The sequence below is a fragment of the Hirundo rustica genome, chromosome 9 (genome assembly GCF_015227805.2).
Source record: "Hirundo rustica isolate bHirRus1 chromosome 9, bHirRus1.pri.v3, whole genome shotgun sequence".
In the NCBI taxonomy this organism is placed as follows: Eukaryota; Metazoa; Chordata; class Aves; order Passeriformes; family Hirundinidae; genus Hirundo; species Hirundo rustica.
In genome coordinates, this window is record NC_053458.1 from 3,020,042 (window position 1) to 3,092,130 (window position 72,089).

At 39.2% G+C, this 72,089-nt stretch overlaps 1 long non-coding RNA gene across 1 annotated transcript; it reads right to left on the reverse strand.

The window, feature by feature from the left end:
- Positions 1-11,762: 11,762 nt before the first annotated feature.
- LOC120756247 (uncharacterized) lies at positions 11,763-51,426 on the reverse strand. Its single transcript, XR_005702095.1, has 3 exons — positions 51,332-51,426; positions 17,581-17,705; positions 11,763-12,244 (listed from the first exon to the last, which is right to left on the reverse strand). It is a non-coding gene; the product is annotated as an uncharacterized LOC120756247 (long non-coding RNA).
- Positions 51,427-72,089: the final 20,663 nt, after the last annotated feature.

Consider the following 72,089-nt stretch of genomic DNA (forward strand, 5'->3'; position numbering starts at 1 on the left):
TTGGTAGCACCGAGAGGGCAGGCAGGAGGCTCCCGTGAGCTACAAGCAGGGAACAACGCAGACTATTTCTACATAAACAAGCTCAGGATCAGCTGAAGTTGTTGTTCACTGGCAAATGAAAATAAAGAGACAATTCAGAATCAAAGGTGAGTCAAACAAAAAATATGTCCAATAAGTGGAGGCAGCCCAGACAATCAGTCAGATGCCAAAACATGTGACAGACCCAGAGGCAACTCCAAAACAACCAAACCAACTGCCTGTGAAGTCTGCCAAGGAGCCAGATGCTCCTGCTTAAAAATATCTTCCTCTGCCTTGGCATCTGCATTTTCTGCCTGCCGTCAAAAGAGGAGGGAGGGGAAAATGGGAGAGCAGAGCGGGAGTAGGGGTGGGGGGCAGCCACTAATAATATTTTTGCCATTTTCATTCTAAGTACTTCTGATTATTCATTTGCAGTTTGTCATCATGTCACTGAAGAGCAAAACAAAACCTCAGCCTGGCATAGGCTGGGAAGGGAAAAACAGGCAAAGCCCTTTATGCAGAAGGGAAAAAATGAGGGGAAAGATCCAGTAATTCCACATTGCTGTGGGCGGCACGTTCCCGTTAAGGTGATAAAAGGCTAAAACTGCTGGAGTTGGCTGTTTGTCACCTGGGGAAGCACCACAGTGCCCACAACCCAAATGGAGCTGGGGACAGGATGCTGCAGGCTGCACACATGCAGGGTGTCCCTGAGGTGGCCCACCCTGTGTGGTAAGGATGAATGAGCAGTAAATTGTACTGAGTCAAGGTATTGCTGCTATTAACCACAGCAGCAGGTTTTGGGTCACAGAGGCTAAAAACACACTTAATATTAACTCAGTGAATGAAGATACAAATTTTCATTACCGTAGTTGTTGATTAAAACTGTTAAATGAAATACTAAAAGTAGATTATTTGATAGGCAAAAGTAAAAAAAAAAGGCACAGCCAAAATATTTTGTGCAATTTCTGCTACTGGAGGAACTGTAATGCAGAAAGTATTACCATGTTTCACTTGTGTTGAAGGGTTTTCCCTCTTGTATGTAAAAGTTTTCAAAGGTGAATACACCCCTTCACAATTTCAATTGCAAACTAGTTTTGGTTGTGTTGCTTGATTCCTTGAGTGGGAATCTGGAGTCCTGCATGTGGTCTGTCCCGCTGTCACAGAACTGATCAAAGCAAGAAATGTCTGTGCTTCGAGGTGCTGGATGTATCCCTCACTGCACCATCCCAAGCAGAGCTCTTGGAGCAGCGGATACTGAACAAGACCAGGGATACAACCCTCTGTTGGAGAGTGGCTTTACCTGAAAAGAGTGTTTGTTTTTGTGAGATAGGAATCAGAACATTATCTTTCTTCTGGGCTGCTGGGTTGGGTTCTGAGTCGGGAGGGTTTGGGACACTGGCGCATTGGGGACTGCCTTGTATCGACGCAGTTCAAAGCCAGAAACCTGGTACTAAATGAGCACCGTATCAGAGACCATCACTGCCTTTTAGAAAGCAAACAGCACTGGAGGTCAGGTCGGGCACAACTGGGATATAATTGCACCCCATAAAAGTCTCAGGAAGAACAGAGAGATTCCTTTGTGATGTTTGACTCATTTTCCCACTCGGATGCATGGCGAGGCTCGGCGGTGTTTGTTTCAGGGCAAAGTTTCGCGCCGGCTGGTCGCCGGCAGAGAGGGCGAGCTCTGGGCTCGCAGCTTCTCTCGCAGTCCCTCGAGCAATCTGGCAGCCATGGGGCTGCCACCACCTTTTCTGAGCTGAAAGGTTCAGCTCCAAAAATCTGCGCTACACCTTGTAGCCTAAATTCTGCATACAGAACCTGTTTGCAGGGAAATGCAATTGCAGTAAATAAATAAGTAGCGGGAGCCAAACCAGCAGCGTGGTGAGTCGGCGGAAGAATTTCAAAGAAATTGAAAGAACTTGCAGTGACAAACATTTCGTACGAGTCTGGTACTGAGATTGTAAGAATTTTGCATGTCTACATCAACTGACTGATAGCAAAGGAGTTTCTAGTCCCCCTCATGGCACACACAAATGTCTGTTAAAGACATAAATATTTAAAAACAACAGCTAGACTAAGAGGGTTAGCTTTCATTTCATCTAATTTGGCAAGCATTAGCTACACCCACCAGAAATCATTTTATTTTGTGTAATTTAATAGCAGATCTATTGTAGCATCGCAGTTTCTGACATGCCGAAACAAATCCATGTGGCCTTTTTTTAAAACTGAGAATTAATACAAGGCTGTATTTTAGAAATCAATAAAGATGAGAATCATTCTGCATTATTCACTTATTTTCATCTTCTGCTGCAAAGTTTATTTGCCTTCCTGCATGCAATACAGAGACTTTGATCCTTGTTCAAATATCTCTGATTTTTTACATCCCTCATGTTTTATCTGGTTCTCAGGTGAGAATTATTGGCAGAACTTGTTAGAATTACACCTGCCAATGGCAGCGTACATGGTAGCAACATGAAATTATATAAACTGTACCGTGCATGTCCTTTGGAGTCTTACACAGCAAAATAATATTCCCACAGAAATCAATCTGAGATTTTAATTTATTAAACTCTCTCTCTCTCCTCTCTCCCCCCCCCCCCCCCCCCCCCCCCCCCCCCCCCCCCCCACCTTAAAGGGATAGATGGAGATACGGAGGAAGGAGAGAGATAACATCAAATAAAACAGGTTTCAAATAGTCACGGATGACCTTCACAATATGCGTTTTGCAATTTTGGGTGGATTAGAGGAAACTAATGATGGCTTTGAAATGAGCTTTTGGATAAAGCTTGGGAAACTCTAATCATTACAAATCCACTACTTAAGAGAACAATTCCATGTAGCACACTGCAGCTTTAAAGCATACATGTCTTGTTTTCTTTCCTCCTCTCAACAAGCTTATTTTGCTTTCACTTATTCCAGTCTTCTTATAGGAGTCCAGAGACTCTTTTCATTTTTTGCCGTGCCTTTAAAATTTAAGGGAGCTTTTTTTTTTTTTTTTTTTTTTTTTTTTTTTTTTTTTTTTTTTTTTTTTTTTTTTTTTTTTTGCCTGGTGTTGTCCTTACAGTGCCTTTTGCTTTTAGTTTAGGACTCATAGAGTTAACATACTGGGAGAGAGAGAGAGAGGAAAAAAACCCAACCACTTGCATTAAGCCTGAAGCCTGTCACCTTTTCTTGGCAATTACACTGCTAATGGCTGGGTCCCAAGCAAAGTGGCAAAGAATATCTCTTCTCACGTTCCCAACTCACAGTGCATTCCCAAATACCAGATGGTGTTTTTGGAATCCGTTTCACTATGTTTGATATGACAATGCTTCTGTATAATGTTAAATTATATATAACTATTTCAAATAGCCAGTACCAGAATAAGGATGAAAAAGGAATATTAGATGCAAGGAGGAAAGAGAGAAACTGAAGACTGAGGGTTTTCATCTCCTCCTGTTGTATCTCGTGTCTCTCAGATTTTTGTGTAATTTGAACAAAAGAGGAAATAAAAGTGGTCCAACAGACTAGCTCTCACAGTGGTACTATACAGAAATGGTGTTGCTTCCTTCCAGAATTTGGTGTACATCTTAGGCTGCCTGCCAGCTCTACAGGAGGCAAGATCATAAATAGTGCAGGGAAAGAAGGAAAAAAGAAAAGGGGGAAAAAACCTCAGTCATGAGTAAAAAAGTCCCACCATTTTCCCTACAGATTTTTCCTTGAAATCTTAGGAAAAACAAGTGCCAGAAAGTTCAGGAGAGGTAAACTGGTACATCTCCATTAACCTCAGGGGAGCTGTGCCAGCTGACAGGGGTATTTGGCTCAAGATATTTAAGTTGAAATAACTTGGAGTAAGTCATCTATACATCCTACTGAAGGTGAATCCAATCTCACTTGCCCAGATTAGCTATTCCAGTTTTATATTAACACTGATGGACTTACAGGAGTTGGAAAATACCCATTGGAATCAGGCCTGCAGATTTAGTTCCAATGCAATTCATTATGCCTGGACTGAAGGACAGAAGTAGCTCAGTCATTCCTCAGGAGACAACCAGGACCTCAGCTTTAGGGGGAACAAATGTTTTCCTTTTGTTGGCTACACTACAAACAGTTTATTCAGAACAGGAAGAAAATGCACTACTGAGGCAAAAAGTATTCAGGATATTCAGTGTCCTGTCAGTCTGACAGAGATGCCACTTCCATTATCAGAATCCCCTCCTCTAAACAGTGGTTAGTTTTATGATTTCTAAACTGAAATTGTTTATTCTAATGTACCCAGGAACTTTGTTTTCTTCCATCCCCATTTCTGCTCAAGGCACATTTTAACAACCACCAAGCTTTCAGGATAAACGCTTACCAACAAAAGCACTTCCCAAGCCTAACTGCAACATGAATATTGAAACTATAAGTACGCAACTTCACAAGTAATTTGTCTAGTTGAATCAGTTTTGTTTCTGCATATTCCAGAAACCTGTCCAAGTGAAGGTTTCATTCATATGGCTACACACAAGAAACTCACCACATGAGTACTTACTTTTTACACAACAACGTACTGATTTGGCTACACACAAGCAACTCACCACATGAGTACTTACTTTTTACACAACAAAGTACTGATTTTCCCCTCTTGATTACTTGCACTGCCAGCATACAGTAAATATTATCGAGCCCTCAAAGGATCATACAGATCCTGTGACTACTACATAATTAACAATAACTTGTAGTAATGCAATTTAAGAGTCTTTTTAATGGGCATAGATGGCAGAATGTATAGCCCATCTTTCTTTGTCATCCTAGAAAAGGGGCCCCATGCGGAGCTGCTGGTTGCTGAGTGATGCTTTGTAGTCTGTACCAGACAGTTGCACAGTACCAGCTGCATTGGCAGGTAGCCGAAGTGCAAAGAGATAGCTGCCAAGCTATGCTATACAAAGGCAGCAGTGCCAGAGAGAAAGGGACCTTTGCATGAAGTCACCTTTGACCCTGAAGCCAGCATGGATCCCATATTCATCAATTCCAGACAATTGCATCTTTCATTCCACCACAAACTATGATTAGAAAGGGCCTGTTTGTGATAGTGATTGTTAGTTTACAGTTCCCAGAGATTGGATTATTTAATCTTTAGTTCTGTTGGCAGCAATATTTTCCCTAACCTTTTGTAGTGGTGTGCCAGTGATAATCTAACATATGTATATAGGGAGATATACACACACATACACAGAGGCACCTCCCTTCCTCATCAAAACTGGGTGAAGAGAGAGACGTGCACAGAAAAACCAGAGCACACAAAATTCACTTTGTTTGGCAATCACTGTGCTAATGTGCATTTTGAGAATTCAGCCTGGAAAGTGGAGAGCGCTCTGAGTTCAGCAGCATCTCAACTTCTGCCCACAGACCCAACTTTCCTGCAGTTCTTTCTGCTCAATGGGAAAGCTTTCGCTTTAGAATATTCAGATTATCAAAGGGATTTTTGCATTCAGCTGCAGATTATTTAAAAAAAAATTCTATAACTACTGACTCTGGTAGCACACGGAAAGAGAAGTAGTTAAACATCCTAAAAGGACTCATGAGAAAACCATCAATGACAAACAAACTCACTATCTCAGGAAAGTGGAGGGAGACAGTGCCCGGAGTAAAAGCAGCAGGGAAGCGTCTAGGTTTGGTTCCTGCCTCTGCTCTCCTGTGTGTCCAGCTCTGATATTGTGAGTCCTGTTGAAATCCGTGGCAGAGCTCACAAGGTGCATGTGCTTGTCAACACTTGAATCTCAGTAAATGGGTCTTTAACAGTGAGCTGCCCCCCTATCCCTCCCAAACTTCACCCAGCTCTTCCTCAAGCAATAAAACAAGTCACACCATCAACAAGTAGGCAAAAACCACAAAGTGCCTGAAAATATAACCCTTAACAACAACTTTCCATAGTGTTTAGCAGAAAAAAGGGTAAAAATGCCACCAGAATCAAGTGAAGAACTAACGTTTGCAATTGGAGAGAAAAGAGAAGAGGAAAAAAAAAAAGTAAGTCTATAAAACTTTCATGAAAATCTTTTTTGATCTGCTTCTTTGGTCTGATCTCAGAGGTGTTGGCCAAAGGGAAAAAATTCCCTCTACCTGAAGGCTGGCCGTATTGTGCTGCACCTGACTTCTGGCTCACATGCGAGACCGTCTGTTCTTTATTTTCACTCTGTATGAAGCTAATGGAATTTGCAGTTGATTAACCTCAAATCTGGAGTAATGATCCAGCCTGGGACTGCAGCTGGCAATGCTGGGGCTATTTGTACTTCTTAACTGAGTAAGACAGCAACAAGTGTAGTGGCACAAAGGTAAAGATCCCGGGTAGATGGGTGAGTGTCGGGGGTGCAATAAAAGGAGGTGAGAATATGACCTGAGAGTGCAGACACTGTGCCCCACTCCCCACGAAGAGGTTGGAGCACCAACTCTTAGAAAAATTAATCACGAGATAGTACAATATGAAGTATATGGCTACAATTATTCAATTATATTCTACAGAGGGCCCTCAGACCACAAGATTTACGCTTCTTGCATAATGAGTCCATGCATTAGAAAAAGGTCATCTGTTGAAGAACGGTTTGTTTGGAAAAATTAGGAGCAGAGGGTCCTAGAACTTCTCTACAACTTCTGTTTGTGTGAGAAAAAGAAAAGCCTTTTTTATATTGGCACCTCAAAATGAAATTCAGAGACTTACACTGTATTTCTTGTGTCTATTTATTTGCGCCCATTAATGATTCTGTCTGAAATATGAAAAATCACAGCTGAATCACTGCAGATTAACACCACCAGCAGTGAATTCAAGCTTTTTTTTACTTAATAAATTAATTTCTGTTTTCTCCTTCACAATTGTTCAAAGCTTTAATGAACAGAGTTACACAAACGTGCACCAAACCTCGAAACTAATTTAGTTTAGCAAGTGCTTCACACATCTTCGTTTACTGAACAATGTTACTTTCAAATCACGACAACATTCTTCCTTCCTCCCCTCATGACTAATACAGTGTTATCCAAGCCACTCCTCTTTAGACACTTCAGATCTTTACAAATCTTTTCCCCAGCTTTACCACCTGATTTCTAATTAAAATTAGCAGAGAGAACTCCTTCCACTGATGCAAATCCTGCAACCCCAGGCTAGTAACAGGCATTACACAGTTTTTCTTCCACAGCATCACTTGGAAGAGGAACTTCTACAAAGAGACAGGTAAAATGAGCTGAGATGAGCTGTGCTTGGTCCTGAGCCCTTACACTGCTCGTTGGATAAATGTCTTAGTGTGATGTAGTGAAAACAATTTTTCACTCTGAGGAAGATCATTCTTCCCATCCTATACAAGTCTTGTCAAATTAATGACTACCAGTGGACTTTCCTAACACTGTATTACTGTCTGTATTTTATTTATATATCGTGCATGTAAATATACATGTGCACACACACACACACATGCACTGTGTGTACTATATGTCAACAACTAATCAAAAATTGTTTGCCCACAAACATATGTGAAAAATTCATCTAAATAATTGTACATTTAATTTTTAATGAAATCCCAGTAATCCATCCAATTTACCAAACTCCTACTTAATATGAAACAGTGGCATGCACGGAGATGTCTGAGCTTTACAGTGTGAGCATTCGTACCACTTCAGGCATCCTCAGTCAAGATTTATTAAAATATTATCTTGATTTGGAGATCACTGCTTTTACTTGTGTGCAGAGTGAAGAAGCATATGCTATATGAGTAACCCATAGTGTTTGGCTTAAAGGCAAAATAAAAGTCAGCAATAAATAAACAGTAAAAAACAGACTGCTGGGAGATGGAAAGACTCACAGTCTTTCCTGTCTTTAGTTCCTTAATTCTGCAAACCCTTATATTCACAAATAACCTTTATTTAAAAAAACAAAAGTAATTCAATTATAGCATCTATAGATAATTTTGAGGACCCAATAATTACCATTTAATGCCCTTTCTGAGGTGAGTTTTCTTATTCTACTCTGTACAAGGGCAGAATGAGACATAAAGGAATTAAAGTGATAGTTTTGGCAGACCTGTACAGAAACCAAGGGAAATATGTTGCACATCTGCTTGTGAGAATGCACATTTAAAGCAGGCACCTACATTTTGCAGGTGCAAACACCTACAGCATACAAACAATTCCACACCAAGCTCATACACACCTGTCCTAGAGTGTATACCCAGAAAACTTGTTAAGACAGAGGAATCTGCAGCCATGAACATGTACATGGGAGTGCAGGTGTTTGATTATTTCAATCCAGAGTACATGAACAGATGTTTGCATCATATTGAAATTGTCACTATCCTCAAAACTCCGCAGCTCTGCTGTTCCACCCTCACCAGTCTGTATTTCTCATATTCCAGAAGGCCTTGTCTCACACTGCTTTTCAGGGTACAACTTCCAAGTGTTTTGGCTCCAGCCCCATATCCTATTGCAAGGGAAAAATAAAAGTCTCCAGCCCATCTAAGTCTCTGTTCTTAGGCAGACAATAACTTTTTGGTTAGAGAAACCTTTTTTTTCATTAGGGTTTTGTGCTTTTCCCTGTCTCTCTGCATTTTGCTATTGTAAAAACCTTGGGGTTTATGCAGTATCAGTTCCATGATCAAGGAGTAGATTCAAAAACTGGGACAGGTAAGAGAAAGGTGAACTGCAGCATTCAGAGATGAGGACAGCTGGTTCTGGGAGGGAGAGGTTAAGGTGCTGTGAAACCACACTTTTCCAAGCTGCAAGTGGGAGACACCAGGATGCAGGCCTGTGGGACATGACCAGTGGAACATCAGAGGCTTATCTGAATCCCTGTGCCACAGGGGCACATTGTCTGCCTGGTCTTCACATTCCCCCGACCCTTGCTTTCCTTTCCTCAGTTACCACCAGACAGAGTTTCCGGCAAAGTTCCCTAAAACATTCCCTGAAATTCTGGAACTGAGCAGATACAATCAGAAGTGCTTGCACTGCTGGTCATGGGGGACATCTCGTGGAGCCGGCACAGAACCTTGCTTTGTTCAGCCACTGCTGCTCTCCTGTGGCTCTTTAGCTTCCTGCTATGGAGTTGCCTCTGTGCAGAAGAGTTTGGGCAAACTGCTCTGAAATTCAAACCCTGTTTCTGCATCCAAAGAGAGGAAAAAAACACAGAAAGTTGTCTGTGCAGTGGTCCAGTTCCTGGAGGACCTGAGTTGTTGGTACCCCATATGATACTGAATGGGTTTTTAAGTAATGGAAAATAAACAACATCAAGGAATGAGTGGAGAAGGAGGAAAAAAAACCCCATCCCGTGGTTCACTTCCTCTGCTCAGGTGTGATCTCTTGGACACTGCTCTTCCTCATCACAGAGAACATTCTCAGATCACAGCCCACCCTCCCTTCAGTCTCCTTTGCAGTACTGAGCACCCACTCTTTGATCCATCCTTTTCCCTCTATTCTTTACACTTTCAACTCTTGACACAAACTGATGTTAGAAATTACCAAAGCCACTTCTCACCAAGAGCCAGGCCCTCACAAAGGGTTTCCCACTGTTATAAACCTCTGTCCTCTTCCTACATGCCCTCATACTTCCCTGGAAGGTATTTCTCCCATTTGTCTGTGGAAAACTTGGAAAACTTCATTAAGAACAAAAAGAATGAGTGCTCACAGAAAAATAACAAATTTCAGCAACTCTACCTATCTCCATAATGAAAAAATTGCATCTTAAAATTAGGTGAGACAGTTATAATTTGTAAAAGAAGTTACTATTTTCTTTAAAATTGTTTGAGCATTATTAATTGATTTTTTGAACAAGAGGGAAGCCCTTGTGTGTATTAAGTAGTGTCTTATGCTAATTTCATTCCATGCACATGGCAGAGACATAATTTCCTTCAGAAACCAAGGTACAAGGAGAAGAAGCAACACGTCCTAATGTGTCTAAACTGTAAGTCCTCATTAGCAGCAGATTATGAGTAAAGTTGAGTTTTACTTGTGTTTGCTTTTAATCCTTGAAAACTCGTCACATTTGTGCTCTTGTAAAACCCTGGTGATTCACCTTTCAGTCACTGCCCTAAATAATCCATTTAACCCATTCTTCTTAATGCACTCTTTCAAATAAAGTCACAAAAGAAAATTTCTAGCAAAACGCCCTGGCAAAGAGAAGTTCACATGCATGTTGTCTCTATTTGTTCCTGAAAATAAATATAAATATTGACTGATCAAATGAGGCAGATTTTTTCTTTTCTGATTGAACACAAAAGGTTAACTTGGGTCACTTTGGAATACTCTTTATATTCCCTTGACATAAGCCAATAAGACATATTCTACTTTCCATTTTCTTTACCAGTATATCTCCATGCAGAATCAGGTTCAGGCTAATTGAATTCTGGATTTAAAAAACAACAACAACAACAACAACAAAAACCAGAAAAACTCCCCTCTAATTTACTCAGGGACTCTCAGTTATGGAAATACCCTGTCAGTGACCACACAGTCCCTGTGTCATTTGAGTTAGTAGTGTTTAAAGCAGAAAGGCCTATTTGAGAGCACTGTTCATGCTCTTAATTTCCACACTGCTCCTATTGACAACCTCAATCCGTGTGTGCGACTCCAATTGGGTTGTGAAATTAATACGGCTGTTTGCGTACTTCAAGGGCAACCTGCGCTCCTTTGAAAGCAAGGGCATTGCAATTATGGGTAGTAAGAGTCTACGAGCTTATATTGCCATCTGTACTATCCAACACTTCCACCCATCCCTACTTGTATTGCTAACTTTGTGTTTCACAGCATCTGAAAAAAAACCAAAAACCAAACCACCAAAGAACAACAGATACGCTTATACAGGCAAAATATTTTGAATCTCACTCCACTAGTCAACACATCTATTTAATCTGTTCTAATGATTTTTATCTTACTGAGAATTACTCTTCATTAATCTCCTCTATGGAAAACAGATCCAGAGATCTCCATTGCGGTGAATGTAAGGGCTAAAACCTTTGTGTAAAAGAGTTACTGCAGGTTTGTGCAGCACCTGATCCTTACTCAGATCAGCTTCTCCTGCTCCAAGATCAGTTGAATTTTTGGGAGTATGGCAGGGCCTCTGCTTTTTGTGGGTGGATAGAGTATGAACGCATTACATGTACAAAGTGTGTTTTTGAACACGTTCAAAGAGTTTGAGCACTTGAAAGAAGCTCTGTAATTATTACCTGCAGCACTTGTGAAAGAGGTTCCTAGTGACACTCATGGAAATAACAAAGATATTATCTGTCCAAACCATGCTGTTATGAACCAGAATATTTGTCTTCAAATGTCAATGAAGAAACAACTCTATTCATCCTAAAATAATCTTTAAATATTAACCAGTGTGAGTGACCACACCTGAGGGAGAGGGATGCTTCAAGCAGCACAGTGAGATTCTTTTCACTCTGGGATTAAAGCACAGAAACATTTTAATAAACCAAAAATGTTACCGTTTTTCTCTCATATGAAGTTAAGGAAAGAAAATATCTATTTCCTTATTTGTAAAAAGTTTCAGATTGTTTGTACGGAAACGACAGGCACCTTTGCAGCAAAACGTTTCAGAATATTCTTTTATTTTCATCTCCATTTCCACTGTACTCCCAGTACAGCGGGGGACTTTCCAAAAGTATAAAGAGACTGCCAGAAACCATCACAAGCATCCTAGTACGTTTAAAGATCCAGTTCTGGTGTTTAAACTGGAGTACATGATTAGTCTGCCAGCCCCCAGGTTCAAATTGAGATGTTAGACCTTTCAGGTAATGCCTATCTTTTCTGCTTTTAAACACAGTTTTGACACCTTCTGATCTCAGTCCGGTGTGTAAAATTAAATGATGGTGAGTGGTAGCACAGAGACACCTCAGGTACTGCATGGGCTGAGCTTGGAAGTCCTCCTGTTCATCCTGCACAACGCAGACCCTCCAGACCGTGCTATTACTGGTTTTCCCAACTATCACAGTGATTTCACGACCAGGGGCATGGTGAACTCTGGAAATCAGACATGGGGATCACCAGCAAGAATGAGCTGGCCCCTAAGGGAACAAAGCCGTGCCCTTCCTCCTGGTGACACAGATACCAACACAAAGTCCTCCTCCTGGCAAACACCGGGTGAGGACGTCACATCTCCAGCTCCTGGCTCAGTGGGCAGCACTGGGAGTGCAGACGAAGTTTTTTTGGATAAACAGGCTTTTCTCTCCAGCCTTTCCTCAGACTGTCCCACAGCTACACTGTCATGTCATAACAGATGTGAAAGTTTCTGAGGGGAAGAGGGTTGAACAAGGGTTAACATGGTGCATTCTCCTCTTACTAAAATGATGTCATTTCCCTCCCCGAAAGTATCTGTTGCTTGGTTGTTTACATACTGAATTTTAAATCTATATTATAGACCGGTGTGACATAAAATTGAATGAATTCTTATACCTGAAGACATTTGTACAAATTTAATTTAAACTTCCAGTGCTTCAGTGTTATTAAAAAGTATTGGATTTTAGCTTCAGATTGCCCATTTTCCCCATTTTCTGTACTTTCTCCAGGAAAATAAAGACTAAGAACACAGAAGTACTGATACACTGTAGAAATTGTCCCAATGAGTTTATAATCCAGTGTGAGTTACACAGTACTGATAAGTAAAGGAAGTTCAACCAGACAGTTTAATCCTCCAATTTCCTGTCTTCTAATCAGCCACTGACTCCTCTGGCTTTAAATTAGAAACATTCATGGCAATATTCGGGACAGGTGAAGGAAAAAAGGGCAGAAAACAACTAGGACAAATACTTGTAAGCAAGAGGAGGCCATGTATAGAAAATGAAGACAATATAAAGTATATATAATGATGCACTGAAATGTTTGAACTATGCAGAGAGTTTAGCAACGCTGACAGAGAAGGAATAATTTTATTAAAAATATTTATACAGCAGCTGAGCAGCGTATGAACATACAAGAGTTACTGTGTAAAACAAAGGAAATCCATGCTGCAGTGTTACACTGTTCACACTTTGTTATTTTTGTAGGGGCAGGAGCAGGATAATTATTACTACATGTATGCCTTTTGATATACCGTAAATCATAAGTAAGAAGCACAAATCAGCAAAGCCATGGATGGTTCAACAGCATGTGGGGATTACCGTGATATACTTGGACTGAGAGGGTGTACAGATACGCTCGGTGATTTAAACAAAAAATACTTTTTTGAGTATTTTGGTAGTGCCAATTAACTTTCCATATGATGAAATTAAATATTTATTAAATACGCCATCATTTTTATTTTCATTTGCAATGAGATTTATAGTGAGGATTCTATTGATTCTTAATTGAGGGAAATGTTAGCAGTATTTTGACATTTTCATTTTTTTTTAATTGCATGAATTACCTGAGCAATTCCAGCTACTACTCTGAAAAAAGCAGGGCACAGAGGTGTGGAAGAAAAGTAGTCACCAAAGGCTTCAGTGAAAAAATGATGGTGAGTTAAAAACCTTTAGAGTAACTAAATGACCATTTTAAGTCTAGTCTGGCTATTTTTTAATAAATTCTGGTTTCGCTCATGGCATCTACAGAACATAAAGGCATTCACACTGAACTGTGGATGGAGAGCGGGATAGTAAAAATAGGAAAATAATTATTTTGGAAGTGACTGGAAGATCTGCTTTAACTGTCGCATTCAGTAACAGCAGTTTGCTCATACATGGAGTCATTTGAAATAGCTTCTTATTTATTAATGAGACTTTTTTTTTTTTTTTCCCATTCAGATGTTTCACAAAGAGAACAGTTTGGGGGTTTGAGACTGTTTGCACTGAATAACTCAAATTATGGATCCAGGTTAGCTCTCAGTCACTCAGGTGGGCAAACCTGGAGTCGTTCCACTCCTCCCAACGCAGAAACTCCAGGCTGGTGGCAGCGTAAACCTCGAGCAGGATTTGGCCCAGTTTGGGGTCTTTCATTTTGTTTTGCCATGGAGGAATTTCCCTCCAGTATATACCTTTGCTGCACATCTATTTCAATAACCCCGTGCAAAGGAATTTTGCAGACAATCCCTTATTAAACATATTATGGTCGCATCATACTGGCTCGCTAGAGCAAATAATTTAAAAAAATAATCAGCTTGAAATAAATGTTTATAAAAGTAGCACAGCTGCACATATTTGTTACAAATGCAAGACAGAGTACTGAAACTTTTCTATGACTAACCCTTTAGTGTCTCTATGACAGCAGCAAATTTAAATTGAAAGTGCCAATGAAAACAAAATAATGATCATTTTTCCAACAAATTCACCTCATATCTTCAGGCTCCTACATTGGTTAAATTATTTGCTATTATATATATATATTTAAAAAGAAATATAACTCCTTGCACAAATTTACAGCACTTGGGGGGAAATTTATGTTAAAATGTCTTATTACCATATAGAATAAGAACTGTTTCTGCATTTACTTGATTAAAGCAAAGAAAAAGTAGATTAGGTATAAGAGTGCCTTAAAACAGTGGAGACAAATGCAATTATTACTGAAATGTACAAATCCCGTGGCTTCTGCTGAAATAATTTGAAACATTTACAGCTGTCTATAAGGAAGAGAAATAACATTTTTTCTTTTAATTTGATCTCTTGCTATTTTGGCATGTAAGATAAAACATATTAGCCATTCCATCAGATGGCTGGGGAGAAAAACTAGCTGTGATGAGGAAAAATGAATTAAAGGGGTATTAATAAAGATTATCTATGAAAGAAAATAAGGTCAAAATTAGAACTCTGCATTTTAAAGCCACCTTTCAAAATTGCAAGCTGCTTTGCCCAATGCTAAAATCCATTCATTTTACTAATCATGCAATCAACCAATCTCCATTATCTCCAGAGCTGGCTATAAACATGCTATAGAGTGGGGTGAAAGAGGGAGAGTGTGAGGTTGAGAGACAGAGAGAGGGAGAGAAAAAAAAGAAAGAAAGAGAGAGAGAGGGAGAGAGAGATTACTACACCCAGCCTTTTATAAAGCCGTTTCTTTCATTATAACAGGTCTTTTCATCCCAGTGACACAGAACCTTTAAATTTGGGCATAATGCTCCAGTACAGTACACAGCTATAGCTTCAAATGGATTTAGAACCTGCTCCAGAAAGAAAACAAACTCCCTCGCTTGACACACAAATTGTTTACGATTCATTAAAAAGCAAAATTGCATATCCCAGTGCTGGCAGCTGAGTCCATATGGGTGCAAGGGGTATTCACTCATCTCTTTGTATGCTGGCAGTACCAAACCGAAGTTTAGCACTGTGCAGCTGAGATTTTGTGCAGCCAGACGATGCATGAGGTAATTTTCAAAGCTTTATTTGTCTTTAAAACATTAAAATCTGCTCTCTAGCTTACTTTTGATGAAAAGAATGTGGCAAATGGGATGAGGTTTTGGGGGGAGGTAAAAAAAAAAAATCTATTTTTGTTGCGTGTTTTAGATTCATAATGTATGAAAAACTGCTTATTACTCCATCAATAATTGAAACTTTGTATGAAAATTATTTGCAATTAACACATCTATTGTAAAGATCTTGAATTATTCATTTCAGCTAAAAATAACGTCTCTTATCTACCACAACTTGTACAAAAAAGCTATTTAAGTGATTTTTTTTTTTTCTGTTAGAAAATAAATGGTGTGACGTTCAAGTTTAAGGAGAACTTTCTGCAATGTTTAATCTAAACAACAGCATGTGTGGTTATAAAACTGTTTATTTTTAGGCAAGTGCATTACTAAATGTTTCCAGGATTTTTACATATTATATTCACAGCACTAAAACATCTGTGAAATAGATGTGACTGAAATGAAACTTTCTTGGACACTTTCTCTAGAGTGCTAATAACTGCCTAGTAACATTTGAGGATACTTATTAAATAATAAACATGGATGTACCTCATCATAAAAGCAGCCGATAGACAATAAAAGAGGAGTGGTAATAAAATATACAAATGGCTTGGAATAAGGCAAAATCACAGCATGATATAAATCTTGTGGCTAAAACAGGTACTTGAAAAAACTTTGCTTTGAAAACGATAAGTAAAAATCAATAGCCTTATTTACAGGGGTTTAACAAGCAAAAAAAAAAAAAAAGTCACATGAATAATCAACAGTTTATGTGCATGCAAATACCCCTTCCCCCTCCAACTTCTCCTGGCAGAAAGTCTAATTGGAAAATCAGTACTATAAGTAAAGTGGTTAGCCTTCCCTATTCCCATTAACCAAACGCTGCATGTTACATTTCACTGGCAACCGCTGGCAAACCTCTAATAGACGCTTAAAAAATTAAGAGTTTAGACAAAACAAAACGGAAAACCCCGAGCCCAAACACCTTTAAATACAAGCCACATGATATACACAATGGCCACCACCAAGCTGCAGAATAAAAACCTTCCGGATCTCACTTTTAAAAGTCTTTCAAGTCCTCTGAGGTCTTAAACTTTCCAAATGATACCAAAATTGGTCCAGGGCGGTGAGGGGGAGGGAAAGCTCCCGACTTGTTTCAGCGTATCATACAATGAAAGTGATCATGCCTTGTTTTGTAATTCCACTCGCCAGTCCTTTTTTAACTGATATCTATGTGAAATGAGCTGAGGTTCACGGTCCAGTTAGGAGCGGATAATACATTCATTGTCCTGGCAGCAAACTTTTCCTCTCACTGGAAGAATTCACGCTTGCCACAGGAATAATAATTACAGAAAACTAAAAATGCGCTGCTAACGAATTAATCCCTAACGGACAACACCGCTAACGAGGGCAGTAATGATTTGAGGACTCTCTTCCTCGCAACAGGACTTGCATCTTCTGCTACAATGGGCTATTGTGCATCCTCCTAACTCACTATACCTCTTATAGATTCAAGATGTCAAAGGTTGTCTGGCCCGGCTGACCATGACATGCTAGTTAACTCGTTCTGCGGAGCACGTTGGGACTTTATTGAAACTTTAATTGTGCCCAAAAGCAGCTAGAGCCAGACTATGTGGGATCTGTAACACATGGCTCCAGGTCAGCACAGCCCGGGAACCTGTTCTAACGCAAACAAGCGGAGGGAAAAGTTAGATCGGGGTCTCGGATGAAAGGCAGCACCTCGCAAACCGCGCTCCTCTCACACGTGATGATTTTACACCACGCCACAACTGCACCGTTCCAGGCTTTTACAGGGATCGACTCGCTTTGTAACGGACTGAACTTTCCACCTTCCCTTTTTACAAAATACTGCATGGTAAAAAATGCACGCGCACACGGACGCTGGAAAGCAGCAGATAAAATAAAACAAACTGAGCGTTAGGCAGCCGACTGAGACAAGTTACTCTGCACAACAAGGCTTTTTCAAACCACTTCTTTGCATACTTTTTTTTTTTTTTTTTTCCCTTAAGGAGAATTGAAAAAGCTTCCCTCTGGAAACTGTAGTGCACATTAACAGTCTCCTGTTACACAGGGGAAAGCACACAAGTGGGACAAGTGTGAGGCTGCTCTACTGAAGAGTGTGAAAAAAATCAAATGTTAATTTGATAAATGTGAGGTCTGGGACATTTTGTCAAAGAGGGAGGGAAAGTAGAAAAGGGAGAAAAAAAAAAGCAGCCCTGCTGCCAACTCACCATCCACCAAGTTCTGGCCGAGATGTCGTAGCAGAGCTGCCATTTGATGGAGCCGTCGGAGGTTTTCCCTGCCATTATGCTGTCAGCAAGCTTCATCTGATGCTAACTCACGGGAGATAAGACACCTAATTGAGAAAACATTTGCACTGGCATGTTGGGCAACATGTAGCCCGGTCCATACCATATGGAATCATGGGTAAAAAAAAAAAAATCTCCTTGACAATGAACCAATCTCTCACAGACCCAGTGGCAAGGTGAAGTGGAGATGAAAAGTCATCTGCTCCTAGCACTGTCTTCTCCTCTCTCTCTCTCTCTCTCCCTCTCTCTCCCCCTCTCTCACTCACTCTTTTTTTTTTTTTTTTTTAAATAAGAACCCACTGCTCAACATCAAAGAGAGGCGGTCAAAATTAAGGCTTCATCACTCAGATGATTTTGGTCTGCAAGGTTTTTCTTTCCTTTCCTCTTTTTTCTTTTTTAAGAAGAATAAAGAGATTTAATAGGACAAAGGCAGGTAGTGGACTGTGGAGGGAGATCGCCACAGGCTATTAGCCTAAAATTTCTGCTTGACAGATGGAACTGCTTAGAGACTATCATGCAATGTTTTGGGTGGGTTTTTTTTTTTGGTTTTTTTTAAAGACTTTCAGTCTGATTCAGTATCTGTTTATCGCAGCTACTTTTCTCATGTACGTGACTGGGAGGGAAAAGACTGAGTAAAAAAAGAAAAAAGATTGCGTCTTTCTTTCTTTCATAATTGTGCATGTAATAATTTAAGCAGTGAAAGGCAAAACAAAAGTATAAACTGTCCAAGTTAATTTCTCGATTCAGTGACAGACGCTTTCCGAAGGAATCAAATGATCTTTCATTTTTTTTTTTTTTTGAGACATTCAAGTTTTGGCTCTTTATTGCCTCTTGATTTTAGATAGCAAATCATATTATTTAAATAAATGACTTTTCATATGAAGGTTCAAAGTGCCCTCTAAGAACTCAACAATTTCCTTTCTATATATTTGTAAAATATCATTTTGCTACAATATTTTTTTAAACGTGGTTTTTAATGTTACATTTCTTAATCCCGTCAGGTGACAACTGCCAAACTCACAGAGGTTTGTTTCTCCCTCCTGCAAAACTTCTCTGCCACGCTCAAATTTTACATGAGGAATTGACAGATAACTTGGGAAAAGACAGCCCCAAAACAAACTGCTTTGAAAAGTTATGAAATCCTGTTATTTTCTGATATTAAAATTTTTCCTGCCTAGCAAAGTCCGAGATAATCATAGATTTTCTCATCTCTCTTTTCCCACTTCTCCTGGTGCACTGCAAACCCAGCTGAAGTATTACTTTTATCACAGCTGACTATTAAGCAGGCAGTGAATGCTTTCCATTTAAATCACCCCGCTGTGTCACACGGAGCGACGGTTGCTCGGCTGTGACCACCACAGTCCCTGACAGGGCACTCCAGCCTATACAGTAGAGCCTTTCCTCAAGTGCTTGAAAAAATGAACTTCTGAACTGGCTAATGCACTCTTGCCAGGAATATTTCTTAGGGCTGCGGAGCTATGGCTGATACAACTCACTCACTCCCTCAGAAACAGCTACACTCTGCAAATCTTTTTGTGATTTGGACACAAGAGGAAAATGTATTAAAAACATCCACTCGATTTTAAGCAATATCTGTTCTTGTTTGTATCAGAAAGACGAGCTCGTGGGTGCACAATTCTTGTTTGGATTATTTTGTGTATTAACTGTTGTTTAATTATTTGGCTACAGCAAAATTGTAATTCTGGGCTGCACAGATTACAGAACTGCCATTCAGTACAGGACAGAACTAACTTTTACTGAGCTTCAGTAATACCCTTGCATTTCTGTGATGTGTGAGATGATAAGCAAATGATTTAGTGTAAGCACGAACTGCTAATGTAACATGCAGGAAGTTGGGGTTTTTTTCCCCCCCCATCTTACACTCTGTTTGGACTTCACATCAGTGAATGATCTATGCTACTACAGCATCCCAGTTTGCACTTTTAGCTCCAGATAGCAGGTACAATCCCACTGCTGTTTACAGGAAAGGGTCTGACTAGTATGGGAAGTGTTAAGTTTTATTTTGAGTCCAGGAAAAAAAAAAAGATGGATACTGTGCCAGGAACTGTCCTTGCTCTGGCTAACCAAAGTATTTATTGTCTTTTGTTACTGCAGGTTTCCTAACACTACCTGTCCTTTCAGACTCACTGCTTATTAAAAAAAAAAAAAAAATCCCTCTCCAAATAATCTCTCAAAATATAAAGCAAAACTCTTACTAACAATCAGCCCTTGAACTGGTGTCAGATTCAATTTTATGCTGCTCTCTCTGCTCCTACCTCTCAAACTCATCATCTTACCCACCCTGCTCATTATTTATTTAGTATTTCATACCCAGTTGTGCTGCATGTTATTCCAGGCAAGTTCTGATGAATCTGTATTCTATCTGGGATTTTAGCACCTGATGTAGTTAGAGATCTACTGACAAACTTTCTCTGGACTGCTGTATTAACCACTTCTTCCTATACCAACATATGATTTTACCTCCCGATATTAATTGTAAACACACCAACTAAATATTTTTTTTAGAACATGCACTTTTCATATTATGAATGACAGAAGCATGAAACCATTTCCTTCCTGACAGTGGAGGGTTATGTGCAAAGAAATGTGGAGTGCTGTTGGTTAACAGTGTTTTAAATTCAGAACAATTAGGTGCAGTTAACTTTGCCATTGTTCTTTCTGATGCTGGGGATGGTGGGTTCTTACCCGTAGAGCAATTACTCCTTTCATAAGCGGCTGTTGTTAATAGCATTAAAACAAGATTAAATACAACATGTTAAATATTGCAATTATTGTGGAAAATAAAATTATTTGGTGAGCATAATGGGGAGCAAATCAAGCATTTAACATGATCCAGGAAATGCTACTCCAAACAATTGCATTTGTTTTATGCAATTTTTCCCCTTTGATTGCTGACAGATGCCGTTTTGGAAACAAACATCTAAGTAGTTTTCCTTCAATCAGGAAAAAAACCACACACCAGAAAATGGCTACATGTTTTGAATTTAACTCTTGTCAATCAGCATTCTGCACAACACTCCCTGTGAATAGTACTGGGACAAAACGATGCCTTCCAAAGACTAATAAGCAACAAAGATATTTGCTTCTAAATCGGATCTCTTCCGAAGAAAGAAAAAGCCTTCGTGTGGCATCAACATTTGTGCAGACACAGCTGCAAAATAAAAAGGCTTGCAGTATAGAGTTGTATTTCAAGTTGGAAATAAGTTAGGTGTGTGTTGTGGGCTACAGGATTTGTTTTCTGACATCTTTGGGCCTCAAGCAGTGGATTGAAGAACTCCCCAGTTTCTTTCCGACTTCCGACTGGAGAAGTGGCCAAAAACCCACAAATAATTTGCTTAATTGTTGAACAGAGTTACCTGCCGCAGCTCACTCAGCATGAGCAGGCCTCTCTATCTTCCCTTAGCCACAAGTTTGGATGAGGATATTGTTCCTATCAAGTGCATGGAACAAGGAAAGAATGCTAAAAAAAGGCTAATAAAGTATATTAATGTATCAAGCTGGCATTTTGCAGTCTACTGGAAACCAAATGCATGAGAGCATTAGAAATGTTGGCATAGTGGGTGGTTTCTCCAAATGTTGGCTTCTACTGTTCATGTCGGTAAAAGGAATGCAGTAGAACTGCGGGCAGTTCCCAGCGCCAGACACTGGGTCTTAGACCTTGTTATTAGATTATCTCTTACTTGCACGGTACCCATTGCTCATTAACCCTCTCTTCATTCCCTTTGCCTCCCTGTTTCTCCAGTTGCATTGCTCAGAACGTTTTCAGCTCATTGCAACAGTGTGATTTAGATCTGTTCCTAATTTTGGAGGCGTTTTCCTTGGGAAGCCTCAACTCCGGTGAGTTACGAGGAGGATTTCCTTATCTCAAACAGCGACAATTAGTTTGAGTGCTATGTGAGAGCAGGCAGTCAATTTTTGGGCAGCCTCTGAACTGTTGCAAAGTTTCTGACAATGACTGCGTTCTAGCTTTTGGAAATCCTATAATCCTGGCTTCAGTCAAGAGGATCTGCTGTTGCTGAAGGCATAAACAAGTAGAGAAGCGGCATGTGACCACTGCTGCTACACCTTCAAGGACTTCCAAGCCAAAATGAGTGTGACAGTAAAGCTTCTACTGGTTGCTTAATGTTACACACACATTTTGGATGACCTTCCTGAACCCAGGGAAAGTAGTCCTTTGCCCTCTGCAGGAAAAGTTGGGTTTGGACTCTGCATTTCCCCCTGTAGCTCTGTTTTATGTGTTTCTCCCTGCTCCCCTCTCACTCCTCTGATTTTCTTCCTACCATCTGTATTCCCCTTTTCCCTCATCTGAAACAAGCATCAAGATCTTGTTTCTGACAGAACGGTCTGTCAATATGGAAACACACTGACATCACAGACAGTCCTGTGACTTCATGTCTGAAAGAAACAGGAGGAACAGATGAAAAGACTGAAGGCGAAAGAATGACACATACAAACATTTTTAAAAAATAAGTAAAAATTCTTCTCTGTCAACCCAAAATGCAAAGGAACATAAACCAGATTTATTTTTAAGTCTAAATATAACCAACTATTTCCTAATCTGTGACCACAACTCAGTACATTTCAATATACTCTTCACCCATGAGAGGTCCCTGTCCCCTGGGAGCACACGCTTGGCTGGCTCAAGGCCCATGTGACAGCCAACATGACCCTGAGAAGCACTGAGCAGTGTTTATTAAAAAAAAAAGGCAATATCAAGCATATATTGGGAGAAGCCTTTAGAGGGAGGGGATGAATCTGGCCCTGGACTAATCTGTACCATCTAAGTAAATTAAAATTCTTAGAATTTGAAATAAAAGTATTTTCTTTGAAATCACAAAGTCAGTTTGGATGCAGCTGGATCAAAGGTAGCATTGCCTCAGTGAGGTGGGGATACCAAGCATACACAGAAAAAGAGTGAACAGGAGTGGAAAACTTTACTATGATTTTATTTTTTCTTCCTAGAATGAAATGTTAACAAAAGGGCCTAACCACTATTTCTATTACTAGCGCAGGGGGTTTTTTGTAGAAAAATTTGGGAGAAGTTAAAAGCCCCACATTTCCTTTACTATCTGAATTATGTGTTTGAGTTCCAGCATTAGAGGGCATGCAGAAGATACTGTTTTCCTGCCCTCTCCAGAGCCACTGCAACCCTTTAAAATAAGGAAATTCATAACTAGTAGGTGAGGAGCTCAAGAAAACTAAAAGGTTAATATATTCTAACTAGATGTTGGGTATAGAATGTCAGATCTGTCAAATTTCATTACAGTTTGGTGCTCAATGAAAAAGATTTGATTTCTTTTGCCACTGTCCTACTATGTTCAAGTCACACAGTGCCAGCAGCAACCAGCCAACGACCACAGGCTGGCACTGAGCGGGCCCGAGTGGGAAGCCAGCCGCAAGGACCATCTGTTTCCGATTTCTAGCGAAGCCAAGATGTGCAGTGAAGTGCATTCCATTCACCCAGCCAGCCTTCTCCCTGCTCAAGTTATTAGTGTTACAAGTGAAATTATCTTTTCCAAACAGCGGGGGAGCTATAATCCTTATGGAACAAGGCTTTAAAAAAAGGGGAAAATAAAGAGGAGGGGAAAAAAAGGAAAAAAAAAAAAAAAAAAAAAAAAAAAAAAAAAAAAAAAGGCCCCCCAACACTCCCCCCTCTTCAAACATCTTTTTGTCAAAGTTGTCGATGACACTGTTTGTAAATTTAATTGCCATGTTCACGGGTTTTATAATTTTAAAGGATGTTTTATTAAGAACTATATTCTCTAAGGGAAGAATGTGTACGTCAGTTCATAGGCTCTAATGTAATAAACCATTCAAATATATTTAGAGGGTTATTTATGAATAAAGTTAAAAATGACAAGATGAATGCTCATTTAAGTCTCTCTAACATGAAGTGCCTTGAAAAACATCATAGGTTTAGAAGTATAATTTAAAGTGCGAATGCATAAGCAGCGCTAATTACATGCTACTTACATTGTTTCAATATGTAATGCATATGTTTAACCTCGCAGAGGAAGGATTGGTCTTGGCACAGCAATCGTGGGGATTTAAGGGTATGCTAAACTGATAACTGTAGAATGAGCTCTGACACAGGATATTGGTCTCCTACTGTTACCTAAATGCCAGGTGAAACCAAAGGATTTATAGGAGGGCAGGTGGAAAGGGGGAGGGGGAAAGAAGAAAAAAAAAAAGCTACACAATGAGGTGAAACTGAGAAGTTTATTTTCAAAGGGGGAAACATTTATCCTTTGACACCATTCCATTCCGGTGACTTTATTTCTAATATACCATGAGATTAATGATGTGGCTACTGTCACTGTGTCTGATGAACACTGGCAGAGCTGTGGAACAGTTGCTCCCCCTACTATTATTGGACATATTTGTAAATTGGCATCTATATGATGAACTCATTCCATGTGCCGGCCAATTGGAAAAGATCTTATTCAGGAGGACAAATTTTTTTTCTTTTTTCCTATTGAATTCTATATGGTATCCGCTCGGTTTAAGATTTGCTGATATAATTTTTTTTTTTTAAATAAACAATGTTTGATAGTTTTAATTTCATATTATAATTTCAATATGACTCTTATGTAAATCAATTATAGATAATTAAGGAAGCAATTTATCATCAGGAAAAAGATCCCTGACATACCAGAGGTGGGCCAATATTTAAGTCTTTGCTCAGGGGGGGCACAATTGCTGAACATCACCATAATGATTCACTATCTTATCCCTAAAGGATTTACTCATTCAAAAGTAATCCCATCCTAAATGAAAATCGAGAATAGCTTGTTCCATTCATTTTCTTAGTCCCTTTCAATCTGTTTTTACAGGTCTAAAACTATTTTCACGAGTGGATGATATAGCACGTAAAATGCAACTGTTGCGTCACCTGAAACCTGATTATGAGATGAGCCCCTTCTTTGTGTTTTATTTTTTTCTCTGTATCTTCAGAGGTGCAACTGGACCCTGATAATCTCTGTTCCAGGACATTATTTGAGCTATGGCTAAGCTGATATTAACACAAATCATAACCTCGTTCCAAATTTTCTCTGTATCCAGAAACATCTGCTATAGCCGTACAGGTTGCCCAACTTTAGGATGCCTTGTTTTGCCATGTGTAAAATATATTTCAGGCTGTCTGGTGCTGTGAGACATAACCCTTCAGAAACTCTCCATGCTAACTTGCTTCTGTGTAGGTCAGGAACAGAGGGGTGCAGAAAGACCCAAAGAACCCAAGTGGCAACTGGGGGGATTGCTCCAGCTAGCTTTAATATTTGAGAGCTACAGGGAATGGGAAGAGAGTGAGGCCAGCCTGTGAAAATGCAGAAACTCTGTACATTTCTATCATGAACTTTGTCAGACACAGGATGCTGAGTGCCAGTGCTTGCTGAGCCCATTGTTGTGTGACCCCTGGCAAGGGTCACTTTCCAGTTTGTAGATAATGCCACAGAGCTACTTTTGGATTCAAAGTTTGAAGCCTCACAGGCTGTAGGACTCTACCCTCTGAACTTACCCTTTTGCTTTTACTTACTCTTCAATTTTTGGATAAGGATTTGATACAAGTGGCTCATAGTGGAAAAAAGAAATTATTGTTAACTAGGAGGGACAGACAAGTCTTCAAATCTCTCTGGAAATGGCTTTCTTGCACAAGACCTACTGAGTTCAGCAGTGCTGGTGGACTTTCATGCAGCAGTGCTAAATCAGTGCCTTTTATCATCTACAGCTACATAAAAGACTGAGACCACTCCTTCCTAATGAGAGACTTCTGTAACACTCTCTGCTTAGGGCTATTCTTAAGGAATAAGGAATCCAAGACAGATGTGGCAGTGGCCATCATATTACTCTCAAAAACCAAATCCTTCAAAGCAAAGGAAATATGAACAATTAAAACAATAAATACACTGAATCATAGGAATTTCCAGTGCCCTCAGTTGTAACTCCAGTTCCACACGTTAATTTGTAATTCTTGAGCCATGAATAAGTAAATCCTCTTTTGTTTAGAGAACAAGATTAAAATGCTACTAATATTAAAACCACTCCTGTTTGCTGGCTCATACATCTATTTAAATACCTGCCTATTTCTTAGCTTTACTTCTTCAGTGTCACACTTGTCCTCCTGCTAATACCAACTGACTGGCAGCCAGCAGGCTGAGCACCACAGGTAAATACCTAGAGAAGTGCTTTGGCAGGGCTGAGATCAGTGTAAGCAAATTTTACAAGCAAGTCAGGCATAATCTGCTGAAGTAGCTCTGGATTACTGAATATTTAACAGCAAGATAACACTTTTGTGACTGTGAAAACATATTTACACTCCTGTGTAATCTATGGCACTGGACATCACATCAAGGAAGAGAAAATTGAACAAAGTTCATTCAAAACACATCACTATGTTATTTGTTTTTTTTTCCTCCAGTTAACTGATCATAGAGACAAAGGAATTTTGGAGATGGAGTATGTAGCACATGTCTTTTGGTGTAGCGCCTTATATTTTTTGAAACCAGTTTTAAAATCTTCAGGAATCTTAGCTCGTAATAAAAATCGTCACACCAAGAGCAGAAATTTTTCAACCAATCAAGTTGAAAATTTGCCATGAGTTTAGAGTTTATGAAACTTGATTACATCACATATTTGAAAATCAAGTCTTATTTAACACAGGGTGTTCTGTGAGCAGAGAGGATGTTAAGTAGAAATCCTTTGATATTTTTTCTTGTATCCACTGGATGTTCCCATTAAAACATGACAATATAACAAATGTAATTCTTTCTGGCCCTGATTCTGAAGACCTGACTTTTTTCCTTGTGCTAAAGAACTTTCTTTTGCAAAGATGTATCTGGCTGACAGATATGAAAGAACTGGTTGATGAAAGAACTGGTTGACATTCGAGGTGACAGAAATAGAAGGATGAAGGAATTGCAGTGTCCCTTGATGCACTTCCATCTTGTCCTAACATAGGGATCCACCACTAAGAAGATGACACTTCTGTCTATGAAGGCTCCTTTAGAGGGGGTTGAGAACCAGGAGCATTCCTGGGAGTGGATAAAACAGGAGGTGGTTCTTTTCCTGCCACCTCACCTGCCCCTTACAGGATTTCTTGCTTCTCTGTGCTGGCAGGAGTTTGCACAAACCCAGAAATTAGTCTGGGGAATGCTTTTATCTTCATGGATGTCACTTGAGGAACAGCTGTGAACTTGTCTCCATGCTTGGGATCAAAGGTGCTTGGTGCTAAATAGCTTAGGAATTATTTCAAATTGTACTTTGAAGCCTTCCTGGTGGGAACAGCTGGAATGTGTGTCTGTGTTACCAGCTCTAATACTATGAGCACAAACACAAGCTGAGTCACAGTGGACGACAATGCTGCTGACAAAATGTTTTAAACTGCAAACTAAAACAACAATGGGATTATTTATGGACTGCAACTCTTATTTTAATGTCAATAAATGTACTGGATAAATTCCCCTTCATTAGCTGGAAACCTCAGAAGGAAACAGAAATATTCTGGTAAACCACAAGCTTGTTCTTAGCAAATAGATGGCAACATTTCCACTGCCGAGGCATAGCCAGACTGTTTCTGCACTGGGATAATAAATCTCTGGGAGTGAAAAACAAAGTCTATAAAAGCAAGACCTACAAAGTAAGGGTGTGAGACACATGGCCCTCAAGCCTCCAGAGGATGGCATTAGAAAGTATCAGGAGCAGGTTTTTTTGTTTTTTTTTTCCTTTTTATGAATGGAAAACATGTTTTCCAAGATCTACCATTCAACTCAAAACAAATGGTTGGAACGAGTCCCTGTCACTATGGGAGGTGTTTGCTCTCTTATCTACTGGGCTGCAGACAGCCCAGACAGAGCAAGTTGCTTTGACTTCTGTGTGCTGCAAAGTAGGAAAAAAAAACAAAAACGGGGAAAAGCACAGAAATAATGTGTTACGCCTCCCTGATTCCTGAGACGTCTGAGGTGCAGGAGGAGCAGTTCTTTGTAATATCTGGCTCCATAGATATGCATCAGGCCATGGTACACACCAAATACAGGGTTCCCTAATGCTTCCCATCCAACCTCCTGACACTTCACTCCTGCTGGTCCTGGAGACCCAGAATTGCCACTGGGGCTCTCACATCATGGGAGAAACACCATCAGATTAACTAAGGTCAGTTTCCCATTCCTTGAGAATGTTTTCCAGAGGCAGACAGAACAAGGCACAACATCTTACCAAGTAATACTGATGTCTCCTCATGTTTCTAGAGCAAATAGCTTCAGGTCAGGATGGAAAATCTGAACATCACGGTCACAGATTGCTTTTTTGTTCTGCTCCTCGGCATTTATCTGTCTTTACTTTTCCTTTCTAAATCTGTGGTTCTATATTTTATCCTGCACCTAATGGCTTGTAAGCTATTTCCAAGATGGAAAATGTGGTATTCTCTTATCTGTGCAGCATTTTGTTTTTTTATAGCATGACACTAATGACACTTTGAATTTTTTCTTATCGTAAAGACAAGGCACACAAACAATTGTGTCTGGGTCTAAGTAGATTCTTAACCCCATTCAATTTATTTCAGATGCTGAGTCCTCAGGAAAAGGGACCAATGACTAATAAATCAGGTGTTTCTTCCTTCACCTATTGGGATCAATAAGAAGCAGGAGAAAAAAGTTCATGTTTGTATGAGATAATGCAGACAAACAGCACCATGTAGTGGGTAAGTGCATATTTCAGGCCCTAACCTTTGCACACAGGCTCAGTTTATTGAGAGTAACGTGCATTTCACCAAGACTAAAAAACTGTTTGCTAAGAAGGGAATACAGGGGTATGAATATGGCTTGCATATTCTTGGAAGGCACATAATCCTCTTTTTATTGAGCAGTTTATGTAAACCTCATACTGAGTTGGGCTTCCAAACCTACAGTACCTGAATATGTTCCAAATGAGGTAGAAGAGAGAGGGGTGAGAGAATTCAGCATCTTTTTGCACAGCCCCAACACCTCTAGTCAGAAATGGATGGTAGTTTGCCCAAAACATCTCATTTTGTCTTTAAAACACAAAATCAGTTTTCTCCTTACAATTGCTTCACCTAAGAATATAGTGATCAGCTTCCTAAAGGGAGGCAATGCTCACTACAGCTTATTTGTATTGGGAAACCAGGGCTCTGGTGCATCATCCAAACCATTATTCCACAGTGGATCAACTCAGACAACACTTATCAAAAATGTCACACCACAAATATGAGCCAGGAATACATTACGAGGAAAGCTGCCTGGACCAATGTAAAATTAGAGAAAATGGGCAAGTATTATGTATCAAACAATGCAAAACCCTTGCACTGACTATGAACATGCATCACTGTAACTGCTTTTATATTAATTTAAACCAAGTAAAAAATTTAAGACAACTAAACCCTGTCCCCCTACAGTGTCTCATCAGATTGCATTATTCTGACAGCTCCGCAGGAGCCCAGTGGCTCCGCACTCATATTCTCCACTCACACCTCTGCCAGTATCTCCATGACAGCAATTGCATGTTTCCATCTTCCCTGGGGACAGGACACATTGCAAGTCCCATCCTCTCACCTCTGCATATCTCCTTGTCCTACTCTTTCTGCACTTCATTATTTCTCAGGCCTGCAGTCATCAGTTTCCCCAGTCTAGATCACCTTGCTCAGCAGTCCTAGCTGTACTCAGCAGCAGCACAAACTTATCCCATAGGTATTCCCATCTCTCCACATAGCCAAACTTCTGCTCAAACCTCTCTTGCTCCACAACTCCAGCCTCTTTTCTTTCTCAATGTATTTCTGGTTTCTTTTTCCTCCCACTTCATTCTTGCCCTGCCCCACTGGAGTTCTCTGGTCATTCCCACACCCACCTCTGTGGCAATCTACAAGTTAGAAAATGCTTGATTCATCCCACTTAGCCTGGACAATATAACACAAAGATATATGGGGACAAACAGAAAGCCAGATGTGTTCACTAACCCCTGTGCTTTTTGCCTTTTAACACTGAGTTATTTGGAGCAGTGATTTTATTAACTCTATTTATACTGCTCCTAACACGTAGGGGCTGTGAATGGGGATTTGGTTTCTGGCAATTTCATTCTAGAAAATAAATTTTATGCTAAATAAATCCCTACAGAAAAGATACTGGTAAAATCTGTCTTGTTCTAGGATTTGATAACAAATGTACTATTTGGTGCATAATAGGCAATTCATTTTGCTATGCATTTACTCTATTTAAAACATAAAGCACTTAAGGATATTTGGAGTATGCAAGACTATTAGAAAATCAATTTCTATTCTGGTTTATAGCCCAACCACTTAAAGTCTTAATTTGCTACAATTCACTTTCTGATATTCTGACTCGTTAAAGTGGATCAGCTACCTCCTGAACTCTGACCATATGCTTGTTAGAGCTAAACTATTTAATTATTGTCTACCACATCCACTCTCTCTATTTGCTTATTGCCTACATTTATGCATTTACAGCATCAGTTCAGGTTGTTTGCACTTGCTTGAGAACCTGCTGCCTCTTTTTCCAAGGTTTGGAGGAGGGAGGCTTTAGTTTCAGTGAGGGCTATCCCATTCCACTTGACAAATAAACAAACAGCAGAGTAACTGGCAGGAAGTCATGTCCCTTTGGTGAGCAGGGCTCCAGCTCAGCAGAGGGCAAACCAGGCAGCATCATTTTCACCCCAGCACAAAGTGTCCATTCTTGACTCCTTGACCAAAGGAAGCAAAAGCAGAGGAACGACGAGCAGAGCACATCTGCAGGGCTGGGTTTCACAGGAAGTTATGCAGCTCCTCCACAGATAAGTTTCACTGAAGAACAAAGACTGATTTTGTTCAACGCTCCGAGAATGCTGCATTGAACCTGGACTGAGCTTTTCATTCCTTGAAAATGAGGCTCACAGAGCAAAAATGTAATTTCTCCCTCACCCTTGTTTAAATTAGCTGCACGATTTTCATATCAGCCCTCTACTTACCATATGAAAAAACCTTAAAAGACACCCACTCTTCCTCAACTAACTTTACATGTTTTATGTATTGATTTTAGCAGACTACACACAAATTGCTGCATCCAAGATAAATGTCAGAGCAACAATGACTAAACCAGTTACCTGAAATTTGGTCTCTGTTATAGAGCTGCTTTAAAGCTTAAGAAACAAAATATTTATGATCAAGAGCAAGACAAATTGTGCAATAACACATTAGCAGGCAGTATTGTCCCTGATTGCAAACATATTTTGAGCTTACATATTTCATGTACACCCTGACCTCAGAGGCATTCTACCCACTACAATTGGTTTTGCAGCAGCTCAACATTTACCAGGAGATAATGAGGTGTGTTTTTGAACGATACAAGCAGCATGAGATATAGTGGGAGCCAAAAACCTGATCATATTAAAAGCAAACAGGAGAGCAGATTACCTCTTGCCCTCTCTTTTAGCTTGAGCAGCATATTCCAATAAGTGCAGAAGAGACACTGTGAAGTACTTCTTTATAGCTTCATTTTCTTTTTTTTTAATATATATATATATATATATATATATATATATTTTAAATTTAATCTCCATTGCTTGCAATGCCCTTGCCCTCTTTTAAAGCTGCAGAATAAAATTCCTCTCTCAGTCAATTTTGGGCTCTCTCCCTCAGAAAAGAATGACAAGGGAGAAAAAAAAAAAAATAGCTCAAAACTTCATCCCCTCCCCAAAAGAAGAAATAGAGATAAAGGTTAAAGATAAGTTTTCATCAAAATTTAAAGGAACCACTAAGTTCAAAAGAAGGTCATCTGCCCTGCTCCTAATTATTGCTCATTTCCACTGTGCCCAGCTCTGGGAAAATAGTAGAGCATTTTATAGCAAACCATAGCTAACAGTAAGCACAGCCCTGGAGATCCTACTCTTTAAAAAGGGCAATAAGATATTTTCTCAAAATATTGCTTGAGCATTTTTGAGTAGAAGCTTTGAAACCTGAAGAGAACAAGGTAAGAGGGGGAGGTCCCTGGATCTGAGCAGTATCACTGTGGCAGCTCGGTGATGCATATCCCAAGAATTCCCCTTGGTGGCTGCCTGATGCGGAGTTGGGCTGGGACTGGAAGTGAGGGCTGTTTGTGCTGGCTCAGGGACTGGGAGCCCCGCGGGGGAGATGGGATCACCTGGGAAGGTGGGCTGGAGGATTCGTGTTTACTCTGGCTGGGCACTCCAGAGTTGGAAGTTGTCCCTGTGATGGAGAAAATATCCAGAGCCCCTGAATTTATAGGCTGGCAGCCTCCAATTTTTATTTCTATTATTATTTTTTTCCCTTAACTGCAGTTGAGAAATTTTCTTTCAGTTTCAGGACTGATAAGATTATTTTTTCTTCTGTAACTTAAAAATCATATTTCTGCAGATTGTTATTTAAACACTTGACCCTTGGTGCTGTCTATCACATAGAAGAGCACTCCTTACAATTTAAGATAGCGTTTGAACATGGTATTCACAACGGTGCATGTTTCTGTATTAAACAAGAAATTTACATCTGCTGTGGGACTAAATTTGATTTAATTGCTTTCTCTCCTCATGTATTCCAAGTCTGTAAAACAGCAGCAAGAGGAAGAAAGGTCTCACGACTCCATCTCCCTTCCCACCTTCCAGCCAGCACAACTGATTCAACAGTGAATTTCATGACATCACAGCGGTGATTACCCTCCAATAATAGTTTGCTCCTTTATGTGACAGTGGGTATTTGGGTCAGCAGGTGCCATAGTGGCAGTGACAAAAAGCTTTGCCTGCATTGTACCTGTCCTTCCTGCAAACTTCACCAAAATTCTTTCTTTTGTCCTTTTCTTTAGGGATTCACAGGGATCACAACTCCCCAGTACACCCAACAAGCTGATTTCTGCAGCCCAAATGCTGATGTATTCAGAATGAACTCAGCAAGAATCAAGGACTGATTCACAGCACAGCTACAATTTCATCACAGCAAACAAACCCCAGCCTGAGCTGAATTATTCTTTTGCCAAAGGAACAGACAACAGTGATTCAGGTAAAAGTAGCACATCACCTTGAGAAAACTGTTTTATAAAATCCTATCTTTCTACCTCTGCAACTGGCAGCTGCCTCTGGAGGGAAATTAGATGGAGGATCTGCTCCAAGATGGTACTTTCTGATCCAACCTCTGATCCTTGCTGAAGCAAAGCCACCTCCTGCCTCCCTCCAAATTCCCCAGGCAACCAAACTTCTGTGGATGTGCAAATAGTTCAGGAGCAGCAGTCTGGCCAGCAGGTGAAAGAAATCACTCCCACGACATACAGAAAATACAGTCATGAGAAGACACATGGTTTGGGACAGGAAGCTGTTGTGAAATGCATTCTGGGCAACTGGGTATGGATCTTTTCCCCTCCCCAAGTATCCACCAAACTCCCCAAAACTTTGCCATTTGAAAATATTTGCAAAGCAGAATGTGTGTCATTCATTGTGTCCAGCAATTAAAAAAAAAAAAAAAAAATTAAGTGCATTTCTAATGCTGTAAAACCTTTTAAGAGACTTTTAAACCTTTCACTGTGGGACATAATTAAAATTGTTTTGCTATCTGCAACTGGCCTGGCCTCCAATCACATAATTAAGCAGTCACAAATTGCAAAAATGGTTTGTTTGGTTCCCACACCACAAAAATACTGATAAAAGCTTTTTTTGTTTGTCAGTTAGTGCCCTGTAACTTACATGTTATGGGCAACGCAATTTGGCAAATTTGGAGACCACATCCACATCTCCCCATGTTTTCCTCACACTGGATACTTTACTCAGTGTGCTCTCTATGGCTCAGTGCATGCATACACTCAGATACTGTAGCAGCTACGACTTGAAATAAAAGATTTAAAGCTTGTTAAGCATAAAGGATTTTTTCTTTCTGTATGAGACTGATTATACTTCCTGTAGCCAATTATACCCACTCTAACCACTGCAAGGATTCATAAGCAGCAGCATATGCAGAGTGACTGGCTACATTTTGTAGCTCAGTTCTTACAGACACAGATATGTGTCCTGCAGACCAGAAGCACCATATGCTCCAGGAAGCAAGTGCTGGGGCTTCTGCACCATCTCGTGTACTCCTCCTGTTCCTCAAACTACCCAAGTGCACTGAATAGCCAAAGCTGTGCACATAAGAAGTGTGCACCTCATACTCATGAGAATTTTTTATTCAGCAATAAATGTACTATGTGTAACAAAACCGAACCAAACAAGCAGAAGATCATGTCTAAATCATTTAAGCAGGTTATCTGCAAGATTTCGAGTAGTAACTTTTGGCACTACCAATCAGCCAAAATTGTTATTGACAAAATGAATTATTTATGAAAAAACTCCCTATATTACAAGGGAGAAAACAGAACTACATCAGAAATACTTAAGGAAAGGGAAACCAACATTCTCTCACAGGTTTTTTCAGACTACCTAGCAGCAAGTTAATGCTTAAGGCCCCAGAGGACAGTTCAAAATGCATATAAAGATTTTTGCTTGCTGTCAAACGCACCAGTTAACTGAGGCTTTTAGATCCCAAACATAAACAAGGGTCTATATTAGACATCAAAATCCTTGGAGGATCACCAGGAAGAACATAAGGAGGATACAATACTTCTGTGTGCTTTTGTGGGTGATAGGGGGAACAACAGTCTGCTCTTTGAAGAGTAAAGAGACTTCACATTGTGTACTGGTATTTATCTTCCAGCAGGATTTCCAAAGTACCTCAGACCAAATGTCCAGACTAAATACTTTCTGGAAAGAGGAAACATCTCAGTGTTGATTATACCATGGCAGGGTGTTTCATCAGCACTTACCTCATGAAGTGGAAATAAAGAGAACTTGACAGCAAATGAAACTGCTTGAGGAAACAAGCAGTGGAACTGTGCTCCAGAGGCTGATTAGTTCAGAAGGTTACTAAGCACAGTATTTATTACTATTTGCTAAAATTTGCTCTTCAGAATCAGGCTCCCCTAAGTTTAATTTTCATTCTCCCCTCGTTGCCTCTCTACATTAAGGTGGATGGGCAGCTTGCATACTTAGTCACGAATGAAAGAGCTTTGCTATTAAAAGGCCAAATTCACAATTCTGCTGCCATCTCTATGGCTACAAGGTTGCACTTTCAAAAGTGACAAAATTAGACTTTGGTTATATCTATATAAAATTATTGCCTTATGAGAGGTGATTTGAATTTATGCTGGTGCAAGCTAAATTTAGCCCTGAAGTTGATGTTTCAGGGATTTTAATGAAGTGTTAATTTTATATGGCTTAAAATAGAATTGGAAAACACCTCCTACCCAATTTTTCTAATATCTAGGTTAATGTGTCTGTTACTTCAGTTACTTTGTTCTTTAAATTATTGGCATTTGACTTGTGGTTTTGGCAGCTATAGTCTGCTTCCTCCAATTAACAAAGAATGGGGAAGGATTTTTAAATGCAATTCAGTATGGACAATGTTACATCAGTTTCATCCACTGAGAAATTCAGAACTTGTTTGCACCCAGCCTTATTCTGCTGCAGAAGGATTGCTATGTAATTGTCATGCACTTGCTAAATCTCTGGTGTTAATTCGCACTGGAGCCAAAATCTGATCTCAACAGGCAGGTGAGATTGTCCAGGTGTTCCTGGCAGAAGCACACTGCGGCAGTGCAGGTGTTGTGCAGCCGCATCTCCCACTGCACTGGCACTGCTGTGCCAGCTCTTGTTTCCAGGCCTCCACATTGTCTCAGATGGAGAAATCCCATCTCCAAGGAGTGCTGGCATTTGGAATTGTGCAGTTTGTCTGTGCACAGCAGAAACACCTTCACACCTGAGCATATAACTATACGTGAGAGCACATAACTACTCACTACTACATGCAATCCTTAAAAGCTACACACTACATGCCACCTGCTAATCACCAGGCTTTTATAGCCTTTTGTGGACACTATTATTTTAAAATAAATAAACTAAGTAGATTTATACGTTCTGGAACCAGGCAAGGAATGAGCAGGCTGTTAAGAGAAGTCCCATATATCTGACAATTGCTCTGCCACTGCTTAGTGCAAACAATTCCTGTTGCAATCAAACAGCATCTTGGTGTTCTATAACGGCATTTACAGGACCTTGAAGCCAGCATGTTTCTGCTTCCAAACATTCCTCATAGAACAAGAGTGCTGAAATCCTTCAAATATCCTCTTCGAAACACTGTTATTTTGTCCAGTTTCGTCTTTATTTCAGAGGGGGCACTTCTAGACTTTTCTATGCTCTGAGCAAAGATTTAGTGCTTTGGAAAAATACATCTGGGCTGCTCTGCCTGCCTCCTTCCTGCCATTACAGCACACAGGAACAGGACTAAGGGCATAGGACTCCTGAGGTAACGTCAATCCTGGCTCTCCCTGTCAGCCTCAGTTTATGTTTTGAATGCTCTGTGGTTGTGAGCAAGGCAGGAGGTGCAGGGTGCAGAGGTACTCCCACTCTGCCACAAAGGATAATTCCCTGCTCGCGGGCACTCTGCCCCTTCATCACTGCCAGCCTTGGGGGGTTGGCTATGCTTCAGCACGCCTCCAAATGAAGCTATGGGGGAGGACCCCAGCAAATCAGATGGTGTGGGATGGATGTCAGCAAGCTGGACCCTCAGTAATAAATGGTTCATAAAGATTCCCGCTATCCAAAATGAGCCTGGTTATGTGACAACATCAATCTGTTCCAGGGGGTGATCGGAGGCAGGTGAGGGGAATAGGTCTGTACCATCACTCTACAGGATGTGCCTGGGGAAAGGTCATGGCCAGGCTTCTTCCAGGTCTTGTTATTACCCATAACATCCCCTCTGTGCTCTGACAGTGAGTGTAAATGGCCTCAAAATCAAAGGCCTGCAAGGGACAACAGAGGTATCCTAGAGCCAAACATCTCAAGTTTGTGTCTGCTGTTCCAATCCCCTGCTAAAGGTGCAATGTCATTCTAAAACAATGAAAAATGGGGCAGAGTTTCACTGAAGTAAGGTCATTTTCATGGTGGCGTTTGCCTGATTAAAGAATGATCAAATCACCAAAAACCTCCCAAATCTTGAGGATTTTCTCAGGGCACTTTACCAGCTTAACCACAGAATGCAAAGTAAACGTGCATTCAAACTACTTGGTGAGGAAACCAAATAACAAAACAGCTTTTGTTTTTGTGGTTTGTTTTTTTTCTTTTTTTCCAACTAGTAAACAACAGTCAATGACTAACAAGCAAGAGCTAGGTGTGGAAGAAATATTACTTTTGCAAGAATTACTGGATTTTGTGGAAAGAAACTTCATTCAGAATTCTTCCCCCTCCTCCTTTTTCAAACCAATATTTAAATTTATTACTTAAGAAAAAGAATTAAAGCGTCTCCTCACGCCTGAAAGAAGCTTGATTACTAATAAGGAACCTTTTAAAAACTGCTTTGATTAAATAAAGAAAAAGACAATATGAATAGACAGCTAAATATCCTCTAATAAGAGGATTAATAAGGAAAATGGTTCTAATATTTCTTCCTTTGATAATGGTTCCATTGTTTTGATTGGAGAGGCAGAAGTGAAGCACACACTCAGTGCTGCATTCCCATGACTAAATCACCTGTAAGATTGCATTTTGCGTTTGAAAGCTCTTTGACAAGGTCTGTCCCAGGGTAGATGCCTTTGCTTCTTTGATGCGGTTAAGAAATTTTGCACAATCATGTAATGGATTAAATTACACTTAGTCTTCCTTGAATGTTTTATATGAGGTCTGGGTTAGAGATGGAGCTCAGCAGCATCCACTCACAGTGAAGAGCACACTTGAAGACATTTTGCAGGATGGGCTTAAGTTGGAGAATCAAAATGAGAACATAAACCTCTATTTGTACAGAAAAAATATGCCCTTTTTTCAGTGCCCTTACTATTATTTTTTTCTTGCTACCTCTGAGCTGGAATATTAATTTGTGTCATTTTCTACTATTCCATAAACACCTTTTGAAAACAAATGAACCCCACAGCACTTAATACCTCAATATATTATCCAAATAAGAGGTTTTGAGAGAAAACCAAAAAGATTGCAAGTTCTTTTGTGTCACCAACAACAAACCATCCATTCTTCATCCCTGGAAGAGTTCAAGGCCATGTTGGATGGAACTCTGGAACTTGGTCTAGGGAAAGGTATCTTGTCCACAGCAGGGGATTTGGAGCTAGATGATCTTAAAGTCCCTTCCAACCCAGGACATTCTAGGATTCTGTGATTCACATCACTGATGAAACATGGAGCCAGTAGGAGAGGAAAAAACCCCCTCACTAAAAAGTTGCTTTCATCTTTTAAATTTAACTTGTATTTAATGAAGGCATTAAGAAGCAAATGAAGCATTTTGTAGATATTTGCTATCTATTAGTTCAGAAGGTTACTAAAATAGACTCAGGGAGTCCATTCCAGAGAAAAAAATACCCTTGATCAGGCAGTCTGCATTTAATAATACAGCAGAGAATATAAGCATTTCATAAAAAATAAATTTAATAATTAGGCCTCATTTTTTACTACCTGGCTTGTATTTAAATATCTGGTTTAAGGTGCAAATGGAAAGTGCCCCTTTGATTTCAGAAGACTTTGGCCGTGTTACTTAACAAAAGCTCTGCTAATGAAGTGTCTCTTGGTTACTGAAGGTGACATATTTCCTGGCATTTAAAAAAACTCTTCTAAATATACAGAAATTGTCCACTCTTGGAGTTTCTTAAGAATGAGGAAAAAAAGCAGCAGCTGACACAATGTTAGCCAACAGAATTTCAAATACTGCTTTTAACATTGAAAAGGGGAATTTTGCACTTAGCCCTGATAATGACCAGTGGAAGGGCCTCTCTCTACTCTTACACAACCAACCTGCTTGGGCTGCACCACCATTCACATCCCCTTTTCTTCAACTCACTGTCTGCTTTGTTTTATTCTGAATGAAACTCAAAAAATTCTACAAGTTATTTGGGCTGGAACTGTGAACCACATGAAACCCCGGTTATAACTTAGGTTTGTTTTTTAATAAGCTTAGTCAGAATTCTAGCCAAATTGGCAAACATGATCAGAGCTTCAGGTTGGTGTGCGTGAAAAAAAAAAAAAACCCAAAATCTGAAAACCAAGTGACTTTTGCCTTACTTTGGGGATTTCTGTGGAGAACATTAAACAGCCCTGTGTAACAGGATTAAAATAAATTTAACTTCCAGAGCCTGAAATTTCTTCCTCCGGGTTTAATGACAGTTTTATTAACATAAGCTGATGCAGGATTAGACCGTTAAATATTTAAATCCCAACACTTCCTGAAATTAATCTAGAAAGGGGAAAATTCCCACCTGTTCCTTACCTAAAATAATCTATTCCACCGATGTTCTTCTATGGTCCACACTTCTAATAGGTGATTTAGGAAATGGGATATAGAATCACTAGTTAATGTACTTTTGGCTAAATTTGCCCGGAATACTTCTGAACAATTAGCACTCTGGTCTGAAGGACAAAATTACTTTGACAAAGTTGTGCCTAGGGGCTGCTCCGTGACGTGTTCAGAGTCCGACGTTTTTGGTACATGTCTGGAATTGACAGTGACTCAATACATAAGGATATCCTTTCATATTCATTTATGTGATAACATCACTTTCGTTGGCACAGGAATATGTTGTCTTTTAACCTGACTTAAGGAGCTGGCCCTAGAAATTGTCTTCATCTTTTTGGATAGCAAGTTGGAATCAAGATTATTTTGACAGATGGCATCTAGCCTGTCTAATATGCATTTTACCTGCTCCATAAATATTGATGACTTTAATACATTTGTGTTCTGCCATATGCTTCTTAAAGGTACACTTCCAAAACTTGACTTGGTGTGTGATTTAGATGGAATTAATCTCCATTTTATTGTATAAATGAGATCACAATCACAAATGTGTTGTGTCTGATGTTGGAAGATAAAAATAATGTGTGGGAGGGCACAGGGGGTAAATCCACCAGATTTACATCCCATTTCCTCTCAGTCCTGGTATCATGGACCTTAAAAATTGCAAGGAGAATATGTCTTTATATTATAAGCCTTTTAACACAGAAAAGTTTGGACAAAGGTAACCCCCTGCCTCACAAGGTCCTGCCACTTGAACCACATTTAAAGCATTTTTTCTCACTCCATTGCAGAACAACTCAGCTCTGTCGCCTCCTATGAGTGCCGTATAAAATGCCTCAAATAAAAAAAGCAAAAAATCTGGAAGACTAGATACTCAATCAGGTTTTTTAGAGTCACAACTGTATGAGCATCTCATACACACATTGATATACTGCACAGATATTCCTCTGCACAAGGCATTTAAATGACAGTGATCCATGTTTTCTGGGGGAGGACTGTTTGCTTTATGCAAGGACAGTTCCTTTGGACTCAGTGATTTTCAAGGCAGATGGGGTGTACAATTAGCCCTTTTATTATTAACACCACTTTCCTGCTTCTCCACCAAGGTTACAGACTCATTCACAGGGCCGTCACTGAAATGGGAGCGGGGCCAGGGCTGCTGGCAGGAAAAGGGGTGATGTGGGCAAGCGAAAGCCCAAGAACCATTCCCCCAGGCTCCCGTGGCTTGAAAAAAGCAGAGCTGCTTCCAACGGGAAGAGCCTCATGCCCCACAGCTGGGAGAAGTTGGCTTTGACTCCCAGCAGTTTTTCCCTCTGTTGGGTTTGCCACCTTGTCTCATCAAGCAAAAAAGGCAGCCTTAGCTCTGCTCCTCTTCACATTTCACTGCTGCTGCTTCCTTTGCCCACTCTAATCAGAATTCGTTCAAATAATGCCTGGGACAACCTCTGTGCATGTATTAGTCAAGGTATTCTACAATAAAGCTGAACATAACACAAAAAAAAAAAAGGCACGGCCTTCATAGTAAACTCTAGGAAATTGGAGCAATACTTCAAAATTTCATAAAATACAAAATAATGCAAACTTACATTTTTGCATCAGTTTAAAGTGACAGAAGGATAACATTTTTTACAAAGAGTATTTTGAAACAGAATTGAGTGTTCCCAGTGAAAAGAATTTTTTCTCAAAAATGATGAAAAACTCATAAAAATTACAACCTAATAAAATACAAGTTTTCCAAAAATTTGTGAATGTTAACTTTGTACTCTGTCAGGTGCACATTTTTTTCTAGCTATTTTCAGCAAAATAAGAGACTCAAATTCAGTTAGAATCATAGAATGTCCTGAGTTAGAAGGGACTGTCAAGGATCATTGAAATTAGAATCATGATATTAGCATTTACCAATATTTCCCCATATTTAAACATATTTGATTTTGGGTTTATTTTTTTGCAAAGTGCCTGCTGTTAATTACTGTGCTGTACAAGTTCAAGATAGTGCACCCTAGCTTATCAGTGAAGGAAGGAAAAGAGAACGAGAAAACCTGCTGAGCATATTTGCAGCAGAAATTGTTTGATAAATAGTAACCACTTCAGGGCTCAGCATGTAAAAGGAGAGGTCGGTGGTCCCACCGATGCTTTGGTACATTAGTGATGGCAGAGGCTGTTTGTTGGCACTGACCTCACACAGGAGCCACATCCAGCGTGGTGCTAACAGGGGAAATGCAGGCAGCTCAGTGGTGTAACCTTGCCACCCCAAGTTTATCACAAAGGGACTCCAAGAGCCATACAAAACCATCAGAAAGGTTTCTCTGCAGAGTATTTATCTAAACTCTCTTCAAATTAAACAAAAGTTTTCCCAGTCTTTTATTTATTTATTTATTATTTTTAGCCAAATTGTAGGAGGCTTGACCTGTGTCTGCTCTCATTCGTTTATATTCACTCACAGTCAGGATTTATCCCTGGGCAGTAACTTCCCACATGGCAGTGCCCAGCAGCCACATAGCGTGGTATTTATCAAAACTTGGAAGCTATGGTGACAGCACGGTCCTGAAATTTCTGCTGCTTGCAGAGGGGCTAGGCTGTGAAGGATGTTTTGCATAAGATTTGGGTTGCCTGAGTAGATTTGAACTGGCTATTTGATGAAGTAGCAAAGGCAAACTGGCAAAGATAAACTCGATTTCATGCCCACTCACAGAAGTGATACTCCATAAATTAAAGCTTGGACAAGGCTCACCATACTCTTAAAAAAATTTTTGGAAAAAAAGCAGCATCAGCCTATGTGGAGTTCAAAGACAGGTCAGATCCCTGCTAGATGTAAACCAGCAAAGCATCCCTGGCTTTTGTGTGTTCAAATCAATTTTCACCAGCTAGGAATACATCCTGGCTCTGGTTGGATGAGGCACGAAGAAAAGCCAGAGACCACAAGAAGAGCTGGCATTTCTGAAGCCAATAGTAATCTCTGGTTTAGTCCATAAGAGATGGCTGGGAGTCAGTCCTCGGCTGGAGCAGAACGTGCTAATTTGGGCAGGTGCTAAAACACAGGAGCTTGGCAGCTGTGAATGGGAAAGAGAAAAATGAGTGCTCCTCCAGCTTTCAGTTGTGATTTGACACCTCTAAATGTGGGCAAAGGCTGAATCAATTCAGAAGCTTGAGTGTTTGGTCAAACCAACAATACATAAAATAAGCCAAAAACACAGCAAGAAGTGGCTTTCCTTGAGTGGCTTCTAGGTAGATCAAAACCACAATAGAAAAAAAAAATCTCTTAGAGCTATTTATTTATGTATTTTTGGGACTGCCAGTTTAGTACTGGTTCTGGAAAATACTACAGCACTGTAGCACCAGATATTAACCAACAATCTGAAGCTCTCACAAGAAGTAAGTTTGATTTTTTCTACTTTCTTTTTTAATTCAAACTTTTTTTTTTTCCAGGTATTTAATTATTTGTATTTTTGCAGTTTACCTGTTCTCAACAGCTCTACCTGCTGTCCACTGACATTACATTAAACAATCACTTACAAATTGCATTTCATCTTACATCAGCCCTGTCCTCCAAGTGTTTGGATCAGAAAACAGCTCACTTCATTCAGACTGGGGCCTGCCCTGAGCACAGCAATGTGAACATGCTCCTCACTTTGCCCTCAGTTCTCAGCAATGCTCATTTGCCTCTGTGGCTCTTCACCTGATGTCCCAGCAGTCCCATTCTCTGTGATGTGTCTTCCTCCAACTCATTTTGTTGGAATGCCAGAGACTACAACTGACAATCTCCAAATGTAATTTCTCTGAAAGATTTCTTAACAAAAAAGGTAATCTCTCAATGTGTTTTTAAGAGAAAGAGGACTCTGCTCATAACTAAAGAATCCGAGAGTCTTTCAACCAGTTTTCTTCAATCTGAATGTAATTAACCATTGTAGCAATTCAAAATTCAAATTAGTTCAGTTTTGGGCTCAAGTTCAGGGAATTCTTATCTTGGCAAATAAGAAGCCTCACTAACTTTTCTCTGTTTCCTATCAAAGCACCTCTCCAAGGAAAGCAGGTACTGGCAACCTTGTTCAGGGAGCACAAGTGCAGGATTTTAGGCACCTGTCTAATCTCAGGATTGGTGACTACAAGAGAGCCAAAGCCACAATTCTGTTTCCAACATACCTAAATCATTAGGAAGCTGAGATGGTGAAAGCACAAAACCCCTGTGTTCATAATTCGTGAGCCACTGAAGTCTGGTAACAAGCTTTATTTCCATGCTTTCTTTTTCCAAATATGTACACAAATCACTTCTGAAGTCACATGTATGCTGTAACAGAGCTCAGGAGCTTCTTTTATTCTCTCAGGCTTGGATTTGTAGTGTTAATGTGTCACAGAACACCCCCAGAGGAATAACCTTCTGCCCCATCCCTTTGTTTACTATGGCATTTCTTGGTTTAATAAATGAGGTCACTAACATTAAAACTTTTCCTTGCTCCTAAGGTTTTGTTATTGCTATTGAAAATTATTTCATTACTTCAGAGGGCTTATTTCAAATCGGTACCCCATCTTTCTTTTGTTCATATACCCATAATATATAAGAAATAACAGTAAAATTTTCTCTTCATTACCTTCCCCTCCAATCTCATTACTCCATGTTTCTTTATGTTGAATTGGATGAGTCACTTGAGTTTCTAATTCAAGTTTTGAAACCATTCAAATTTAAATTACATGCTTCAGACCTTCAGCAATTAACATCTTCTCATAAAGGTTGGGAGGTTTTTTTGGTGTGAAGACACATAATTTAAGTCCTAGCAATGCTGATAGTGCTCTGTAGATTTAGTATTTTCTGCAGTTATCATTTTCAGTATGCAGAATATTCTATTAAGTAATATACAGCTCTCCAGGGGTTTACATATATATTATTTATGGAGGAACCCCTACCATTATATAATCCTAACAACCTTGTTGGCTAAGTAGTTCCACCCAGGGAAGCATTTCATCCTGTCTCAAGAATATTTCCTAATAACTTTACTGCAGTGAATTTCCTGCTGTCTACTTCAACAAGTAAGAGTTCTTTATTAAAGGGTTAAATTCTCACAATGGAAAGAGCTTTTAAGGCCTCTGCAGACCTCTCATCAGCCTTTTTATTTACCCAGTGTTGTGTAGTGGTTAATGTACAGTCAGATTCAGACTGGAGAAGGAAAATTCAGTACTCCTCATTCTTCTGTGGATACACTACATGACCCAGCTGTATGAAGTATTCCTGAGCCTAAGGTTCTCCATTTAGAAAGTGGAAGTAATAACCCATATGTAAATGTAAAGAATTATATGGGATTTTAGATTTTAAGAAGTGGTCTTGCAAACCTCATTCCATTTATTATTCCCTATACAGTGGAATATTTCCTACTACAGAAGACTTTTAACCTTCAGTAAAGCCATTGTTTAATTTCTTGTGTTAAGTCTTTTCTGGTTGAGTACCAGGAAACCAGTGACCTTCACTGAATCACGAGAACTATTGGGAACAGTTTCTGCTTCTTACTCATGCATTTTCTGATGGATGGAGACAGGAGGGGAAGACTTAAGCCCACTGCTGGTGTGAGATGGATACACAATGACTTCTACAGAAGAAAGTTTTGCGTTGTATTAATCAAAACCAGAGCAAAACAAAACCCCAAAACAAATTCTCTTGATCTGTTCCTTGACTATGCAATATCTTGTCTTCTACTTTAGCTTGAGATTATGTGCACAGTAGTGAACATTAAGAAAATCTCTACAAAGCATGGGTACATCTGGTACTTTGATTACATTGTCAACTCAGGTAAGGAAAGAGATAAATACTGATGTTGATAGGACAAGAATTTTAACCAAAATACAGCTATGATTAAATTGATAGTATTAGCAAACTGCTTTTATGTTGGGAATTGAACACAATCAATAATTTTCAGAGCACTGCAGCAGCAGGAACACTACTTATTAAATTAACTTAAATCAAAATCACCTTGTGAACAGATTCAGCATTGGGAATAAACACTGTCATCATTTATTTTGATATATAAATGAAAACTCATAACAGTTTTCCCCCCACTCCCCGTTCTTTTCTTAAATTTGTTTGATTCCATTGTTCCCTCTGGGCTGTACAGGTGTACATGCTCCAAAAATTTGGCTTGAGGCACATTTACCTATTCCCTCCAAACATACAACTTCTCGGGAAGCTCTTAGCTTCCACTTACAGAAAAAGAGAAATCACATTATGTAAATGGCAAATCAATTCAGCAGTTACTAATTGCTGAAAAGTCTCTAAAAACCTGCATGTTTAGTGGTAGTGGCATCCCAGAACTTCACAGCTCTTGTCCTCTGCTCTCCCATGGTGCAGTTCTGCCACAGGAACCCGCACCAGTAACTTGAACTGGTGTCAGTCAGAGCCAGAGGGCACAGCATAAGATCCCCAGTTGTAAATATCACTGGACCATTCTGAAGTGGGCTCATTTCTGGCTTTGCCTTAAGCATCCTTTGAAGGGCTAGTTCTGTTTCATTTCCCTCTATTTTCAGCTGTTTAGCATAATTAATTTGATCAGCCCAGCGAAAAGAGTGTTTTGTTTCTTCTTTCTTTCATGCTGCAATGATGCAATTTCTTTGATCCGTATTTTTACCTTTTAGATGTAAGAGGTTCACATATTTTGAAATAGTGACCACTGCATTATGAGCAATTATATTTAAAGAATAATTACTTCAGTAAGTGAAAATACATATTTCTAAAATGGCAAATTTTCAGGTTGCCTCAATGCCATGAACATTTACACCTCCTGTTATGTTGCTCCAGAAAAATGTCTTTTTAGGAAACTGAATTGTGTAACTTTTGGAAAACATGGAGGGTATGAAAAAATGTATGCTTCATTATAAGAAAATGATCACATTTTAGAAAAAATTGATGTACATATACAATATTGGCAAGGGGAAATGCAGCTCTGATTAAATCTCAACTCTTGTCCAAACTTGAAGCTAGCTTAAAGATTTTGAGATCATGAAAAGTCCAATAGACCTGCAAGAAGAATATTGTACACTGAAACTCAATCACACTCTTTAGAAAACTTTCTGTTTCTTTTTTTAATGGGACTGCAATTAATTTAATTACTGCAATTCCAATTCAAAGCTCTCAAGCACATGCCTAACTTTAGGAAAGTAAGATGACAATTAAATCAATATGTGCTTAAAATCTGTTCCCCCTCAGAATGCTGTTGCAGATTTCAGGTGTACACCCTCTCTGTTCTGGGCTGCCTGTATTCACAACACACAGCATGAGGAGATGTTCCTTGGATGGCAGATAGTATTTTGGCTCATTTTCCTCCATTCTTTTCTCATCCTTACTCCTTTAAATCCCATGTTGATTCTCCAGGGTTTTGAGGAGCAAAGACAATGGCAGATTTACCTGGGATGTTTGCACCACAGGTTCATATAATTATTTCTTCATACAGAGCTTTCAAAGCAGTTTTGGAGGCTATAAATTCATAAGCAATGAGGCAGAGGGTGGACTCAGATCCCAGTACCATGCTCTCAATCAATATACAAACAACACTCCAGATGTTGCTCTTGTGTCTTGGGCACACAAGAACCCACCTCAGTTTAACACTAACTCCATCAATTCTCTTCACTTTTCTTTTTTAACAGACGTGCTATGATAATAATTAGTTTTTTGTTCAAAGCAGCCATTCTCTAAGACACGATACTCAAGGTAATACTTTTATTTTTATTTTATGGGCTCTTGTTTTGTTTACAATTATCAGTGCCTGCTCCAGGTTCTCCAGAGAGCTTTTTTTCTGACGCAGGTGCATTTTCAGCCCATGTAATGGATTTAGAGATATTTGGCCATAAATAGATAGTGTTAAACATTGCTGTAAAAATGAGATAAATGTTTATTACCCAAAAGGTTAATAAAAAATCCACTTGGGACCCTCTAGAAAAGAATTAATCCCTTTAAGCCTGTATTGAACCAGTGACAGTTGCACAAGATTCACAAGCAAATTGCATCCCTAAAACATCTTAAAAGCAGGAAAAAAAAAATCCCAGACTGCACACCACAGTAAATGGAGGGAAGGAATTCATGAGATAGGTACCATTTATTATCTAATTTAAGCACTTAGTAGCAGCATCTGTTTACAAATAACCACTTTCAGCATTAGATCAGTCCCATGTTAGGCTACTGTTCCTTTCCAACTTTATTATCAAACACTGTGATTTTATCAGGGTAACACAAAATATCTCAGCTGAGAAACAATGATCTGTAAAACAGTCAGCAATCCAAATTGTCAGCAGGAAGAGGAAGCAGCACTTGCCAGGCACACAAAACTGTGTGCATATAGAATATTTTCCCTGAATTTCATAGCTTCTGACACCTAGCTCTAATAGACTAAATGCACTCTACTTTTTACTCCCCTTACACCTTGCTGTTGAATACAGAAAGGACATATAGTAGCCTGGATGGAAAAATAATTTAATTTCATAGGAGTACAGGTGATATTATAACCACCAGCCCTGACAGCTACCCATGACAAAGTGAACCTAACGTGATCTGTTTACACAACACACAATCCCTCGGTGCAAACTCTTCCACACAGGCACCTTTCCTGCTCCCCTTGGGGGCTGGCAGAACTCTCCCAAAATCAATATCCTTGTGGCCTCCCAAGGTTTTCAAGCATTCTCTTCCCTTATTTCCATTCATACCTCATTTCTGTTATTTGTAAGTCTGCTTCTCCCAATCAATAGAATGGGTAGCAAAACCTCTCTATTTGTGCTAGAGGTAATTAGTGAAGTTAAGAATAATTTGGCCCTCTACATCTTAAACAACCTTGCTGTCATCCCCCCCCTTCTGGCTGCTTGCTAGAATGAGACAATAAATCCAAGTTTGTTCCTCCAGAGGAATGTTGTGACTACCAAGGATGGTAGATCTGGGATAGCTAAGAGCAGTAGAGGATTTTTGCTCCATTTGGCAGTACCCTTATACATTCTTCTTTTATTCTCCTTATTTGTCCAAATAACTGATAGATTTTTTTCCATCTGAGGACTATCTTCAAGGAAGGATGTAAAGCGTGTAATATTCTGCATTTATCTACATGACTACTTGAAGCAAACATTGGAAATTAACCAGAGTTAAAAGGTGCTGAGATCTGAACCTCCCAAAGGCTGCAAATGTACCTCTGGTGAATTGCTCATCTCAACAGCAGAAAACACAAGGACTGTAACTCAACAAGAGATATTTAAGCCACAAATTTCAGCTCCTGAGGTTTTCAAACTCTGGATGGAAGGACCAGCCTGGTATACATCTTCAATGCATTTTGGTGAAAAAAGGGCTGCATAATACCAAAACAGGAGTTGAAGCACTAAAATAGTGTGCATGGTGTGAACTAATGTGTTGTAAAAGATCTTTTGCCAGAAAATACAATCTTCTTCTTCCTCTGACTCCCAGAGCTGAAGTCACTGGCTGCACAAAGCAGGTGCATTTAGTTTCTCAGAAGGCTGTCATAGCAATATAGAGATTGTAGGCTCAAAATTCTTAGTATATCCTATAGTCTCTGGCACATTTTTTTTTGTGTTTTCATTTCCAGTTGCTTCCATTTCCTTGCAAAGGCATGAAAAAAGTTTGAGGTTGTCAGGGTCTGACAATGAAAGTGTTTGAACTAAACTGACGCAAAATTTAGCCATTTGCTACTGTTTCTTTTTCAGGTCACTGTATTCAAATACTGGTTTTATTTTCTCAAAAGAGTCATGCAATTATTTTATGTTGTCTTTCCTCTTCTATTTATTGTCCTTGATACTTTTCCCAACACTACAGAGCCTTTAGAAAACATGCACCTTTATCCTTCCAACCACAAAAGCCTTGGAAGATTTTTTTTTTAATACTAAATAGAAAATACTTTGAGATGTAACCTCTGGGTACACTTTGGTAGGGTAGAAGGAAATTCTGAAACTCCAGTTTATTTTATACTATTATGCTGTTTGCTAGAAACATATCCTGAAGTTAATGAAATATCACTGTGCATCAGAAGTTTAATCCAGATCCTTCAATCCCCCTAAACTTTGTGATATTTTAAGTGAGAGCAGAGCTTCAATTAACCCTGCCTTTGGTTATCCCCAGGTTGGAGATGGGATGATGAAATAGCCTAACTCCATCCTGAGATTGACAAGTTATTAATTAGGACAGCAGGCCTGTCACAACCTCTAAGCCTCACCAGCACTTCCACTGGTTCCTTGGAGAGATGTATTGTCACCTACTATCGGGATTAAGCTTCTCACTTCCAAAATATAAACCTCAGTCACAGCACTGGTTTGAAAATGACTCTATTAGTATTTTTGCAGCCTGTTGGCCTGTGTCCCTTCTAGTCTGGATTTAAGGATGAAGTCTCAGATCATTGAAATCAATGGGAGTTTTGCCACTGGCTTGACTGGGGCCAGAATTTTACTCTACATATTTTACAGGAAATCCTGAGAGAAAGAATTTAATTAACAAATGGACTATCAAATGCAGTGGAACAAACACAGCCTTGAAATATCCTCAGTTGCCTTAATAATGGAGATTGTCACTCAGATAATGTAGGGCAGGACCCGATCTACAGGATCCAGCTATAGTGGCTGAGAAAGCAGCAGTCAATGCCACAAACTGATCAACTAATAGTGAACTATTGTTGTAGGAAAATGCTCAAACTATTTGGAAAAAAACCCTTTTTTTAAAAACATGTTTTAAATTAACAATGCTGTTGGACTCCAGCAAAATAAAGAGAAGCTTTTACAAGGGATGATTGAAGCATTCTTGGGACCCCCTGTAAATGGTACTCTTGCCTTGACACAAAGGCATGGTGAGAACATATAGATTTGGAATCAGCAAGGACTGTATGTTTTCATGTTGCTGTTTCCATTTATTTATTTATTATTCTCTAATGAGGCCATAAACATACAAAATGGCAATCAGATGCAGCACAAACTCTATTTAAAGAGAGCTTTCCGTTGCATTTTTACCTTGCATCCGTTTACGCAGGGAGCAGCGTGTGTGTATATATAGTGCGAAGACAGAAAAAAAAAAAAATCACAAACAAATGATTTTATGGGAAAACATGCATGCTAGGATTTTACAGAGAGTGTCCTTTCTCCTTTGAAATATTCACATTTACTACCAGGTACCCTGAAGAATAGCCACAGTGCTAAAACATGAGTGCTTTTGCAGCTCTACTGGTTTAGAGACAGCTGCTTTTGTTGGATTAGATTCACAAGAAAATCTCTAGCCAACACCATGTAGGTCACCATGTGGGGTTCTAGCACTTGCCACACTGCAAAAACATTATTTAAGACCAAATTTTGTGAAGGAGCCAAAGGCCCTCTGTAGCATCTGGGTGTGCTGGTTTCTAGTTCATTGCTCAGAGAAAAATACATGGTTCCAGGACAGAAAATAGAAAGGGATTAATGGAGGGATTTTTGTACAATGCAGATCAATGCCCAGTCTCGGATTTGAGTCCCCTATGCGTTTATCAAAGCCATCAATGTAGAGCTTTATAGTCACTGCTTTCAAAACATCCACAGGGCTGTAGACATTGTGTAGAATTAGTACAAGCACAGTACGTAGAAAAGCAACACCACTAAGAATGCGTATCTAATTGCACCCCAGTCTGGATAATACCAATTTCCACAGTAAAGCTATAGTCAGTCATAACAATTAAAAAAATCCTACCTTTTCCTTCCTAGTCTTTCTAATCAGCCTTTCTCAAAGCACATTCAAATGAATTCTATTTAACTGCCAGGTTTGAGAAAGGACTTAGTTGTCTTAGATTAAGTTTCCAGTGAGCAAGAGTCAACACTGCAGATTTATGCATTACCAATGTAACACACACTGGGTTATCACACACCTATTAGCTGAGATCCACAGAACCGCTCCAGTAGGGAGACTGCACAAAAACACATTCCTGTTCTTGGGAGAGTTCAAGTCTAGGTCATTTTGGCAAGAGACATGAAGGAAAAGCAGTGCTGTTCCTGGCTGTGCTGGAAAAATAAAAGCCCAGCTTCAGTCAGTTTGGGACCATGAGAAGGGCAAGACTCTCACCCAAACTTTAACACTTTGCTCTTTGCACAGCTAGACACGTTAGGTATGTTAACCAGCACCATCCAGAAAAAGGAACCATACCAAAACATGGGATATACACAATTCTGACTAAATCTAGGAAAACACATAAAAAACTGACTGACGACCAACACTGTCGCATTCACAGAGAACTGAGGAGGCACTCAGAGGAGGATGTTTCTCAAGAACCATGCAAGACAGTCCCACCATTATTTTTCTAAAAATTTCCCATAAAACCTTACTTTAAAAGCATAAACAACAGTTTTCCCACCTACCCCATCTGCAGTTCCTCCTCTGCCAAGAATATGCCACTGAGCTCTCCCTTGTCATGCACCACCAGAAGCAAAAGCTGCTCTGCCACCAAGGTGAAGCCCTCAGAAACAACTGGGTGCAACACTGGGTTTAAAAAGATTCAGCTGGGTATGATTGGGCTCATCTGGACCTGCTTTCAGGATCTTTACACCTAATAATGCTGTCTACAAAAGACTGAGCTGGAAATGGCTTTCAGGTGAAGAAACTAATCAAATGCAAAGACCCAGGTTGTCCCCCATAAGCATGAAATGGCAAAATGCCCTTTTTTTTTTTCTTTTAACAGAGTCGTTTTCCAGGATGGATTTATATCCTGCAGTGTTCACAAGGCCTGTGTTTTCACAGCATTTGAGGCAAACAAAATGCTCTTGATGAAATACCAGCTTTACTGTGTGCAGAATATGGCATTAAATTTATAGAGCAAAGGAAGAAGTGGTTTACTTGCCTTGAGGGGAATTGAGAAGTGACAGTAGGCACTTAACAGCAAGTTCCAATTACAGCATTTAAATATAATTGCATACCCTGTTAATCTGTGTCAGGGTGGCATCATTTTAATATGATTGTCACAGATTCTTTCTAATATTATGAGTGATGTAAGTGAAGCTGAGCCTACAGAAAAAGTTCACTTCCAGGTCTTAATATACACTCTAATTCTGTCTGTCAATTATGCTACAGAAGGGTTCAAATAAAGGTCTGGGGATCTAGAGGATGTAGCTACCTTTATTAAAGTACTTCTATTGTAAATACATGTATGGGTCAGGAGACAGTTATCATTTAGTATTGTTTTTTTTTATGAGCCCACTACTATTAGAATAAACTCTTGTTTATAATCATTCTGATGTGTCATGGAATTTTATTTCAAATGGAGATCAGGAAGTGAAAAAACAAAAATTACAGCTTGACCTCTGCAAAAATATTCATCTAGCCACTACCATTTGTTAATTATATATAGTATTCCAGGACACAATTATAACCCAAGGATCCAAAAGCACTTTGTATATCCTTTATAAACTCCAATTTTTTAATTATATAATGTCAATTTAACTGCACAAAGACTGGATATTGATGTCTAGTAAGTAAACTTCAAAACTTAAAATAGACATTACTCTTCTGGCAATGGTAAAAATGTGTCAGACTGTTTCTTCTGGTGTAAAAACCACATTAAGGTGTTTCTTGACTCCTTGCTCCCCCACATCTAGGTCTGCATTGGGATTTACTGCCTCCACAGTTGTGCTTTAGGAGCTGATTTTATGGCTGCACTTCAAACTTGATCAGAATTTATAAAAGTTGAAAAATGTCTGCTTTTAGAGTTGTGGGGGTTTTTTGTTTGGTTGGTTGTGGTTTTTTGGTGTTTTTTTTTTTGTTTGTTTGTTTTTTGTTTTTTTTTTTTGTCCAGACCAGCTCACTGTTCTAGTTTAGAAAGCACAGTTGCACCAACAAAAATGTTGCAGCTCAGGAGCTGAAATCAACAACAGCAGTAAAGGGAGAGAAATTGTTTATAACAAGCTTCTCAGATTATTTTCTACTACTGGAGATTATTTCAAACATCTCTATACAGGCATAAACTTCTGGTCCTACACCTCACCAAATGCTGTACATGTCCTGGAGGCAGTACACATAAACATAATTTATAAGACTGCAGCCATCTCCTTGGAAGGGTCCACTTTTATTGTAGTGATGATCATGATCAACCAATGGAATAAAATAGGAAGAAAGCTCCATGAAACAGAAAGCAGAGAGTGGAATTACAAGGCAGTGATTATTAAAACTTCCTTATCTTTGTGCAAATAATTTCTAGATCCTTCAACAAGTTTACATCTCATATTAAAATATCACTTCCACCAACAAAACTATCCCCGAGCACCATGCTGGCACTCGGGTTGCTGTAATAGTGCAGGAAGGATGCCACTGACTGAATCACTGGATTTTCCTTGGCGGTTTCCCATCCAACACTACAGGGCTTGGCTGTGTTTAACTCTCAAGATCAGGCAGGATCTCAGCCAACATTGCATGGCCACATATTTTCTTAACCCTCTGACCAGCTGCCATGCTAAAAACACAAGTTGCAAATGCCCAGCTACATAATTCCTTAAATTTAGGATGAGATCTTCTAACATTTTATTGCTCCAATCTTTACCCAGTTACCTTTATTTATTTGTCATTCTATTTTCTCTGTGGTCATTTATGGTAGCAGGATAATTTTTAAACAGATTTTCTTTTATGAAAAGAAAAAAAAAAAATCAAAATGTAGAGTTTCTCCTAAAATGACCTTTCTGAAACAATGGCTGTCCTGGGGGTTTGTGAGAAAAGACCCAAAAAAGAGATGTACATTTTGGAAATCAGTGAAGCAAGTGAGTGATTGTCCTACAAGCCCTTGGACAACACTGCACAGAGCTACCATATGCTTCCTAGTGCTCCCCTAACTGCCAGCTGTCTCCACCTTGCTCCTTCCAAATGACAGAGGGGGCAGCTGAATTGCCAAAACTGATGTTTTGACCTGCAGTTACAGGCAAAGAAGAGGCTTGGGGTCAGTTTGATAAGAGCATAAGCTACATGTAAGTAGAGCAAGGTCACAAGAAGGTCATATCATTCCACCGCTGCCACGCCAGGGTAACTGAGGAAAAAAAACAATACAGAGGCATTTCTGCTAAACTAAAGGGAGATGAAAACAAAGCCTGGATTCTGAACAGCATTTTACATCCATTTTCCCCTTCATTTGGAGAAGAGGCAAATGTTACACAAAGTGCCAGGCAACAGAAAATTGGATCCACTGCCCTTTGAATTAATGTGATCTGAATGCAGATAAGCCTAAAACAAATGAGTTGTCGAAAAATGTGCAGGCTGGGGAATCTATTCCAATCACCATATCATAATCTCCTTTCTCAGAATGACCCCATTTGCTTTCTTCTGTCTCTTTTTATCCTCCTTTCCACCATTTCTGGCCACGTCGATGGAGAACCATCACAGTAAGTCAGTTTGGGCTCTGCCGCACTGGGTCTTGTTTCTAAAGATTGGTGGTTTGGATCACAGAATGGTTTGAGGTGGAAGGATCTTAAGGATCATCCAGTTCCACACCCCTAACATGGCCAGGGATGCGAGGAACTAGATCTTGCTCCAAACCCCATCCAACACAGCCTTGGACACCTCCAGGGATGGGGCAGCCACAGCTTCTCTGGGCAGCAGAAAGTTGAGTGAGTGGCCCCCAGCACACAGGAAAATAATTTTAATGATTATTTTTCTAGTGCATTTTTATAGTGGTGTGTCTGGTGATTTTTTACTGTGCCAGATGGAATCCTAAAGCTTCCTTTTTATGAAACATTAAATTGGACAGGTTGTGACTGTCTGATTTGAGTTACTCTCTCAAGGTATGCATCTCATGGGAGATTTAACGAATAAAAGCTTTTAATAATGAAACACATAATAGGCAGGTGTGAGGTAGAATGTGGGAACACATCCTTATCTCAGTCATAAATGGAAAGCTTGGAAGAAATGCTAATAAACTGCTAAAAGCCTTTAATTAAGTGTGGCCCTAATAAATTGTGTGCTGCTTGGATGTGTGAACTTAAGAGATAAAAAACCCTCAAAACTCTTAGGAATTTTGCCCTAGGGCATCTGGAGACACTGAAGGTCCCACAGGCTCTAGGAAAGACAAAAGATGGTGCAATCACTTTGTCAGTCTTCATTGCCCCAATACCTTCCTGAAGGTTTCATGACCTGCAGAACAGAGTGCCAGGATTCACATGCTGCAGCCCAGGCTGTTGACCAACCAGGTAAAACCAGACAGGAAAATGTGAAAAAAAAAGAGCTTAATTTATTTTAACTACCTTTCATAGAGAAGCAGAATGAGGCTCCTGAGGTCATGGGTTTTAGGGGGAACATGCTATCTCACTTCAATGTGGCCTTTAATATTTTGTTAACATATCCTAAGGACAGCTAAGCTTCTCCAGATTGGCTAAAAATCAGTATTTAGAAGAGCTGACACACTGAATGAACCTATGCATACTCTAAGGAAGCATTTATCACAAAGATGACAGTATTAGATCCCAAAGAATCCTCAGAGAATTGCTCCTACCTCGCATTCCAAAACCCTCAGTTTGACCCTGCATCCAAAGACTTACACTAAGACATAAAGTCACAGAGAAGCCCAGGCTTCATTAGCTCTAATTCTCATGGAATAGGCTGTTTCAAGTCTCTGCTCTTGAGGCTTCCCAAGGCAGTTCTTGCTGGATCCCACAAACTTCAAGAGGCTGTCATAGATCATAGTGGCACCAGGTGAATGTCTTCAGTCCTGGAAGACAACCAGGAGTGAAGGATGTTCAGCTGGATTGCTGAACTGACTTTTCACCAAACAGAAATTTTCTCCACTCTAGCTTTTCTTTTCATTGCCAGGTTGAACTGACTCTGTGCTTGGTGATTTGCTCTTGTAACCTCCAGAATGCTCTGTGCTTCCAAGAGCTCCTTGGTACAGAACGATACAAACAGCAAATCAAACTCAAATAAATGAGATGGTGCTCCCTGTGCAAGTACTGAACACAGACACACAGAAACTCATTATTGAACCTCCCTCTCACATCCATATGTTGTTGCATTTCCCTAATGATTCTGCCACTGTGCCAGTGTCTCCTCCTGAACAGGAAATGCACAACAGCTGGTGAAACAGGACAAAGTCAGGGGAGAGGAGCTATTAGAGGAGTTAACTGGTGATGCCTGGACACCACTAGGAGACATTTTCCATGTCACTGTGCATTCAGCATGGAATCTGTGTCATCACATGGTGCAGCAGTCTTGGCAAATCTGTTCCAAAGCTGAGTCTGCTGGCACTTTGCGACTACCATCATCCCTGCTGTCGTTGCTCTTTGGCTGCCTCAGTGCAAATGGTGTTCTCCTGTCACCTCTACTGCCACACAGACAGACAGGGCTCCGTTTAGTTCCAGCCTACCTACGTAGTCTATCACTAGGCTGAATGGGAATACTCTGGGCTCCTTTTAGATGGTATTTGTCCATAAGAGACAGCCTGAAAAGCAGGGATATAATTATTTTCTGCTTTTATCCAGGAATAGGGGAGGAATTCCTGATTTTCCACAGGCATAAATGTATTCAAGTCTGCTCAGTTCAGATGTTATTTTTCAGTGAAGATCATGCAACAGATAAAGAGTCCATGAACTTCAGGCATTACACCTGAATTCTTTAAAGGGACAGCAGACATTGCTGGGAATTGGAGTTTGGTTTGTGTCTAAGTCAGCATAGGAGTGAGTAATAAACTATATTGGTGTTGAAGTAATTTTTTATCTGTCAGAGGCAGTTCCTTCTACATAAAACTGTATTCACTGTGAATTTGCAGTTATGAAATGGAAAGGCATGAGGACAGAGCAGCTCCTGGCTCATTTGTCAAATGTTGGGAGCATATCATGCTGTACTGGACAAACTAGTTTTTCCTGCTGTGCAGATAGTTTTCTGCATTTCACCCCTTTCACATATCCAAATAACATGTTCATTATTTTACAGTTTTTGAGGAATACTTCAAAGCAGTTACTCTGTTTTTGTACTTTGTACACAAAGTAAGATATTATCATTCCGTTCCACTGCTCTCATTTGCCATGGAGAGAGCACATTCGTTGTTCACTGACCCCTCTGGATTGCAGGAGCAAATGTTAAAGGGATTTGCTCTACATCCACCCTATGGGAGTCCTGCTCAGTGTGACTAATTCCCTGTGCTAACATGTAATTAAGCACACCTTGAGGATTTTTTTTTTTTCCCCTGAATCTGCACGCAGCCAAATTTTTTAGCAAATTTTATGGAGGTTGAATTCCCATTAAAAAAAACCCAAACAAACAAACAAACAAACAAAAAAAAAACACCAAAAAAACCCCAAACAAACAAACAAACAAACACACACAAAAAAAAACCACAACAAAAAAACACCCCAAAACAAACAAAAAAAACCCCCAAAACACCAAACAAACAAGCAAACAAAAACTGGAGTGAACATTCTGGGGGCTGACAGCAATGAGCCACTTCATACAGCCAGTACATTGACTCAGACCTACAAGCTTTTTGGAAAAAAAAAATTTAAAAGTTGTGTTCATTATCCACATGCCACATTATTGTGCTAGGACCAGCAGAGTAGCAACAGCTGACCCAGGTATCTTCAGAGAACTGCTGGCTTGCAACATCTTTTCTTTCTTCTGCCAGCTCCTGAAGAAAAGGAAACAATATCTGTACAACCTCTACTTCTTTCAGGAAATTCCCTGTCTCTGAAAGATTCCGTTAATTCTTTCATTAAGCTGCTGCTATATAGCATGATTTTACTTGCAAAAACAACAAAAAAGTTCCATTTTCTGATGTAGAAAATAAAATTCTGGTCTTTAAATGTTCTTATTATTTGGAAATCCATGGTTTCTGTGCCCAGTTTTCTCTACTCTCTCCTGAGCAATTAAACTTTCTGTTTAAACTTTCAGTTTAATTTTTTCTGGCTTTGATATATTTTATGCCACTTACCTATGTATTTTACTCACTTCTTGCTCCTAGTCTGTATCACGAGAATGAACCTGTGTCTTTTAGGGATAATGCAATTTTTTTTTTTGGATACCTGGTCCACAGCAGAGGGACCAAAGGGACAAAGTTCTTTTTTTCTACTGTTCCACTTAAACCAGATACGTAAAATATATAGACATAAGCCTCTCTGAACATTCCTATAGACAAAACCTCTGCTGGTGTTGGCTAACAAACTCCCCTCCCAGCATTTTCTTCTCATGAAACAAGAACACTTCCTTGATACCAAAACCAAGTAATTTTCATCTGGCATGTTTGGACTAACCTAATCAACATGATGTGACCATCTATTTCAAAGTCTACAGGAGGACAACTAGACCAGTACAGTACGACTTGGAGCAATTTTTACTCTAAACTTTAGCAGACATTGTCTGCTTTAGTTTATCTTTATGGCTGGTTCCTTAGCTTCTGGCAAGGCAAGTATTTAAAAAATGAACATATGTTGCATAAAATGACAATGCATGTAAATTAATTATTTGACTCTGACATATATTTCTAGCGTAGCGTCTTCCTGCAGAGTAGTCTCTATGGCTCGTGATTCTGATCATATTCTGTGAAGTCTGTGAGGCCAGTCTGTTACAATGCAGCTGCATCTCACAAGTGTAAATTTACATTACGTGTAAATGCAGGTGAGCATCCTATATGAAGAAAAGATGAACTTTCAAATAATTGATCTAATGAAGACAGGGAATATTGTAATAATTATTGCTTTGGGAGTAGCTGTTAGGGTGGATAATCTCCTTCTGTGGATTACAGAATGTCTGATTTCTGGATTTGAGTTACTCAAAGTACAGGTGCTATTTACTCATCTGCCTTGTAGATGAGTTGTAGATAGGTTTTTTTTTTTACCTAATGTCAAGTAAATACAAAGCATTGTGGTTAATAGCTTTAAGAGGGCTAATAATAATCATGCTGTTTGCTTACTGCTCCCCAAATAACCTTCCTGACTGTATTTCTTGTCTTAAAAACTGAAAATGAATGAGAGAAAATAGAATCAGAACTGCCTGAAATGTCAAATCTCAGGAGCACAGCTTGGAGTGTAGACAGATGGACCTAGCAAAAAGCAACTGCATATAAAAGTGCTATAATCCGTTGGAGCAGCATGTTAGTCGAGAACAATCAGATTCAAAATTGTTCCTCTGAAATTTTCTCGCTGGCAACCAAACATTGTGACTTTTGTCATCGTGCTACGAGGATGAATCAGATGGGTGACAAGAGCCAGGGACTGGAGAGAAAGCAGCAGATGTGAAGACAGAAAAGTGAAGCCAGCACAAAATGCCGCTATCGCTTTCGAGGGGAGGTAGTGATTATGGCATTAATCAACATTCCATAATCAATGGCAAAAACCCTGAGGAGTGCCAATATCTATTCATCTTTATTTATGCATATGCCAATCCTTCTTTATAATGTTGTCCCTGGGAGTAGTTTCTAGGTTATAAAGATTGTTGCCATGAAAAGAGATAATTGTAGTTCATGACCTGGAGGCCAAGGTAGTACATAATGACGCTATTGTGCTCTGGGATGTACAGGGAGCTCTAGAATGAAGGTGGAATGTAACCAAATACGGCATTCCAGAGGAAAGTCAACAATTTAAACAGAGCATTTTAAACAGAAAATCCTAGCTGTGCTATTAGAAATATGCTTTTGCCGGGGTGTAATTACACAGAAAACCAAATTATATCACAAAAGTGATAGCATTCCTGACATCAACAGCCAAAAAAGTACTTTACCCCAGGAACCCACCAGACCTGTGAACAATGAGAAGTTGTGTTGGAGGGCTGTTAGCCTGGGATGGAATCCTACCTTTGAGTGCATGATACTTAACCCCTTCCTTGCCTCTTGAGCAATGCTTTCTGTCTTGCTCACCCCATAATTACATCCAATATCTGCCATATTTGAGACTGAGAACTATTTCCCTGTATGGTACTAAAAATGTTCTAGTTATAAGCCTTAAAATTATCTAAGAAAGTGTCTGGCTTAGCAACCTTTAAGCCTGCTATTTCCAGAAGGCTTCGGCTCAGCACACCAGATAAGGAGGCCTCAGGGATGCTTTGCTGGTTTTGGCAAGGACTGTACTAAAATCCTGAAGTAACTCTGGCTTCTCCTCTTTACTGGTTGCAATTTCATTTTCTATTTTCAGTATAATTTTAGTAGAACACCAGAGTGCCTTTTTTTATGCTCAGACATACAGATAATAAGTTGCATCACACCAAGCTGGAGGATGACATGATTTTTGCAAAGACTTGAGTGTTAAAAGTTTATGAGAAGTTTGATTTAAAACTATAGTCTACACCATATTCCCTAGGGAAAATGACAAGGCTCCTTTAAAGCTTGGAAATTATGCTCCATTTGCATTGCATGGATCTGAATATACTGGATTAAGTTGCTTTATGTGATGTTATGTGACTGAACGTAACCAAGTATAACCATATGGTCCATAAAGTAACTTGTGAAATAGACTTGCTTTACCCTGGGAATAGATGTTGCTCATTTACGATCCCCAAAATATTCTGTGTCTGAATTGCTTGCAAGTAGTACGAGGGAGCTGGGCTGTGTTTTGAGGCTGGTGCAGCAGCCAGACAGAATTCTGACACTAGCTCAGCTATAAAATGTACTTGTAGGTCAAAGCTACAGAACAATCTGTATCATGCTGGTTGCTGTCGTTAGCGTTTCTCAGTGCAGATCTGTTCAATATATAAAAATGCAAAATTACTGATCGTGGTTATGTTAAACTGAAGGCTGTAAAGACTATCACATTCTGGTTAGTTCTCCAAGGAAAAGAATAATCTGGGAATACAGTTCTCCTACACATCTACCTTAAGGATAAAATAATCTGTTTGAAGTGATCCCAGTTCAGTCCCCTGTAGCTTTAGTCCCTGTCTGCTATCTTTGACAGGTAATTTTTTCCCATTCTCTTGGTGTGTAGTTTAATCACATAAAACTACATAAACACTTCTCAAATATTTCAAATACACTCTTTTTCTGGTTCCCTTATGTAATAAAGATTTTCAAATCCTAGAATCTTTCCTGACAGACCTTGAAAGACTCTATTTGCATTTCCAAGTTGGTCACTTATAGCAGCACTTGGATGTTATGGAGTGACTGGATGTTACTAAGATGAACCATAATTACAAAGTCAAGACTCAGATCACGGTTACTTCAATATCCTGGATTAATCTGAATTCAGAGCCTGGGACTAGGCTGTGACAAAAAAAGTACAGAATTTAAATGAGAGTTCCCAGGCCAAAGAATGCTTTGATTCAAAATTTTTGTCTAAATCTTTTGCTAATATCTACATTTTGTTCACTTCAAAGAATGGCTGGGCATAGCTGAATACTAAAAACCTATTCCTGTGAGAACAGAATTGGAGCACACTGAGCAGTGGAGGCTCACCTGACTTTTTCCTTTGCCCTTCATTGTCAATAACACCCATGAAATTAATATTTTAAAGTAAATAAAAGGAGAGAGAAGAAAGAAGAAATAATGTGATCAGTAGATTAATCTAATAATCTTATGGTGACACTGGCAATAACCATTGTTTTTTCAAAGTACAATGAACAGTGCTATTTGATTAAAATTTCATGGGGAATAAAAACATGCTCTGCTTCTTAAATATCTTAATGAAAATAGTTTTACTAACAGATACTTCCTTTCCCAGTTGCTTATGAATTGAGTAATACTAGATAGAAACCGATGTCTAGGTAAGTAAATCAAAAGGAGACACTTCTGATTAATGTCCAGAGGCAGTTCTGTATATTACATGGTTGCAACCTTATAATTAAAAAGTGAAGTCTAAATTCAAATATTGCATCAACTACCTGTTGACTCTATTAGATCAGTGCTTCTTTATTACATCTTAGATTTTTTGGGGAGGCATCCATAAATATCTAAACCCCTGCTAAGAATGTAAGTCAGGAGGTGATGGACTCTATTTCATTACAGAGATTTATGCCTTCAACAAGAAAAGAGAATATTTGATATTAATAATAAAGGTCTTCACAAATTTCTTATAGAGTTACTTGACTACACCAACCTGTGCAGTTACTCTATTCATACCAAATTTTATGTGCTTTTTGAAGACTGATAATTCATTTTTTCTGTTTTGTTAAATAAGAGATTTCAGAAGGCATAGAACATATCCCTCTGTTCATGTGTGTCTGCATGTGAATGTGCATATACATGCAGGGAAATTTCTCCCCACCAATCCACACATAATTCTGCTTTCTCAATTTTTTTCCCCAGAGTGTTTCCGCAGATGTCTGTGGTAGAGGAATCAAGCCCTACTCATGAAGGTTGGATGAAAAAAGATGCAGATATTGGCTTAAGGAACTAACTTTTGAGACTTATTTCACCTCCAGAAGCAGCTGAGTGCCTGCACTATTTAGACTTAAATTATAGTGATGGGAACTAAATGTAATTATCTTACCAGATATTGAATTCTTTCCACATCTGGCATTAGCATGAAGTGATGAAATAGGCAGGAAAAGAGGAATTAGAGGTAAAGAAAGGTAGGAATGGATATTCACTCCTAAAACTATGCACCAAAGCTCTGAGTGCTATGTCCTTTTCACAGCATTTCCACTGTCCCTCATTTTTTCCCTAAAATGTCATCTGAGCAGTCAGACAGAAAAGAAAGCAAGAAGACTCATGAGCAACTGAAAGAAAACTTGGTCTCATTATTTCATATCAAAAAGTCCAAAACTAAGACATTAAATGTAGGAAAAAAAAAATGGAAATGAAGAGGTTTTTTGTCCTTTATCCTTTGGATACCAGCTAGAACTTTTTCCCCTACTGTGACTGATAAGCATAGTGAAAAGGGAACAAAGCCATGCCAAGCATGTCCAAACTCTTCATTTCCAAGCCCTCTGTTTCCTTCTGAGAAAGGGAATAACCTCTGCATATTACATTATTAAGCTGCAACTAACAAAAATAGTGTCTCCTTCCTGCCACACGTTACAGCAGACCAAGGACATGCAGATCACGAGACTATAGATTTATTTTACCTTATTTCATTAAATATGTATCTGTGAGGGAAACAGGCGCAGCCAGGATTATTCCCTTAGAACAATTTCATAAATTGCACATGTTCTGCACAGACTTTTAAGCACAGACTAAACATCCATCACTCCTTCCTCAGATATTTTTCTCAGGTCCTTCATTTTATTTTCCTCTCTCCTCTGCGTTATAAAAGTTGAGCCATTTCCTTCATAAAATAATAATCTTCCAAAAATAAGAAAATAGATGCTTCTGACAACTGTATATCATTATGGTATTCAAGCTACATAAAATAATCCCAACATCTGTTTCTCTGTCAGTTTTCCAAACCCCAACCTACTAATAATATACTAGACGGATGGTAAAACCAACTATCATGCTATCTGGATCCTTCTGATTAAATAAATGCAATGTGGATGTGTGGCAGCTTTTGTGACAACAAAAAAATGTATGGAAAAAATAGATGCAAAAAGAATCATGACAGAAAAAAAAAAAAAAAAAATTGAAGCATATGCCACAGATAAGAAAACATCAAAAGTAAACTCCAGGAAAATAATTTTAAGACTTGTCATTTACCAGAACAAATTTGACCTGTTCTGTTTTTACAGTTACATCACTTACAAGATTGTTTCTTGCAGGTTTTGAAATCATGGCTGACCAGTGAAAAAATTCTATTTTTCTGAGTGTGTCTAATGCTCAGAAAGATTTCCTCTTGATTGACCTCAACATTTTACCCTGGTACTGCTTATCAGTGGGAATCATTTCAGTGTTAAGAATTCTGCAGTGAAGGCTGTTGTCATCTCGTCATACAAGAATGTTAAGGATGTTCTCTTGCATGTAATTTTGATCTTGGTTAATGTTTAGGAAACAATAACTGGATTTGATAAAATATTTTCCCTTTGTTGGAGCCACAGATGAGGCAAGGGGCGAAAAGAGGCTGTCATGATGTTTCTATGCCAGACTTGAAAAGACCTTTCTTCCGCTCAGTACGTTATTAATAAATGCAGGTACTTACAAATGGCAGACTGAAACAAACTGGAGATCCTGCTACTTAAATATCCCATCTCCAGAAACGTAGAACAACAGAACAAGTACATGAGTAGGCAACGATAGCCTTCTCCCAAGTTCTGATAAGCTGCATTGTATGAATTTCCAGAGCTAGAGATGGTGCTCACATCTTTGCATTGAACAACGCACACTTTGATTCTCTCAGTTTGAATACTTAAGCTTTGGAGTGGACTTCTTGTGATTTCTGCAGCTGTCTGGATGCTGCAGCCTGGAAGAATTCATGTTATTATTTCTTCATCTTTTTTTGTGCTATTTAATTTGAAAACAGAAAGTGCAGCTGCCTCATTCCTCCTGATCACCTTTGCACATAACTTCCAACTAATTTTGATTGCACATTCCCCTATAACCCTAATACTTCCCTTTGTCTGTAACTGGCCTTATGAATAAAGGCACGGTGATTAAATTACAGTGATGACATGCTTGTATTGACTTCTCTGCTATGCATTGTGGTATATGACAGGGTTTGTTGTGTAAAGTCTCTCAGGCTATTAGTTGTCTGAAATAATCTTGCAAGAAAAGGGTTAGTTTTTAATGATAGCATTCTGAGTATCAAAATGGAGCTGAGAATGGAAAAAAAAATGGAATGAAGTAGGAAACTTATGATAGAACACCTTCTAATTACAATAACGCACTCCAGGGCTCAAATTATCAAATGATAATTTACACCTAGGTGATTTGACAGCACTCGGCCTTTGGCCTTCTGCCTAACAACACAATAGGCGTAAATCATTACCAAGCGATTCACACCCTGTCATGTCTTATTGCTTAATTAATTTGTCTGAAAGGCTTTCCATGAGAACTTAGAGCAAATGCCTTTGTTGTACATCTTTTAGTATGGGGGTCAGTACCTGCCCTCTCTGTCATTCTCAGCTCTTATTTCAGCCTGCTGTAGTTTAGCAGCAATTTTTTGCTTTTTCCATGAAGTCATTTAAATTGATGTTTACATTTTTTGCTCTCTTCTTTTAAGGGATTTCATCAGTTGTTCAATGGCTGCTGTGGACCCATGAATGAAGATTAAACTCATGCTGAGCCTAGGACTGCAAAGAGCCTAGAACTGATCTTATGGGTCGCTGGAACATTGCACTCAAGCAGTTAAAATGTTATTTTTATTAACTTGTCAGTGTATGTTTATTCAAGCAGCAATATCAACCTCATATATAATCTTAGAACAAGTAAAGCTATATTGTTGCGGCAGACATTAAATATTTTGAATATAAATAACATATAGTATACTCTTGTAATGATCCAATCTGAAGCCTTGGCACTGATCTGGAGAATAATAAATCTGATCATACAAATAAAGGAGTTAAACAAATTTATGGGGAATATAACTACTGATATCCATTAGATAGGATGATCCAGCTGCAGTCTTGAGTCCCTAAACTACTGATTGTTGAAAGCCACAGTGATTTTACAAGGAAAATGACCCTGGAATTCTGACTCCTTTAGTAGGGAGGATGTTAGGTTAGATGCATCAAACAAGAAGGAAGGCTTATTTATGTTCTTATGAACAGTGCTAACCAGAATTTCCTAAGCAGTTTTTTCTACTAGAAAAGAAAAGAAAAAAAAAAAAAAAAAAAAAAAAAAAAAGACAAGAAATATTCCATAAGCCTTTGCAATGAAAATAATTTTTCTAGCATTTACTTAAGCCCTACCCAATCCTCTTCAAATGCTTCCTTTACCAAAATAATTTCCCTGTCCTGAGAACAAGGGAACAAAAAAATATGTGACCTGTCCTTGCATCCAGAATAGCCACTGTTGGAAGATATCCAGGATCTGGAATGATGAGCATGGTACAAAACTGAAGGTGGAAGCCATAAACATGTGACATTTGAGGCAAGGGAAAAGCTGGCGATATGAATTGCATCTTTGAGTAAGCAATGGTCTCTCAAGGAAAAGTGCTACAGTGGTAAATTTGTCCCCTAATTTCCCCTTGCTCTAAATGCTGGGAGTTTTAATAAAAAATACTGTTCTTGTAAATTAAAGCAAACAAACAAACAAATGAAAAAACAGCCAAAAAATCAAACCACTTTTAGTGGGTGAAATGTCTTTGGCTCACAAGCTGAGGTCCTTTAGCTGTTCTTGCAGCAGGCACAGTGGGGGAGCCAGGAAGCCACTGTCCTGCCTCCAGCACTTCTCAGAGGACGAATAATCATGAGCTGTTTTCACGCCTGTTTAAATACTTGGTCTTTCTTGCTTTGACTGTCATCTAGAACTAAGAAAATATTTCACGATACCTTGGCTTGCTTTGATTTCACTTTACTGACTGCAATCTTTTCGTGATGAGATCATGATTTCCCCCAGACATCTCCTGGCTGAAGACTGAGTGGGCTGGGAAGTGTCCTTAAACTATCTCAAACCATGGAACACTCCTTATTGGCCACATGAAGGCTTTTAATGTCTGTGCAGGTGAATGCAGAATCAAATTTCTGTCCAATTAGCATTTGTATTCTTGGATGCATATGTGATTCTATTTAGAAATTATATTTTGGGAAACCATCAATCTACCTCACACCTCTTCCTTGATTTTTATTGCTATTAATGTAAGTAAGAAAGAGGTGACAGGAATGCAAAAAAATAGACGCAAGACTACATTTATCTTCTGAGAATCTTACTTCTTCTTACTGAGTTTTATCTTTGAAAATGAAATTATGTACCTGCAACTTAACACCTGCAAACTACAGAAATTTACTTCACTTCTTTGACAACCTGAGAAGGAACATCTGGGGAGACCAAGCTAGACTGTGAGCAGTTGGAAATTTGATTGCAAGGGAAGATAAATTTTTCCCTTAAATAGAATTTACATATTAAGACTATATTCTGAGGATGTCCATGGCCCTTATCAAAGGTACTTTCTTTCTAATTCTTAAAAATGGAACTGTTTCTTAACTCAAATTTCAGATTAAAATGTTCCAACAAATATTTCCTTTTGTTTCTTTTTGGTTATTATGTTAATGTGCCTTCTACTCATCTCACCTTTCCATTTACCTGAGATTGAGCTTCCAGATAAGACCACAATTTTATGATTTTATGGCTATTTGTGTAATGGTAAAATCAAACTGGTGATGTCAGAATTTGGCTCTCCCCATTTCCAAGTGTGTTGACTCTAATTATGTAAGGGTCACTGGGACATAATCTCAGGTGTCTTTCAGCAGCACACTGCTCTTTGCAGCCTTTTGCTACAGAGTCACATGGAACAAGAACTGCAGGTAAAGTTCCCTCTTGATTGTGGATATTTCTTGTTTACCATTTTGACAAATATTTAGGAACCTCATATAAGATATCAATTACATCAGTGGTTTTAGCAACTGTCATACTAAAATTTTTATATCTTGTGCGTCAGGTTCCTACAGTACAGGAGAACATGATTTGAAGGTGGCAGATGACTACATTTTTTTAAGAAGCCAGGTGAGCAGGGCATGTATTTTGCCACTAAATAACCTTCCTGAACCCTCACCAGCCCAGGTGACCTGCTGTGCTCCAGAGAAATTACCCAGATCAGTTGTTTTGCCTGACAGAGGGCCAGACCACATGAGTATATAGAATTGCACAGAACATGCAGACAAGCCCAATAGTGATAATTTCAAAGGCGGTTGTACAGACATCTAGCTGTTCCTTTCATTCCTTTAATTTTTAAAAAAGGAATTAATTCAGTGTTATTTCATCCCCTACAACTGTTGGAAAATACCCATGAGTTTGGCTATCAAGTTAAAAAGAAGCTTTACGGGGACCACCCAGAATTTGTCCTTGGTTATCCAGGGCAACAGAGCTTTAATGAAAGATTTTCTTTTTTCCCTGTTTTCATCTTAAGCTTTAAAAGGGAAGGAGAACCCTTTTAGCATTTAGGCAGCTGCCCAGACACCAGCTTGCTCTGTCAGTCAGCTCGGCCCACACTCTCTGACTTCCATTATCTTAATTCCGAGCTCTCTAATAGTAATGTTGAATACTCAAAACCCTAAACCACTTTTGATCTTTTTATTAAAAAAAACACAAAAGATCTGTGAGGTTGGATTTTGAAGGTGCACATATCTCCTGTTTGTGATTTACTTGTTCTTGACCTTAAAAAGTGTATTGGAAGGTACCATGAACTGCAGAAACTTGTTTATTTGACTTCTGAAACCCTGGTTCTTGCATGGATCAGCCTCATTTCTGCTAACTTCTCAGAAAGTTCTGAACATAAAACAATAAATGCTTTTACCAGCTTTTGCTGGTAAATATTTCTGCTCTTTGATGGTCTTTAAAATAACAACAGTGGCAGTGTTCTTTATCTTGTTTCTGAATTCAGATTATCTTTGTTTTGCAAGCATTTTGATTAAACCAGAAAAAAAAGGGAATTAAACCAAAGAAGCCTACATTGAAGAGGGGAATATGAAAATCTATTTAGGGAGACTCTCCTTTGATTTTTATTTGGGAGCAAGGCTAGGTTTCTTCTTACTATGCCAAATTTTACTGTCATTACACCTGGCAAGTTAATCAAAGGCAGTGTGACTTTCGAACTGCAATTGAATTCCACAAGAGTGACATGGCACAGTCAGAAAGATTCATTTGTAAATCCTCTGTAAAGACTATCTGCAGGACAATGAACAAATAGTTTTTAACAGTAGCAAAACAGAGTGCAATGGTTGAGCAATAACAGGATCTTCATAATTTTTTCAGTTTGAACAGGAATTCTGGATTACAAAGGTACTTTATGAGCCTTTGGAGCTCATTTCCTGAATTATGACCCAGGATGCTTGACAGGTTATAAGGAAGCTTTGCAGACAATTCATGTAGTATGACCCAAACGTGACATGAGAGCTCAGCCTGACCTCGGAATCACAGCCTGGTCTCTGTTACCAGGACTGCTCTAGCTCTGCTTAGTTTTGATTAGATTTATCCAGAAGTTCGTGATAAATATTTTTCCTGCTCTTGCACTCTATTCTTTCTCCCTGTAGTTTATAGTATTGTAGAAATAGAAGCAGCAAAGAGCTCATCTGACACAAATGCTTTACAAGCACCTCTAAATTGTGATCATACCAAATTTGCATGCCTGCCATCTGCACAGAAACCCTGTCTTTGCTCCAGCAAAGCTGACTTTCTGAACTTACAGTCTCTAGACCTTTACAGCTCTGCCCCATTGCATGGTTCTCTCTGTAAACACAGACAGTGGGGACAGCAGCAGCTGCGTGTGTCCTTCCAAGGGCAGAAAGCACTCTTAAGCTTTAATAATAATACTTGTGGCAATATGTAACATTTAAATAAGCCTTTTCATCTTCAAAGTCCTCTACAGGCACACAGATTCACCCAGCATCTCTCAATTTTACGGAAGCAGTCAGGGGACAAAGAAAAACAATGAGATTTGCCCAGGGCAAGTTGTGGGATCACAAGCAGAGAGATTATTGTAAATTGGCATTACCTGGGAACTTCATTTAGAGATCATCAGAAAGAATAAAATAGGAATACAAGTTCAAAGAACTACACAGTGTGTGGACACCGTGTGCATGATGTGCTCTTTCCTAAGAATTATGGATATATCTCAGCCATTAACCTAACGAGAAAAAGGGGGAAATTTTAAACAGTGAAAGCCATCCAGAATTCTCTTGTTGGCAGGTCAGTGTTGCTCAGTGTATTGTGATGTAGATTCGATTGATTGATTTTTTTTTTTTTTTTTTTTTTTTTTTTTTTTTTTTTTTTTGCAGGGAAGTGCAGTACACTGCAGGGAATGTGAAATATCACCTCTACTGCACATTGATTTAAATCACACAGAGTTAAACTGCAACAATCTAGTGGCTTCTGATCAAGCCAGCCTTCTATAAATATATGATAAATCTTTTAATTTTTTAAAGGTATTTCATTTTCAGGGGAGTAAATTCCAAAAGCTGAAATGCAAAGGAGTGTCAAAACTGTATTACAGTAGCTGAAATACTAATACACTGTGTCCTGGACTGTACCTCCCTCAGACACAAGACATGGTTTTGATCTAAGCTTTGGGGAATAATGTGGACAAAAAGCCTTTTCAAAAACAGAGAATAAAAATGGTCTTATTTGAAATTTGAGTGTAACAGCTGAAAAAAGCACCACCCTCATCTTTATTAGCCTGCTATTCAATCCACATGAAGTGAAGACATTGTAACGCTGCTATTATCACCCCACTGGAAGTGGAGTGGGAATAAACGGGAAGAAATGCATTACACGCCGTCCAAGAGACCTGATCCTGAATTGCACTGAGCTTCTTACTCCAAGCCAGGAGTCTTTTTAGCTCTTCTTGATCTCAATGAGAAATTTGGGCTCCCCAGAACTAGTGCATGGTATTCTTTATTCTTACAACTCTAGGATAGGTGCACTGAAAAATACATTTAAAAGACACAAAATGTATTTACTCTTTTTTTGTTGTTTTGTTTTTACATCTAAGTGTAGTACCTCTGGCAACATAAATGAATGGGACCCAAACATTATGTGAAATATAAAAATCATCTCTATTTTATCCAGGATTTGTAAATTGTATAAGGTTAGGAATATTCTGCAGGAAAAAAAGCACATTATCCTTCCAGAAGTGGATTTGTAATTGTATTTTCCTATGAAAACATTATCTTTTACAGAGTCTTCTAAGCTCTTTGTATAAAAAAATATAGGCACAATATACTCCATCAGTATAATTCTGACTGGAAAAATATTGTTGGGGTTTTTTTCATAAGAAGCAACAGCAAATGTTACAAACCTTATCATCCAGGGTGCTGTTGATTTTTTTTTCTCTTTTCCTTTATTTATAGGGGACCGCTACAGGCACACCACTCACTCTCTAATATTCCTACAGAAACAGCAACCATCTGGGTGCTGGGGTGGGTGCACCGAGCCCTAGGGTGCCTTTAGCCAGTTCACTTGGAATCTCGAGTCTGTCCTGTCCTATCACCCAGCAGCAATGGAACATTTGTTCCCCGAAGGGCCGGCACGCTGCCAGCAGCAGGTGTTAGGCTGTCCTCTGGGATGAAGGCAGCAGGCATGAGCACTGATGTGTGCCCGTGACAAGATGTTGCAAATCTGCTCTCATAGCGACGGTGACAGCATCTGGGACAGTGTTGTGAGTCACCATTCTGTAACCATTAAAAACCAGTTGCCATTCCTTTCACAATAATAAATTAAAATATCATTCCAAAGCGTGCTGGTCTCAGGAAGAAAATTAAAGAAGGCATGTAGGGATAAACACACGTGTGTGCACTGGCACACGCAGCGTTACAGCGTGTGTTATCCGACCGTGTTCAAGTGATTGGGTTTTAAATTGACAGGTATGGTTGATGGATAGGATAGGGTCGTGGCTACTATTCAAACTGCGTTTTCAGATTTTCCTAAAGGAAATACAATCAAGTAGAAAATGATTAAAAGTCAGTATAAAAAGTTACTCTTACTGTCTTTTTAATCTAATGAGTTTATAATTAATAGATAATTCTTACACAGTTGCATTAAGCCCAGATTCCTAAGCCACCTCAGTTTTAAATTTTATTTAAAAATAGGCTGAAGTTGTGCTTCTTCTGCCTAAATGCAAAGCTAAGCAGGGTATGTGGCATTTTACAAGATGAGGACTTATATAAATATCTGCATGGAAACAATAATAGATTAGCAGTATCTGCCTCTTTCCAAAATGTCTGTTTTGAAAATGCTTTCATAGAATTGTAGGCAGGTGCACAGATATTGTTTCCTTGACTTCTTCCCACAGAGATCGTATTCTTCTACTTTGATTTATACTGGATTTGAATATGGATAAAGTACATTTTTAAAATTCGCCAACAAGCCATACAGCAAATATCCAAATAATGCTGTCCCTTGATTTCTCTGGAGTCTCGTTTCAGCCTGGCATGCTTATCTTCTGAGTGATCTAAATCCAAGACCTTCCATCTTATTGGCATTTGTTGAATATAATGCATGGGACTGATGACTCAGTGAGTGGGTCTCCCTTTGACCACTGGTCATTTGTCAGCAAGGCCACTGCTTTCATTTGGGCTGAACCCAACCCAGTCCAGATCAAAGGCAGAACTGTTAATGATGTCAGCAGAGCCAGGATTTCACCCTGGGCCTCAACACTTACAATGATCAGCATTATCGTGATGGAGGTTTATACGCAGGGCTTATCAACA